The following is a 72,089-nucleotide window of genomic DNA, read 5'->3' as shown; positions in this document are numbered from 1 at the left end:
GGGTCGACCGGCACTCGCCAAGTTCATGGTAGTGCCGCATTATGTCTATCTGCTTCTTAAGATGCCAGGACTCGGCAGCGTGCTCACCCTCCGCGGCGACTTGAAGAAGTCGTACGACTGCAATCAGGAGGCGATCCAATACGCCTCGACTACTCGCGTGCCAAATGCTTCGGGAGAAGTACTCGCGGCCGCGCAGTAGCTCTCCCAGACCGGGCTGGAGATTCCTTCCAAGAAGGCCAACAAGTCGAGCATCCAGTCGACTGATGATGTGGCCCTCAAGACGATCCAGCTCCAGGAGGGAGATTCATCCAAGACCGCCATCATTGGTGCGGGCTTGGGTGACAAATAGGAACTCACGCTCGTCAGCTTTCTTCGGGCTAACCGAGACATATTCGCGTGGAAACCAGCGGATATGCTAGGGGTGCCCAGGGAGTTGATCGAGCATGCCTTGAATGTACACCCGAAGGCTACGCCTAAGAAGCAACGCCTGCGGAGGTTTGCCCACGATAAGCGTGAGGCCATTAAACGGGAGATCGCTAAACTTCTCGCGGCTCGATTCATTAAAGAGGTAATCCATCCAGAGTGGGTGGCGAATCCCGTCCTTGTAAAGAAAAAGAATAATGAATGGAGAATATGTGTCGACTACACCGATCTCAACAAGCATTGCCCAAAAGATCTTTTTGGGCTGCCACGCATTGACCAAGTCGTCGATTCGATGGCCGGGTATGTCCTTCTTTGTTTTCTTGATTGTTACTCAGGGTATCATCAGATTGCGCTCAAGGAGGAGGACCAAATCAAGACTGCATTCATCACCCCGTACGGGACCTACGCCTACAAAACAATGTCCTTCGGGTTGAAGAATGCAGGTGTGACATATCAGCGTGCAATCCAGATGTGTTTCGCGGATCAGCTGCATCGAAATGTCGAGGCCTATGTGGATGACGTGGTCATCAAGACCATGGAGTCCGATAACTTGATCGCGGATTTGGAGGAAACATTCAGCAGTCTGCGCAGATTCCGGTGGAAACTCAATCCCACCAAATGCGTCTTCGGCGTACCTTCAGGGAAATTGCTCGGGTTCATTGTCAGCAACCGGGGCATTGAAGCCAACCCTGTGAAGATCACGGCCATCACTGATATGGAGGCTCCGGCCACAGTCAAGGATGTGCAAAAGTTAACAGGTTGTATGGCGGCTCTGAACAGGTTCATCTCCCGGCTCGGGGAGAGAGGACTACCCTTCTTCAAGCTCCTGAAACGACAGGATAAGTTTCAATGGACGGAGGAGGCCGAGCGAGCTTTGCAAGATCTAAAACATCATCTGCAGTCACCTCCAATCCTCACAGCACCGTTGCCAGGGGAGGATCTACTACTTTACATTGCGGCAACAACTCATGTCGTTAGCAGTGCTATTGTAGTCGAGCGAGGCGAAGAAGGCCATGCGTTTGGAGTGCAGAGGCCTGTCTACTTCGTCAGCGAGGTCCTCTCCGAATCCAAGGTACGGTATCCCGCTGTTCAAAAGCTTTTGTATGCTATCTTGATCACATCCAGAAAGCTACGTCATTACTTCGACGAGTACAAGATCACTGTGATCACGGACTTCCCGCTGGCAGATATTCTGCATAATCAAGATGCCACGGGGCGCATATCCAAGTGGGCAGTGGAAATGAGGGCTTTGTCAATAGACTTCAAGCCACGCACTGCAATCAAATCACAGGCTCTAGTCGACTTCATGGCTGAATGGAGGGAGAATCAGGTCCCAACTCCAGTGGACAAGCCAGAGCATTGGACCATGTATTTCGACGGGTCCCTCAAGCTCGACGGCGGCGGCGCTGGGGTTCTGCTTATTTCCCCACGAGGTGAGCAGTTGAAATACGTCCTTCAGATCCTGTGGGCGGTATCCAACAATGAAGCCGAGTACGAAGCTTTGCTTCACGGGCTTCGTTTGGTGATATCACTAGGGATCAAACGACTACTTGTATATGGCGACTCTCTTCTTGTTGTTCAGCAGGTCAACAAGGAATGGGATTGCAACAAGGAAACAATGGACACTTATGTGCAGGAAGTGCGCAAGTTGGAAAGCAAGTTCTCCGGTCTGGAGGTTCATCATGTATTGCGGGAGCACAACGTCGGTGCGGACACCCTGTCTAAACTGGGGTCCACGCGCGCCCAGGTCCCGTCGGGAGTCTTCGTCCAAGAGCTCAACCAGCCATCGATCAAGTCTTCTCCGCAGGTAGCCATCGACGCGGGCCCCCAACAACCCTATCGAGAGGTTATGGTGCTGGAGGAAGACTGGCGAGGGGCTTTTATCGACTTCATACGAGATCAGCGGTTGCTAGCGGGAGTCGACGCCAGGAGTGCTGACGCAGCTCGCATCTTGTGAAGAAGCAAAGGTTTCGTCCTGGTCAACGGCAAGCTCTATCGGCGAGGCGCCCGGTCAGGGGTTCTCATGAAGTGCGTCACAAAGGAAGATGGTTACACCATACTGCGGGAGATTCACGACGGCGTCTGCGGTGCGGCTTCAAGAACGCTGGTGGGGAAAGCCTACCGAGCCGGCTTCTAGTGGCCCACCGCAGTGACCGATGCGGAGGATCTCGTGTGCAGGTGCCAAAACTATCAATTCTTCGGCAAACAGATGCACGTTCCAGCTCACAGCCTCATCACCATACCGCCGTCCTGGCCTTTCGCCTGTTGGAGTCTTGACATGATCGGGCCCTTCACGACAGCACCAGGCGGTCTCACCCATGTTCTGGTGGCTATCAACAAGTTTACTAAGTGGATCGAGTACAAGCTGATAGCCAAGCTCACACCAGATTGGGTCGTCGACTTCATCTCAGATATTCTGCATCGTTTCGGCTTCCCCAACTCCATCATCACGGACTTGGGGTCAAACTTCACGGCGAACCATTTCTGGGAGTTCTACGAGAATGCCTGCATCGAAGTCAAATATGTCTCGGTTGCACATCCCAGAGCTAACGGACAAGTCGAATGGGCGAACGGCTTGATCATCGACGGCCTCAAGAAGAGACTCTATGATGAGAACAGCAAGAAGGGAGGAAAATGGGTGCATGAGTTACCACATGTCGTCTGGGGGCTCCGGACTCAGCCGTCCAAAGCCACAGGACAAACACCTTTCTTCCTCGTGTATGGATCCGAAGCTATCCTACCAGCCGATATCATGTGGAAGTCCCCAAGGGTTGAAATGTACAATGAAGGCGAGGCGGACGAGGCGCGGCAGTTAGAGCTCGACTCCGTGGAAGAAGCTCACTGTACCGCCCTTGTTCAGTCAGCCCGGTACCTGCAGGTGATCCGGCGATACCATGATCGCAACGTCAGGGAGCGGTCATTCAGCGTCGGCGATTTGGTCTTGCGTCGCATTCAGGACGAGTCCGGCCTACATAAGCTCAATTCAAGGTGGGAAGGCCCGTTCGTCGTCAAGCAGGTCACAAGGCCAGGGTCTTATCGACTACAGTTTCCTGAGGGTCGTGAGGTCCCGAACTCCTGGAACGTTCAGAACCTGCGCAAGTTCTACCCTTAAGTCAAGGCCCGGTGATCGCCAATTCCCCGGGGGCTCAGAAGATTTTTCCCCGATCTAAGTTGGAGGCCGTGAGCCACATAACTCGGGTTGTACATGCTTTCTTACTTCCACAATGGCAGGTGCCACGTGCAAACATATATACACACAAATCGACTTCTTATCGCGCATGACGCGGGGGCCACGGCCACGGTCATCTCCTTCCGACTTCCGTTTCTGGCGGAGCCCTCGGCTCCGGCTAACTCCTCGGCATATCGAGTTCCGCCGCGACCTTCGATGGTCGCACACGACAGCAGTCGCATGTTTTCCAACGCAGTCGATCCGTTCGACTGGCCTACACCTAGTACGTTGGAATGGCTCGCATACAGAGCTGCATCGACTACATTCTGAGTGGCTGCACTCAGAACAGTCTTGTTTTTGCCAAAAAGAATGGCTAACTCACGGCGCTACCCGCACCTACTCCTTGCAAGCGTGATCCGTCTGTCCGGGTCCTACCCAGCCTGCGGAGCACGCTCACAGAAGGAGCGCTTCTCGACTACACTCCGAGGCCTCGAACTCGGGGTAGTCCCCTTTTCGCCTTATGCACGGCAACCCCGCAACGATGCTCGCGTTCTTCCCTAACAAGTCTAGACCCGCTCGATCGAGTTGTGGCTACTCTGTTAGACGAATTCTAGCTGCCCTTCGGGTCGTTGCACCCAAGGACACGTCTCCTACTTGAGTCTCGTAAGCCTGGATCCCAATTCAGCTAAGACACGAAAACGCAGTAGAGATGTCAAGGGAAGCATTTTCATAAGAGAATAATTAAGTGTTTCATACACCCTAATCCTGCAGTACATTGTGTACAATCTGTTCTGCTACAGGTTGGGCCTCCTGCAGGTACTCTTCGAACCGCTCGTCTGGGCAGTCCACCGCCATCCCTTGCGTGAAGATGCTCAGCTGCACGGTCGGCACGAAGGACTTGATGTATGCGAGCGCATTGCTCACGCACGCGACCGGAGCCTCGGACAGGAACTTGAGCACCTTCTTCGGGGCTTCGTGGAGACGCTCCAGCAGGGGCCGTGGGCTTGCATCGCCTTCCTCTGGCGGATCCACCATGTCCACCAGCTCCTGGGCGGCCCCCTGAAGCTCCTCCAGCTCCTTGCGCTGCTGCTCGTCCTTCTCGCCCAGAGTTTTGACTTGCCGAAGGCAGTCGACGAACTGGCGTTCAGTGTCGCCGATCACCTTCTGCAGCCTTTCGACTTCATCTGTACGTCGATATAGCATATTCTTCACGTCAGTAAGCAACTCCTCTTTGTGTTTCGTTATTCTCCTAAGCTCTGTGATAAGGGTACTTCAGCATCTAATGGGGAGCTACTAAGGGAAAATACTCGAGGGGAGCGCGGGCCTACCTTGGTGCGCCTTCGTCTCCGCCTTGAGCTGCTCCTGGTGCTCTGCTTGTTGCTCCTTGAGCTGTTGTTGGAGCTCGGAGTTGGCCTTATCCATGTTTTTCAGGTCATTCTTGAGCAGCCAGGTCTCTCGAGTCCTTTCCTGCTTCAGCATATCAAGCTCCCGCTGCAGATAGCAATTCTTGATAATCTCCTTGGAGACGCGCTTGTCCAGAGCAGCTAATTCCTGCGCGTCGCTCACGACCGCGCGGAGTTTCTCCGACTTCTTCTGGGATTTGGTGATTACATGCTGCACAAAAGGAGGAGAGTGAGTCATAAACAACTCACCAAGGCGCACATCGGGACCATCACCCGAGTCTTACCATGGAGAAGTCGTACAGCTCCTTGAAGGTACTCTTGAAGGTCTTCAGGTTCTCCGCCGACAGCAGAAGGTCATCCACCAGGTCGGTGGTGATGACGTTCTGGTGCCCGGACCCAGCCCTCAACACCTCACGGGGACTCCTCGAGGGCCCGGCGGCATCCCCTGGCGGCGGCGGCTGGACACCTGCAGGCATACGAAATGGTAAACACATTACGCCCAGACCCTAGCAGCCAGACGCGGGCGGGTAAGTGCATACCTGTGCCATCAGTTTGAGCAGCGTCAGGGGCTTTGACTTGTTCCCCGCCACTGGGTCCGGCTTCCTCTAGTCGGGGCTCGGGGGCTGCAGCAGCCGAGGCAGGCGCCGCAGCCGTGCCTGGTTCAATCTGGAGTTTGACGGCGCTCGCAGCCCTGGTGACATCGACAACATTGTTATCCGAGCGGGCACGAGCAGGATCTTCAAGCGATTGAAAGGAAACTTACAGCATCGACTTCTTCTTGGCAGCCTTCTTCACCCGCCAGGCCCGTCGGGGGACGCTCGTTGCGGATGGTGGGGTCTGGTTGGCCGATGGAGGGGTCCCCGCCACGGCGATTGTCACCGTCGCGGCGGCAGAGAGGCCTGCCTCCACCCCTTCGGGTTCAGTCTCGGGCGGCGGAGCAGGGAGACTGCAAAGGGACGCTGTCAGTACTCAGCATCATGGAAACTTTGGAACTGGCCAAAACAGCAATTCCGTACCTGGAGGACTCGACTTCTTGAGCCTTGCGTTTGCGCACCCGGCGCTGGCCCTTCGGCACCGGTGGTAGAGCACCGGCCAACTCCACGCTCCGGTCGGAGGAGTTGTCCCCGCATGGCTCCCCTCCGGTTCCTTCACTCGCCTGCGAGCCCACGCATTCGGTGGACTCGCTGCTGCCTTGAACCGCAGCAAGGCGAGCCGCCTTGGTGGCAACGGCGGCAGCAGGGCGCGAACCTCCCTCGGCTTCTTCCCCTGCTGGCAAGTCCATGCATTCGGCAGACTCGTTGCGGCTTTGGGTCGCAGCAAGGCGAGCCTTCTTGGCTGCCGTGGCTGCAGAAGGAAGGAGGTGATACGCTCGGGGGAGGTCCGGCTGCGGCGGGTAGCTGCAGTACAGCTCCGAGTGTCCCTGCAGAAAGTCCTTCAGTTCAGTATCGGTGTAGTAGCCGCTCTCTTCAACAAAAGAAGTCGAATACTTACCGGTGGGGGCGGATGTTGCGCGAAGTACAATGTGGGCACGTACGGCACGGTGGTCACGTCCAGCAGCACCCGCTGAACCCGCTGGAGCGTGACTTCATCTGGCACCTCCTCTATGCACATGCGAGAAGGGTCAGCGGGGCCGGTGTACTCGAAGCCCAGGCAACATCTCTGTTGGATGGGTTGGATGCGGCGCTTGTAAAATGAGAACATGACGGAGGCGCCGGTCACCCCCTCCTTCTTCAGTGCCTCGATAGCCTCCAGCAGCTCCTTGACTTGTATCATTTCCATGCCGGAGGGTTCGAGGTTCCATTCCCCCCTCACCACTGGCGGATTGCTCGACTTCGTCGGCAGGGGGGGAGCATGGTTTTCGATGTAAAACCAGAGGTTTTCCCACCTAGGAAGGTTGGAGGGGAATCTATATGAAAGGTATTTTTCGCCGGCCTGCTGTCGCAGTTGGATGCCGGCGCCCCCCACTACAGTGAGTTTTTTCGTGGTTGGCTGGGGTTTCACGCGGAAGAGGAAGCGGAATAGATCCCAGTGAGGTTCAATTCCGAGAAATGCTTCGCAAAAGTGGATGAAAATGGAGATGTGGCAGATGGAATTCGGGTTGAGGTGATGGAGCTCAAGCCCGTAGTAGTAAAGAAGGCCGCGGAAGAAAGAACAAGTGGGGAGGGCCAATCCCCGTTCGGCAAAATGGTAGAATGTGACGATTTCGTCGACATTCTCCATGGGGAAAGGTTCACGGAAAGAGGGGCGCCAGTTGACGAGATTTTTCTCTTGCAGCAACCCCTCGGAAACAAGTTTTTTCAGATTGTTGAGGGAGCACTTACTGTGTGTCCACTCCGCGATCGCTGGCTCCGCATCCTTCTTCATTCCCTCGATCTCTGACTTCTTGGACGCCATCTCCGGTGCGCCGGCCATGAGATGCTCGGGGGCTGCGGGGAGAGGGGCGGGGAGGTCGGGGTGGGAGTTTTTCTTGGGGGAAGGCGGCGGCACTTGGCTCGGATTGGGGAATTTGGTGGCTCTTGATGGAATGCAGATTGAAAGCGTGGTTTTTTCCTACAGTTATCGTGGGGTTAAATAACCAGCGGAGTGGGGGAAAGTTACTGTTCTGAAGTTCAAGTGTCGTTTCGTGGAATATTCCGAAGATGAGGGGTCATTTGGTGATCTGATTAGATTGAATATTTGATTAATCATTTTTTCAGGGCCAATTAGCCCGAAAAAGGGGTTTTTCGAATCTTTGGTCTAATTACATCATTTGTACCATCGCTTTGGTCTCCCCTTAACGTGTCATTGTTTAGCCTGTATGCCACGATTTTTGGACCCTTATCTCCAATTTTGTGGGATTTGGATTCAAGGCTCGGGGGCTGCGGGGTACGTGGCATCGACTACTTATTTTTCAAATTTCTTTGAAGGGTAAGGAAGACTACAGACAAGTGGGACCCTCAGCCTGATTCTCCGATTCAACCTAAGGCTCGGGGGCTACTCCATATGGAGTGCGATTTTGCAATCGCACACCATATCAGAAATAAAATTTGGGGCATGAGCACCTCATAGCTTCGATGCAGCCAAGCAAGTACTCGAAGAAGGATTTCAAGACGAATCATCAGAAGAAGTCGAAGACTGCTTCGAAAGTACTCGATAAGCCTGCAGTACTCAGCTACGAAGAGCTCGGGGGCTTGTCAGACCCGGGGCCACCGGGCTGGGCATGTCATGAAGTTTAAGAGATTAAGCCCGTCTTATCTCTTATTCATTTTGTTTATCCCGTTTAAATAGGAGATAGAGCTAACCAACACAGAGAGGATCTATTCGAGATCAGTTCTGGTGTGATCCCTCGGAGGGGGTTGGTTAGCATCTTTGTAACTCTGACCTCTCGGATATATAAGGGAGGTCAGGGACCCCCCTGAAAACAGAAGATCATTAGGTCATTCTACACCAAAGAGAATACAAACCACCATACAGGACGTAGGGTGTTACGCTCCGTGCGGCCCAAACCTGTCTAAAGTCTTGTGTTCTTTGCACCTTCGAGTTCCTGATCTCGGCGTTCCCTCACCCAAAACTTACCACCTTGGGTATATCCCTCGGTGGGCAGTCGGTTAAACACCGACATACGTCTCTCACCATTAACTAGTCGATAAATCCTATCCGTCCTACTTTCGGAATCGTGGTTAGTGTACCTGTAGAAAACCACAATATATATATCCAATGAACCTTTCATGCCAGCATGTCATGAAAGCGTCCCCATTCATTACTGTTCACTATAGAAACAGCATCTGTACAATTACCGCCGTACAGACAATATTAACATACGTTATTGAATAACGTATTCACGGGGGTACCGCAAAATGCGGGGGTATAAACAGCGATCGCCATACCCTGCGCCGAACCATAAACTCCCAATGTAATCAACCGAAATTGATACATTGGCAGCATCTCAAGTAGGCCACTGCTTGAGAAACAGCGTTCGGTTCGCATCACCGACAGGAAGGCCAAGCTCCCTTAGTTGGCTGAGGATTCTTACCTTCTTACCTCACGATCGAAGATGTCATTACAGAAAGTAAAGTTGAATTGTGCATGAAATTAAGTTTCAACTGAAAAGTAATGCTGGGAGTTAGAGTTATATATATATATTACAGCCACCTCTAATTCCCTTAATAACATTACCCTAGGGCTTACGTACTATACATAATCCTTAACGAACCAACGTAGTTCGCAAATACTTGATTAACCAATTTTTATACTATAAATTACTTTTTAAGGCTAAGTATATCTCCAGGGTACACTTGTTAGCTCTGATACCAGCTGTGGCAGAACCAACCTGAATTATACCGGTTCAAGTACGCGAGTCCTTGCCGGAGGGCTACCTCGTACTTCAAACGGTATAATACTATTGGTCTGTCGGGTAACGTCCCGATAAACCACCGAACGCAGGATCCAACAAGGTACCTCACACGAAGGTGAGTCCAGAGATACAATGCCAAAATATTTTACACCACAGGCAGTTATATTACAAAAATATACAAAGTATCATTAGCTCCCACTGAGGAGAGATTATTACAAGACAGGTTTTAGTTTTCAGTCAAAGCAGCGGAGTTTGGAAAACGTAGACATTGTACACGTCGTTATTACAGACATTATGCTAGCCCTGGCATGATATCACTCGGCAGAATCTGTGTTGGCCTGGGACGGATCCCATTCCACGGACCAACCATCAGGCAAGGGATAGGGCCACGGTGTAATGAACGCCGGCTCATCAGGATGATTACCTGAAGTAAATCAACAAAAGCAAGGCTGAGTATACTAATACTCAGCAAGACTTACCCGGAATTGGGTATATCTTAGCCCATAACTAGACTCATGATGGCTTTTAGCTTTGGGTAGGGTTTTCAGCTGAAAAGCAACAAAGAGTAGATCCTTAATTTCAGCTTTTAACTTTCAGGTTCTAGTTGATTAACCATTCTAGGTAAGCACCTATAACTAATCAAACAAGGTAGAATCTTTACTCAAACATCATCTTTGATAATCACATAATTGCTCTTGTTACTCTATGTGGTAAAGGGGGTAAGCAGTCTCATTCATCGTGAGAGGCGGACGATTCTGAATCGAGATTCAACCCTTGCAAGGTAAACCTAACACACACGCTTGAAACACCACAGGGTCGTTCCGAAGCAACCGTTTACCTTTCATTCCGACTCATGGATCAGATCCACCATAAGCGACTGCAGGTCATACGCACTTCCAAAGTGCAGGATGTACGTCTGTAGCGCGACTACAAAACCCGTACTCCTGGTTGCCCAGCAACACGTATGCCTACACATCGAATTAAGTAACCAAAAGAAGCAAATACATGTGGTGGGGGTATGTCCACTCCTCGGGCCGATTGGTTACTAGGCTTACCGCTTACCATATTTCACGTCATGTGGCTAGTACTTTCAAACGCTTAACCACCGCTACCACACACTGCGACCTTATCAAATTCCACAACGCAGACGGGGTATCATCTCAACATGATACCTCACAACTCCCGTCCGGCATCCTTATAGTGATAGCAGGAATGTAAACATTACAACTCCTATATCGCGCGAGTGACAGGGAATCACTCGACTTCTACCGGTCCTAGCAGCATAGCAGCTAGTCGAACTCAAGTTCTAGTGTTCAATACATAGGTTCCTGGAATTATGCAACTAAAGTTTCCAAACAATTCCTAAGAACTTAATGCATAAAGATATACATAAATAGTATAGGTTGCAGTGTAATAAAGTAGGGGTTATGTCCGGGGCTTGCCTTCGCTGGTGGGGTTGGGGTTAGTTAGATTATTTTCTTCCGAACCTTGGTTCGGGGCTTCAGAGAAATCCGCGACGATATTCCTGGGGTCTTCAGAATAAACTTCTTCTTGTTCCGGGATCAGCTGATAATCCCCGTCAGCGAGAGTGGTTGAGTCTATATGAGATGCAAATTTACAAGTTATGAAATGCATAAACTTTTATTTCACTTCCCGATAAAGTTGCAATCTAATTAATAGAACATTACATTTCGACAATGATCTAACTACCCTGCACTGGGCAGTCATTTATCGAGTACTAGTTATTTTATCTAAATCCATTAGACAACAGGGTTGATTACATTAATAATTTAACTAGTAGCATGGAGCAACAAAGTGGGGTGGTTTCTAACACTTATTTCAAATAACTATAGTCATTTGTTATATTAATTATTCACATGGAACTTAGGTTACTATTACATTATAGATCAATTATATTATATCCAACTTATTTAACACCTAATTCTTGGTTGGAAACTTAATAACATGTTATAATATTACAGAACAGAACCCTAATATATCTTTCATGATTTTTGAACATTTAAAAGTGTAATTATTAATTATACAAAGGAAACTACACATTATTTCTAATAAAACTTGTACACTAAGGAAATAATACTAGAATACTAGGATAATTATTTTTCTTCAATCCTACATGTAAAAAAAATTAACCCAATTGGTTTCACTAATTTATCATTTTTCTATGAATTACTATGCATTTCCTAAGCCTACAAGTAACTAAACTTAACAATTAAATTTGATTATCAAACATTTAGAAACTGAAGTTGACCTTTTAAGTAAAGTTGTAGATCTTTATCTAAGGATTCCAACAAAATTTAGTTTACAATTTTATTATTTTTCCTCGAATAGATATAGCATTTCTAAGTTGACAGCAACATTTACACAAGGGGGTCCCTGGTTACTATTTCTCTGAGTCTTAGGCTATGCACATAACCCCCTGGGTTTCTATTCCTTCTAACCCGAGGTCCTTGGCTGGGGACCGAAGCAGAGCAAGGCGGGGGTGGCCATTTTCCGGCGACGGTGGCCACCGGCGGCGAGGTCCAAGGGCAGGGAAAGGCTCAGGGACTCACGGTGGTCTTGTTGCGCTACTTGTCGAGGACTGGAAGGGCCGGAATAGTAGAGCTCGACGAGGACCCGAGGCAGCGGCGGAGAGGTCACCATCAACGGCAGTGCTCCAGCGGTGAACGTCGGCAGCAAGCCTGCGCACGAGCTTCAGTGAGACACGAGGAACGTGTACGTGCAACCAATTGAAAGAAAACACATCGGGTTAAGGGGGATCGACGGAGACCGAAGCGGCGGCGACGAGGAAAAACGCCGGCGAGCGTCGGGGAGGCGCAGTGGTGGACTAGAGAGTCACTGGATGGGTCGGGGAGCTTCACAGGGATGATGTGGTGCTGGCTAGGGTATCGTGGTGGCGTGGAGAGGCTCAGAGCGAGCTTCCCACGGTGAGGCCGAAGGTGGCGGCGGCGGCGCTTCGTCGGAGATGAAGTTCCAGTAGGAATTGGATGGCAACGAGTGGTCGAGGAGCACTAGCAAGCTACGGGGGAGCTTGCGCAAGGGTTGGTTGGGGCGGGGGTGAGCTGGTGTGGGCTGTCCACGGTGATGCCGTGCGCGGCCGGAGTGGAAGAGGATGGCGGCGAGGAAATGTGGGTCAAACGCTCGGGATTTGGCTCTGGAGCTGGAGGAATAGAGTGTAGGCGTTCAAGTGATGCTGCTGCATGCGAGGGAGAGGAGGTTAGGGCGCGGCAGGGGGCTATCCACGGCGATGAGGAGGTGGCGGCCGGAGATGGCTCGGGGCGTCGTGGCGCGCACGCACAAGGCCACCAGGGAAGAGAAAAGAGGTCGGGATCAAGGGAAGATGACGCGTGGACATGTGCTGCAGCTGGAGGTGGAGCTCGGGGGCCTGCGCCGGCGGTGAGCGGCGGTGGCAGGCGCAGCGAGCAGAGCGGGAAGCGGCGTGCCAGAGGAAGACGAAGCAGGGAGGTGTTAGGGGACTAGTTTGCAAATCCTAAAAACTTCAGGGACCTCTCTGTAAACTAAAATTTCCCATTGCTACAAAGTCCTAATGAGAAAAATGTCTAAAGCAAAGTTGTAGAGAATTTCAAATACTACAAGAATGCTTTAGAGTTCAAATCCAAAATCTCAAAGTATATAGTTTTATTTTGAACTTTTGAACACAACTCAAATTATAAACTTTGTGTTATAATTTAAACAAAATGCTTTAATGTTTGGGGTCTCTTTGTAAGATTTTCTGCAGTAATCATGACTAGCCCTTTTTACATTTTAACCCTTAAGTAAAATCTGAGTTTTACTTTTATCTTTTAACTATTTCACATGTAAATCCTTACACCTTTGTGTTAATTACACCTAGGCCCTTAGTTTCTTACAAAGTTTATTTCTCTTAGGTTTTGACTTACTATTTGTACTTTTCTTCACTATAAATATTTGATCTTGACATTTAAGAACATTTTTCCACAATTGCATATAAGAACTTATAACATTCATAATTTACAATTACACCCCTAGGGCTTTGTACAACTCATAACATGCATACAACTTATTAATATCAAGTGTCTAGATTTTTAATTACATGAATGTTACATCAACTGGGAGACAATGCCTAGAAATCGTCGAGTCCACTGATGTAGTCCTCCATGTCACCTGGTACTGAGCAGCAGTCGAAGATATCCCAAAGAGAACAGAAGAGAGGAAGAGGCAAGTGTGAGTACACAACTTGTACTCAACAAGTATAACACGAGTTATGAGGCTCTAGGGTTAGCTGACCCAACTGCATTAGCTTTTAATCTTGGCAAATTTTATTAAAGCTATTTACTACAAGTGGATGCATTACCATAGCCCAAGTTACATAATAATTAATCAGAATTAATCATGAGACTACTGAAAACTAAGCCAAAACCACCAAAGGTACAACCCACTAATCAGACGGAGGATCTAGGTCGCTCATGACTGTGAGCACAGCTGATATATCAGTTTTACACTCTCGAGAGGTTGCACAACTTTACCAAGTCGTGAGCTACGCTAGTTGTTCATCACACTTCCTTTGGTGAGATGGCTAGCAAGCACACTACGAGACCGTTACAAAGGATCACGTTGGTAAGGTGTAACCGCTAAGGATTCTGGATCAGCGACGATGGGGCCCACCTCCGGGGGTACAAGACACACAGCACAGACCAAGCCGGAGGAGCAGGGACCATTGAAGCTTACCACCCCTCTTGCCCATGCAGGTAAGTTACTCTCGAACCAACACGACCTAATTAGTAAGTCAAGACCGTCCCATTCCAGTCTTGTGGTTGCGCGGTTGTCCCAGGTTGTCGCTCTATGAACCGGTCCTTATGGAGAGTGGCCAACCAAGCACTAAGCACCGTGCTGGCCCCCTAAACCATGTTTCTAACGAAAACATCTTTTAAGGAGACGTGAGCCACTCAAGCACATAGCACAGAGGGCCACTCTCAGAATTAAGTTGCATAAATCCATTAAACAAATTTAAATAAAAAGGACCAACATATGTGTGAGAGCGCAGCACCTAGCAAAACTAACCATAATGCAACCCAAGGAAAAATATACAAGGATAAGGTGGCTAGGAAGTCCTTATAGGCATACAGAATTAAAATGCAATATGAAATTTGTATTACAAAGTGATAGGAGGTTCATGTTATACTTGCCTTCCTCGTACTCTCCCGGCTGCTGCTCGAACTGCTCGGAAGATGGCTGCTCTTGGTACTCGTCCAAAGGCTCCACGTCTACTCACAATCGCAACGCCAACACATGGTCCAGCACATACACATACATGGAAATGAGGACAAAATTTAAGAAACAGTACAACATTACATAAAAACAGCACACAAAACTATGATAGAACTATTCTACGCGTTACCACGATCGCGTGAGCACAAGAATCAACTAAAACGGAGCTAAGACGTGAAATCTAGGGTTAAAACAAGGTCCAGGGGCTCTTCTGTAAGAAAACAGGAAACCAGGGGGGTTCTGTGCGAAAACTGGGGACCTAAACATAATTAAAGGCTAGACGCAAGGGCTAACACGCTAAAACACAGGGCTTGGATGGTGGATACTAAAACCAGAAAGCTCAGGGGCTTAAACGAATAAAACAGGGCCTCACTGCAAATTCTTTTGAACTAAGGAGGATCGCGGGTTGATTCGGGAAAAACTCAGGGGCTCTTTAGAAAGATCGCCAGGCCGAACCGGTATGGGCAATGCTCGGCCGTTGGATCACGATCGGAGGGCTCTGGTCGAAAGGGTACGCGGGATCTAATCTTACGCGTCCATCACGGATCGGGCGGCTCAGGTTGAATGGCACGCCGGGATGGCGGCGCTACAGCGCCGGCGACCAAATCCGCGGCGGCGCGGCTCGGGGTTCGTCGGACCTCGCCGTAAAACGGCGCTCTGGGGGTCAAAACAACTCGAGATCGGGTCGGGCGTGATCAGCGCGACATGCGTGATCCATCTGGGGCTAAGGCGGGGCTCAGGGGGCGCTCTAGCTGCGGGTGCGACGGCGGGGGCGGGTCTGCATGGCGGCGCACCGCTGGCGTTCGGCGTTCTAGTCTCTGCGGAGGCCTAAATGTTACGGGATCTAGCGCAACCCAACCAGGGGGATGATGTGGTGGTCACCAAGGGCTTGAACGGGCCGAAGAAGCGGCGCAGGATGGCCGGCGGCGATGTCTGAGCGGCGGGGACGGGCGGCGCTCGCGGAGGAAGCTGCTGCAGGGGCTCTCTGGACTCCTAGGCTCCACGGGTCGACGCGTGGGGCTCCTGCGAAGGTGTTACGGGGGTCAGGGAGGTCCGGGGATCACCGGTGGCAAGGAATCGCGAGGGCGGAGCGTCTCACCGGCGGCGGCTTCGGGTTCAACTCCGGCACGGGCAGGCTCGGGGTCGAGGGCAGAAGCTTCGGGAAGCTTCCTGGCGGCGAGGCGGAGCTACTGCGGCCTTTGCCGGAGCTGAGGTGCACCGGAGCGGCGGATCCGCGGCGGAGCAGGGGCGCCGAGCGACGGAGCAAGGCGGCTGCGGTGCTGAGGCATCGGTGGCGGCCGCGGAGATTAGGGTTAGGGTTCACAGGGGGTTGGGCTGCTCTTTGTAAGGCGGCGGCGCTACCCTGGCGTGCGGGCCCAGAGGAGGGGAGGTCGCCGGGGATCTCGGACCGTTGCGCATCGAGGAAGAAGGAGGAGAGGGGAGAGGACGGGGGAGCTGCCAGGTGGGGACAGCCAGAGATAGAGACGCACGGCTCGGGCTGGCCGATGGAAAGCGGTGGATCCGCCGATGGGGCGAGCTGGGCCGATGTAGAGCGGAGGCGGCCGTTGGGAAACAGGGCGAGCCGATGTGGGCCGAGCTGCTGGCTGACTTCTCTTCCCTCTCTCTCCTTTTCAAACTAACTCAACCCTATTTGAATTCAATGAGATTTGAATTCCAACTTAACCATTCAAACAAACAAAAGAGATGCACCAGCATGAATGCACAAACATGTTGAACCCAAAATAATTTTAATCCTTGTGGTATTAATTTAAGTGCAAGATAAATCAAGAAAAACCTTAGAAATTTTATTTAAGCCAAAATAAATTCATTAAAAATTAGGATATTTACATTAGGGTGTTACAAACCTACCCCCCTTACAGGAATCTCGTCCCGAGATTCGAATAGGCTAGCTAGCAAAGAGATCGGGATATGTCCTCCTTAGCTCATCTTCTTGCTCCCAAGTAGCCTCATCCTCCGTGTGATGACTCCACTGAACACGGCACATCTTGATTTTCTTGTTTCTGGTAACTCTCTCAGACGTCTCCAGAATCTTCACCGGATGCTCGATGTAGGTCAGATCCTCCTGCACATCCAACCCTTCTAGCGGTGCTTGCTCTTCTGGCACCCTCAAGCACTTCTTTAGCTGAGACACGTGAAACACATCATGCACCCCTGAGAGGTTGGGAGGCAACTCCAAACGATATGCCACTTCACCTTTCCGTTCCAACACCTTGAACGGACCAATGTATCGAGGGGCTAGCTTCCCTCTCACATTAAACCTGCGGATTCCTCTCATCGGTGAGACCTTCAGGTATACGTGATCACCCACTGCAAAGGTCAGATCTCGACGATGAACATCCGCGTAGCTCTTCTGACGAGTCTGAGCGACCCTCAGATTCTCTCGCACCTGCTGCACCAGCTGTTCGGCATCCTCAACAATATCCGGGCCAAATACCTGCCTCTCGCCAATCTGATCCCAATACAACGGAGTCCTGCACTTCCGACCATACAGGGCCTCGAAAGGGGATTTCTTCAGACTGGCCTGATAACTATTGTTATACGAGAACTCTGCATACGGCAGGCATTTATCCCAGCTGGTACCATACTGAATAGCACAGGCTCGGAGCATATCCTCCAACACTTGGTTGGTTCTCTCTGTCTGCCCATCTATCTGAGGATGATAAGCAGTGCTGAAACGTAGCTTCGTATCCAACGAATCGTGCAACTGCTCCCAGAACCATGAAGTGAACTGAGATCCTCGGTCAGATATGATCTTCTTCGGAACACCATGCAGACAAACAATCCTGGAGATGTACAACTCTGCGAGTCTAGCGCCGGAGTAAGTAGTGTTCACCGGAATGAAGTGAGCAACCTTCATCAACCGATCCACTACTACCCATATAGAGTTGTACCCTTTCTGAGTACGAGGCAATCCAACAATGAAGTCCATAGTGATTTCCTCCCATTTCCACTCTGGAATCTTCAATGGCTGCAATAGACCTGCTGGTCTCTGATGCTCTGCCTTGACACGCTGACAAGTGTCACAAATAGCCACGTACTCCGCAACGGAACGCTTCATCCCATACCACCAGAATCGTTCCTTGAGATCATAATACATCTTTGTGCTGCCCGGGTGAATGGAATATGCCGTATCATGAACCTCGCTCAAGATCAGCTTCCTGAGACCCGCTACATCCGGCACACATAGTCGACCCTTGTACCACAAGGTACCCTGATCATCCTCTCTGAAATGAGGGGCTTTACCAATCTTAAGCAGCTCACGAATCTCCTGCAGCTTCTTATCTTCTTTCTGATGCTGCCTGATCTCTGCCTCTAGAGTGGGTTCTGCCTCGAATGATGTACCCGAGGTGTGATGCAAGAAACCCAGGCTCAACTACTCAAACTCCTCGCATAACTCCTGAGGCATCTGAAAAGCCATGGCCGTGTTAACATAGCTCTTCCTGCTCAGAGCATCTGCTACAACATTGGCCTTGCCCGGATGATAGTGAATCTCCAGGTCATAATCCTTGACCAACTCTAGCCATCTTCTCTGCCGCATGTTCAGCTCACTCTGAGTGAAAATATACTTGAGGCTCTTGTGATCGGTGTAAATATCACACCTCTGCCCAAACAAGTAATGCCTCCATATCTTCAGAGCATGCACAACTGCGGCTAACTCCAGATCATGTGTGGATAATTCAGCTCGTGCCGATGCAACTGCCGCGAGGCATAAGCTATCACTCTGCCTTCCCGCATCAGAATGCAACCAAGACCATCCCTCGAAGCATCACAATACACTGTGAACCTCTTGTTCTGGTCTAGCAGAGTAAGGACTGGCGCCGTAGTTAACCTCGTCTTCAGCTCCTTGAAGGCCTTCTGACGCTCATCAGTCCAAGAGAAATCCACACCCTTCTCTAGCAAGGAAGTCAAAGGCTTCGCAATCTTGGAGAAATTCTCAATGAACCTCCGATAATAACCTGCTAAGCCCAGAAAAGAGCGGACTTCCTTCACTGTCTGCGGTACCACCCAGTCAAGCACATCTTTCACCTTCCCGGGATCCACAGCAATACCTCCCTTGGAGATCACATGACCGAGGAACGGAACCTCGTCAATCCAGAATTCGCACTTGCTGAGCTTGGTATACAGCTTGTGCTCTCTGAGTCTCTGCAACACAAGCCTCAGATGCTTCTCATGCTCTGCTTCTGACTTGGAATATATCAGGATATCATCAATGAATATCACCACAAAGGTGTCCAGATAATCTATGAAAACCTTGTTCATCAGATGCATGAAGAAAGCCGGAGCATTGGTCAAGCCAAAGGACATAACCGTATACTCGTATAGCCCATACTTGCAGGTGAATGCCGTCTTCGGAATATCCTCAGGACGAATCCTCAGCTGATGATACCCAGAACGTAGATCAATCTTCGAGAATACACAAGCACCCTGAAGCTGATCAAAGAGATCCTCAATACGGGGCAATGGATGCTTGTTCTTGATTGTGACTGCATTCAGATCCCGATAATCAACGCACATTCTCTTCGCGCCATCCTTCTTCTCTACAAGCAATACAGGAAAAGTCCAAGGAGAGAAACTGCGATGGATATAATCCTTAGCTAGCAACTCGTCGACAGTCTTCTTAACTTCCTCATGCTCGACGGAAGCCATACGATAGGGCCGCTTAGCAATAGGAGCTGTGCCAGGCAAGAGATCAATAGAAAACTCAATGTCGCGATCAGGCGGCATACCTGGCAAGTCATCCGAAAAGACATCCGGGAATTCAGACACCACGCGAATACCATCCATGGGTCTAGCCTCCATCTGATGAAGGAATCCAGAAGGCTCTGTGGCACCAACAATAACCTCCTGACCATCCGGTGCTGACAGAAGAACCGTCCTCTGAGCACAATCTATCCGGACTCCCCACTTAGCAAGAGTCTCCATCCCGAGGATCACATCAATACCCTTGGTGTCTAGCACCATCAGATTAGCACTGAACTCTACCCCCCTTATGACAATACTGACTCTGGGACAGAAGATATGAGACCTCAACTATCCTCCCGGTGAAGATACTAACATGCCCCTCTTTAATGTGCTAGTATGAATACCATGATGCTCAACAAAAGACTCGGTGATGAAAGAATGCATAGCACCAGTATCAAAAAGCACTGTAGCAGGATGGGTGTTCACCATGAACATACCAATAACCATGTTGGGAGCCTCGGCCGCTGACTCGGCCGTCACGTGGTTCACCCTGCCCTGAGCTGGGGCCTTGGGCGGTGCTGCACGCTCCTGCTGTCCTGACTGCGCCTTCCGAGGACAGACGTTGGCGTAGTGCCCCGGCTCGCCGCAGTGATAGCACGCCCGTGGGAATGCTGGAGCCTGCTGCCCGGCAGGAGGAGTAGGCACTCCCTGCCGCGGAGCTGGTGGAGCCGGTGGAGCAGAGCGTGCCGGAGGCGCTGGAAGCCTCTGGCCCTATCCCGCCTGCTACTGCTGCTGAGGACGAGGCGGGTACTGCTGCTGGCGCTGCTGGTACTACTGGACCTGCCTCTGGTGGTGCTGCTGCTGCTGCTGTTGCGGTGGAGGAGGTGGCGGCTGAGCGTGGATCTGCTGCAGCGTCTGAACAGTGTTGTTCAGGGTGGCCATCATCTGCATCTGGAGCTGGAAGAACTGCTCCGGAGTCAGAGGTGGAGGCATCGGCAGCGGTTGGTCAGTGCTCTGGTTGTTCTGCCCCTACTGGCCAGAACCGGTGCCGGTGCTCCTGGTGTTCACCATCTGTTTGCAGCAAAATGAAATTCATAAGAGATAGATATTGTACAACTTCCGGAAAGAAAACTCTGACAGGATAAAATAGAGAGAAAAGGATGTACGGTTTTACCCCCAACGTTCTAACTCAATTTTGATTATTTAATTCAGGTTTGTATTAAAGTTGTTTTGCATGAACAAGTTTTTACTTCTAAACTATGCAATCAACCAAAAATCCAAATCAAACATTTTGCACAATCACAAACATTCAATATTCACACGTTAGTCGAGTTTATCACTCCACTCGACTAAAACAAACAGGCGCTCTAGCGTATTTTTTTTGCAAAGGCAACCTAGACTTATGAGAACGGACAGAAAATTGCTGGCCACGTCTACTGAAACTATCAGACTAATTCTTAGAAAATGCAGAGAGGGTTAGCAATCTCGAGGTTTAGAGCTCAAGGAATAGAAGCAGAAACGAATGTTTGGGTTTTGCGGAAGCAGAGCAAGTGAAAGAAAATCCCTAAACTTGACCATTTCTATCTAGGCTTCGTCCTATAGTCAACACGGCTCTGATACCAATCTGTCACACCCAATTTATAAGAACATAAATCGAGCAATTATATATGCGCCAGGATCAAGTCACGCATATATACAACAGATTATCAAGATATCACAACACATGTCACGAATAAAAGCATATAAATTATAAAATGAATATCTTTATTATAACTGAATCAAGAATCAGTTCAAGGAATGCGGAAGTGTAAAATAAATACATGAAGAGCAGGGCGCCATAGGGACATCAACTGGGAGACAACGCCTAGAAATCGTTGAGTCCGCTGATGTAGTCCTCCACGTTGCCTGGTACTGAGCAGCAGTCGAAGATATCCCAAAGAGAACAGAAGAGAGGAAGGGGCAAGTGTGAGTACACAACTTGTACTCAACAAGTATAACACGAGTTATGAGGCTCTAGGGTTAGTTGACCCAACTGCATTAGCTTTTAATCTTGGCAAATTTTATAAAAGCTATTTACTACAAGTGGATGCATTACCATAGCCCAAGTTACATAATAATTAATCAGAATTAATCATGAGACTACTGAAAACCAAGTCAAAACTACTAAAGGTATAACCCACTAATCAGATGGAGGATCTAGGTCGCTCATGACTGTGAGCACAGCTGATATATCAGTTTTACACTCTCGAGAGGTTGCACAACTTTACCCACAAGTTGTGAGCTACGCTAGTTGTTCATCACACTTCCTTTGGTGAGATGGCTAGCAAGCACACTACGAGACCGTTACAAAGGATCACGTTGGTAAGGTGTAACCGCTAAGGATTCTGGATCAGCGACGATGGGACCCACCTCCGGGGTACAAGACACACAGCACAGACCAAGCCGGAGGAGCAGGGACCATTGAAGCTTACCACCCCTCTTGCCCACGCAGGTAAGTTAGTCCCGAGCCAACACAACCTAATTAGTAAGTCAAGACCGTCCCATTCCAGTCTTGTGGTTGCGCGGTTGTCCCAGGTTGTCGCTCTATGAACCGGTCCTTATGGAGAGTGGCCAACCAAGCACTAAGCACCATGCAGGGCCCCTAACCCATGTTTCTAACGAAAACTTCTTTTAAGGAGACGTGAGCCACTCAAGCACACAGCACAGAGGGCCACTCTCAGAATTAAGTTGCATAAATCCATTAATCAAATTTAAATAAAAAGGACCAACATATGTGTGAGAGCGCAGCACCTAGCAAAACTAACCACAATGCAACCCAAGGACAAATATATAAGGATAAGGTGGCTAGGAAGTCCTTATAGGCATACAGAATTAAAATGCAATATGAAATTTGTATTACAAAGTGATAGGAGGTTCATGTTATACTTGCCTTCCTCGTACTCTCCCGGCTGCTGCTCGAACTGCTCGGAAGATGGCGGCTCCTGGTACTCGTCCAAAGGCTCCGTGTCTACTCACGATCGCAACGCCAACACATGGTCCAGCACATACACATACATGCAAATGAGGACAAAATTTAAGAAACAGTACAACATTACATAAAAACAGCACACCAAACTATGATAGAACTATTCTACGCATTACCACGATCGCGTGAGCACAAGAATCAACTAAAACGGAGCTAAGACCTGAAATCTAGGGTTAAAACAAGGTCCAGGGGCTCTTCTATAAGAAAACAGGAAACCAGGGGGGTTCTGTGCGAAAACTAGGGACCTAAACATAATTAAAGGCTAGACGCAGGGGCTAACACGCTAAAACATAGGGCTTGGACGGCGGGTACTAAAACCAGAAAGCTCAGGGGCTTAAACGAATAAAACAGGGCCTCACTGCAAATTCTTTTGAACTTAGGAGGATCGCGGGTTGATTCAGGAAAAACTCAGGGGCTCTTTAGAAAGATCGCCAGGCCGAACCGGTATGGGCAATGCTCGGCCATTGGATCGCGATCGGAGGGCTCTGGTCGAAGGGGTACGCGGGATCTAATCTTACGCGTCCATCACGGATCGGGCGGCTCAGGTTGAATGGCACGCCGGGATGGCGGCGCTACAGCGCCGACGACCAAATCCGCGGCGGCACGACTCGGGGTTCGCCGGACCTCGCCGTAAAACGGCGCTCCGGGGGTCAAAACAACTCGAGACTGGGTCAGGCGTGATCAGTGCGACATGCGTGATCCATCTGGGGCTAAGGCGGGGCTCAGGGGGCGCTCTAGCTGCGGGTGCGACGGTGGGGGCGGGTCTGCACGGCGGCGCACCGCCGGCGTGCGGCGTTCTAGTCTCTGCGGAGGCCTAAAAGTTACGGGATCTAGCGCAACCCAACCAGGGGGATGATGTGGTGCTCACCAAGGGCTTGAACGGGCTGGAGAAGCGGCGCAGGATGGCCGGCGACGAGGTCCGAGCGGCGGGGACGGGCGGCGCTCGCGGAGGAAGCTGCTATAGGGGCTCTCTAGACTCCTAGGCTCCACGGGTCGATGCGTGGGGCTCCTGCGAAGGTGTTACGGGGGTCAGGGAGGTCCGGGGATCACCGGCGGCAAGGAATCGCGAGGGCAGAGCGTCTCACCGGCGGCGGCTTTGGGTTCAATTCTGGCACGGGCAGGGCTCGGGGTCAAGGGTGGAGCTACAGCGGCCTTGGCCGGAGCTGAGGTGCACCGGAGCGGCGGATCCGCGGCGGAGCAGGGGCACCGAGCGGCGGAGCAAGGCGGCTGCGGTGCTGAGGCGTCGGTGGCGGCCGCAAAGATTAGGGTTAGGGTTCACAGGGGGTTGGGCTGCTCTTTGTAAGGCGGCGGCTCTACCCTGGTGTGCGGGCCCGGAGGAGGGGAGGTCGCCGGGGATCTCGGGCCGTTGCGCACCGGGGAAGAAGGAGGAGAGGGGAGAGGACGGGGGAGCTGCCAGGTGGGGACAGCCAGAGATAGAGACGCACGGCTCGGGCTGGCCGATGGAAAGCAGTGGATCGGCCGATGGGGCGAGCTGGGCCGATGTAGAGCGGAGGCGGCCGATGGGAAACAGGGCGCAGCCGATGTGGGCCGAGCGAGGGGAATCGGCCGCAGGGAAAAGGAAAAGAAAGGGCTGCTGGCTGACTTCTCTTCCCTCTCTCTCCTTTTCAAACTAACTCAACCCTATTTGAATTCAATGAGATTTGAATTCCAACTTAACCATTCAAACAAACAAAAGAGATGCACCAGCATTAATGCACAAACATGTTGAACCCAAAATAATTTTAATCCTTGTGGTATTAATTTAAGTGCAAGATAAATCAAGAAAAACCTAAGAAATTTTATTTAAGCCAAAATAAATTCATTAAAAAATTAGGATATTTACATTAGGGTGTTACAACATACCTTAACCCCACTCCATTCGGCTGCACATCTGTAGAACATGTCCCATCGGCACTAACACATCAGCCACATCCTCTTCAATCTAGTTCCGCACTTGTGGTCTCATCAGCCTAGTCCGATAGTAGTGTTCTGTTCCACCTAGTTCTGGTAACAAGTCCGGCTTGGATAACCCCATCGGCTGTACGTCACTCAATTGTTGTGCTGACGTAATCGAGCCGATACAACCACACCTAGTTCCCTAGGATAACACTTAAGCACATCTCAATTAAGACACAGCTGCTTTAGGATTTACCCCTCTGCTAAAGTAATCGATGCTTTCATCGATCAATTAGGAACCCAATGCACCTATCAATCGACTACACAAGCCAAAGTACCCAACCCTAGATCAGTAAGATAGCACAGTCGACACACCTTTGTTAGGCACGACCAAAGCACATCAATCGGCTAAACCTGATGCATCCTCATCGTTTAAGGCCAAGACCAATGCACCAACCAATTAGATAGACTAGAAACATGCTGATAATCCAATCGGCAAGATCCTTCTTTGATCTGTCCTTGTAACACTGTACCTTTAATATTCCTATCTCTATCAGCCGTTTTAACCTTTGGTGGAACCAAACCGGTTAATCTCTTCTGCCCATATACAGAAACTACTCATGCCGATTTCTCTTCTAAACAGAAATCAGCAGATTTCCTAATACTGTACAAATAGCTTCCTCCTTTGCCAATTCTATCGGCTGAACCCTGTTGTTTCCAATCGGCTCTGTTGTAACCTTCAACAAGTAGCCGATTTTAATTAGTTGTCCAACTAAAGCTCTACCCAAGTTAGTTTCTAATCTCTTTGGTTATTACATAAGTAATATGTTAAATGAGTGTTGGGTTGCAACTTTATCATGAATTAAGATAGTTTTATATGCACACTTTGAATATAATGTTGCATTGCATGTAGATACGACTACTTCCGCAAATGGTACCTACAGGATCTCCTAGGAGTCTGCAGAGGATGTTCTGAAGACCAAATGAACATCACCAAGGGATTATCTGAAGTCCCGAACCAATGTTTGGAAGATAATAATACTAACATCCCTGACTCCAGCCCCACCAGTAAAGGCAAGCCCCGGACATAAACCTAGTATCTTATTTACACTGCAATTTACCTCTATATATATTTATATACTTGTGCATTAAGTTCTTAGGAGTTGTCTAGAAACCGTAGATGCATCTCCCTAGGAACCAATGTACTGAATATTAGAAACTGAGTCCGACTAGTGCTATGCTAATAGGACCGGTAGAAGTCGAGTGATTTCCTGTCACTCGCGCGATATAGGAATTGATTGATTACAATTCTGCAAACACTATAAGGATGACGGACAGGGTTATGTGTAGCATCTTGGAAAGAAAGGATACCCCGTCTGTGTTGATGAATTTGGTTAAGGTCGAAGTGTGTGGTAGTGGCAGTTAAGCGTTTGAAAGTACTAGCCACATGCCGCGAAATATGGTAAGCGGTAAGCCTAGTAACCAATCGGCCCGGCAAGTGGACTCGTCCCCCACCACTCGACTTTTATTTTATGTTTACACGCACCGACTGTGGGAGTACGTTCTGCAAAGCAGACAGGAATACGGTCATGTAGTCACGCTACAGACGTATGTCCTGCACATTGGATGTGCGTATGGTCCAACAGTCACTTGTGGTGGCATTGTTCCACGACCCGGAATGAAAGGCAAACGATCGCTTCGGAACGACCTGTTGGTGTTCCAAGCGTGTGAGTTAGGTTTACCTTGCAAGGGTTGAAATTCGATTCAGAATTGTCCGTTTCTCACGAAGATTGAGACTGCTTAACTCTTTTACCACATAGAGTAACAAGAGTAATGTTGTTAATGAGTAATACTGGTGTATGTTTAAGAGACTCTACCTTGCTTGAGTAGTTACAGGTGCTTACCTAGAATGGCTAAAGGAACTAGAATTTGAAAGCTAAAATATGAAAGTAAGGACATACTCTTTATCGCTGTTCAGCTGAAACAAAACTTACCTCCTCATCAAAGCCTTCATGGTCTAGTTATGGGCTAAGTATACCCAAATCTCCGGGTAAGCCTTGCTGAGTATTAGAGTACTCAGCCTTGCTATATGATTTTGTTTCACGTAATGTCTCTGAAGACCCTACTTACCCCATGCCTTGGCCTTATGCTTTGCCTGATGGTTGGTCCGTGGAGTGGGATCCGTCCCCGGCCAACCCCGATCATAACAAGTGATGTTATGCCATGGCTTAGCATGACGTCCTTACTGGCGACGCGTATAGTTATCGTACTTTAAATTCCGCTACTAGAACTTGAACTTTAAAACTGGTTTGTAATAATGACTCCTAGTTTGAACCTTTGCTGTTTCTGCAAACTTTGTAATAACTTTGCTAAGTGTGGAACTTTGTACTACTTGTGGAAACTTTTGCAAAATATTTTCCCTGTGATGTAAAATATGATGGTGACTGTATCTCTGGACTCACCTTCGTGTGAGGTAACCTTATTTGATCCTGTATCAGTGGTTTATCGGGATGCTACCTGACAGACCAAGGGATTATACCGTTTGAAGTACGTTGGAGCCCTCTAGAGTGGACTCGCGTGCTTGAGCCGGTATAATTCAGGTTGGTTCTCCCACAGCAAAGAACTCTGTCGACAGATCCAATCGGCTATTGAGCAGGGTCGATTGAATTTAGGTCAGTATGCCATGGAGGTCGACACTCAGTCTTTCCCAAGTGTGAACATGGTAGAGGGTTGTGACCGATCTGCTCGATGATAATTGGATTTCGCATTTGGCATCAATATGGCGGGGCCTGCGCCACGTCGCTATGCAAGGAAGGAAAAGGCCGATCCCTGCGATCGGCTCCAAAAAGGGGAAAAGGAATACATCACTAAAGAGCAAGTAAGACACGTCAGAAATCAACGGCCGGCTTCCGCCCATCTCCTCAAGAAGTATGAATACCAGTACCGACAATGTCTCCAGTATGAATTAGAGGGTGAAGAATATAAGCACCACACTGGGAAGAGTCTGAAGAAGCGTGAAGATACAAGTGACTATTGGCATTGCCCATTCTTCAAGTTTTGCTGGGACTCCGGTATGAGCCGATTCCCTCCTGTCAATGATTGCCAAGAGTGCAGATCTCAAAAGCGTGATGCAGAAGGGATCTCGGTGTTTCGGCGTTTGGGACCTGTGCCACCCCAACATGAGCAAGCTGAGCCACCGTGCAAAAAAGAGGACTTTGAAGAAGAAGAGGATAGATATCACCGGCCATGCTGGTGCCCTAATGGACTTAATCATTCCCAGAAGCGCAGGATGCAGCGACTGTGCAGTTTGGAGGAAGCTGAGGCCAAATATCTTGAGATGCTATGAAAGGCACGCCCGGATTTGGCGGATAAGGTTCACCACACCCAGAAAAGGGAATTGCACCCTCCTAAGAAAGAGTGGCATCCTAAGCCAACAGGAGCCAATGCGAAGATATCGGCTGACGAGCATGTGGTGTTTGTACTCCCTGCGGAGTTCTACGCCTAAAGCCGTGAAGAGTTATCAGTAGCGCAGCTTGACTTGGGGCCGCGGCCTGTCATATTCGAGAAGCCCCGAGGAAAGAACTATAAGCATTTGAAGGCTCTATACCTCAAGGGTTACATCAATGGCCAGCTTGTCAACAAAATATTGGTCGACACCGGTGCAGCGGTCAACATAATGCCATTCTCAGTGCTGCGTCGATTGAGGCATTCTACTAGAGATTTAATCAAGACCAACATCACGTTAAGCGACTTCAATGGCCAAACATCGGAGGCACAAGGCGTCCTTAATGTGGATCTGATCGTGGGAAGCAAGACTGTCCCCATCTCTTTCTTCATCGTCAACAGCAAGAGTACTTATACCGTCCTACTTGGGAGAGATTGGATTCACGCCAACTGCTGCATTCCTTCCATGATGCACCAATGTCTGATTTAGTGGGATGGAGACGAAGTAGAGGTGGTTCATGCGGCAGATTCAATCAAGATTTCACACACCGCTCTGAGCATTTGGGACGCAGAAGATCAAGAGCCGATTTCAGGAATTAGCTTGGAAGGCTGTGATTGCATGGAAGCTACAAAAAATAGGGTGAGGCTGGTCTTATCCACTGGCCTTATAGAGTAGATGAAACATTAAGGGCGAGCTATTCTGACGCACTTGGCAAGGCCGATCCCTACGATTGGCCCTAAAAAATAAAATGTAAACTCTTGATGACCAGTGTATTGCATAATTGTGGCAATTACAAGGAAACCCGCTCTAGCAGCCGGCCATACATCAATTGTAAAATTTCAAGGATTAATAAAGATTATAAGGCGACCGATCTTAACGATCGACCGATACTCTTTCCATCACATTCTTTGTCCATTTGCAGCGTTGACTCGGCAGATGATGGAAAGCTAGGATACGGGTTTACATCGGCTGACGAGCTCGAAGAGGTTGACATTGGTCCTGGGGATAAGCCATGGCCAACATTCATCAGCAAAAAGTTAAGCCTGTGTCTACAAGAGCTGATGATAGCTCTGCTGAAGGAGTACGCAGATTGTTTCGCCTGGGATTACACCAAGATGCCTGCGTTGGATAGGAGCATCATCGAACATTGGCTCCCTCTCAAGAAGGAATTTCGGCCATTTCAGCAGCGAGCACGGAAAATGAAAGCTGAAGTTCTAGAAGAAGTCAAGAAAGATGTGGACAAAATGTTAGAAGCAGGATTCATCAGGCTGTGCAGGTATGCTGAGTGGATTTCAAGTGTTGTACCTATGCAATGGAAGGATGGCCAATGGCGAGTCTGCGTGGACTTCAGAGACCTCAACAGAGCTACACTGAAGGACGAATACCCGATGCCTGTCGTGGAGACATTGATCAACGCAGCAGCTGGTCACAAGATTTTGAGTTTCATGGACGGCAACGCCGGCTCTAACCAAATTTTCATGGCTCCAGAGGATATACACAAGACCGCGTTCAGAGTACCCAGGGCAGTAGGATTGTTCGAGTATGTGGTCATGACCTTTGGGTTGAAGAATGCCGGTGCCACGTATCAGCGTGCCATGAATTACATCTTTCACGATCTGATCGGGAAGTTGGTAGAGATATACATTGACGACATCATGGTTAAATCTGCATCAGTTGAGGGACACTTAGGAGACGTACGGCAAGTTCTAGAACGAACCAGAAGGTTCGGGCTTAAGATGAATCCGAAGAAGTGCGCTTTCGGCGTATCGGCCGGTCAGTTCCTGGGTTTCTTGGTTCATGAAAGAGGAATTGAGATCGGCCTAAAGAGCAGGAAGCTGTGAAAATAATGGTGCCACCTGCTACAAAGAAGGAGCTCCAGCAGCTCATTGGCAAGATCAACTTTATCAGAAGGTTTATTTCCAATCTCTCCAGGCGGATTGAGCCTTTTATGGAGTTGGTGAAGATTAAAGCCAGTGATAAGTTTCGCTGGGGGGCAGAGCAACAACGGGCATTTGAAGAGATCAAAGAATATTTGTCAAAACCACCCATGTTAGTTCCACCCTAGCAGGATAAACCATTCTACATTTATTTATCAGTAGGCGACACCTCCATCGCTTCGGTGGTGATACAAGTGCATGACGGCAAGGAGAGGGTTGTGTTCTATCTCAGCATAAGGATGCTAGATGCAGAAACCAGGTACCCTGAGATTGAAAAGTTATGCCTTTGTTTGTTCTTTACCTGCCGAAATGATTGTCATCTGCAAATCGAATGTTATCAAGCACATGCTATCGGCTCCTATGTTGAAAGGCCAACTTGGAAAGTGGATGTTTGCATTGTCAGAGTTCGATATCCGGTACCAACTGGCGAAGGCAGTCAAAGGGCAAGCGCTGGCAGATCTTATTGCAGAAAGGATCAATACTGACATAGCAGCACTCTCCGTACGGGCATGGGCCATGTACTTCGACGGATCGGCTTGTGGTGACGGATGTGGTATAGGTATCCTGCTCGTGTCGCCTCGGGGGGAAGCATATTCTTTTTCAATCAGGTTGCCTACCCCTTGCACCAACAATTTAGCAGAATATGAAGTTGTACATAAGGGTATGGAATTGCTTCTTGAGGCCGGAGCGGAAGCAGTAGAAATTTTTGGGGATTCAAAGCTGGTAATTTCTCAGCTTACAGAAGAATACAGGTGCGAGAGTGAGTCGCTTTTCCTTTTATGGGAACAATGTCAGGAGCTGATGGCCCAATTTAGGTACATAAATTTCTATTGGATACCAAAGATACAAAATTCAGAGGCCAATGATCTTGCATAGATGGCTTCGGGATACAAGGCTGTGGTAGACGAAGCCAATCTTCAGGTACACCTACTGGAACGAGGAGACTGGAGAGCCGATATCTTCAATTACTTAAAGGATCTGGCTCGGGGGCACCTAAGAGGATACATTACAAGGCCATGAAGTACGTCCTGATAGGGGGCGACATGTTCTACAGGATCTTAGAAGGATTGTTGCTCAATTGCTTGGGGCCGATTGAATCAAATCAGCTCTTACACGAGGTCCACAAAGGTACTTGTGGGACTCACCTATCGGCTCATAAGATGAAGTGGCTGATTAGGGGATCTGGGTATTATTGGCCCACCATGCTTGAAGATTGTTTCAAATATTATAAAGGATATCAGGTATGTCAGAGGTTTGGGAAGATATAGATGGTACCGGCTTCAGTAATGAACCCTATCGTCAAACCCTAGCCATTCAGAGGTTGGGGTATGGACATGATCCGAAAAATTAATCCTCCATCTAGCAAAGACCACCAGTTCATTTTGGCCATCACAGACTATTTTACCAAGTGGGTGGAGGCCATCCCTATGAAGTTAGTGGCGTCGAAGGACGTCATCAATTTTGTTAAAGAACATGCCATTCACAGGTTCGGGATTCATCAGACCATCACAACAGATGGAGGATCGGTCTTCATATCAGAGGAGTTCAAAAAATTCACTACTAACATGGGCATCAAGCTGATCAGGTCCTCTCCGTACTATGCTCAAGCAAATGGACAAGTTGAGGCATCCAATTAGAGCCTTATCAAGTTGATCAAGAGAAAGATCGATGAGCATCCTAGGCGTTGGCATGAAGTCTTATTAGAGGCATTGTGGGCATACCATGTTTCGTGCAACGGAGCAACAAAAACTTCACCTTATCACCTGGTGTATGGACAGGAGGCCGTATTACCGTGGGAGATTACGGCCGGCTCGAGACGCGTAGAGTTCCAAAATGACCTAACATCTGAAGAATATATTGCTCTGATGAACGACAACATTGAGGACCTTACGGAGCTCAGACTTTGGTCACTCGAAAAGATCAAAGAAAATAAGGCCAAGGTAGCCCGCGCGTACAACAAGAAGGTCAAGCCAAAAGAATTCCAAGTCGGAGATCTGGTTTGGGGAGCGGTGTTACCATTGGGGACTAAGGATGCAGCGTATGGCAAATGGTCCCAAAGTTGGCATGGGCCTTATAGAGTTGACCAAGTCCTACCTGGAAATGCATATATGCTTGAGGAGTTAGATGGCGTCAAGTTTCCAGTGGCCGTCAATGGTCAACATCTCAAGAAATACTTCCCAAGTATGTGGGATGATGGGCAATAAAGCCGATGCTATGCATCAGGCTGTGAGCTGATACGTTCAGCTGGCCCGTACAAGTAAAAGCCGATGTCACATATCGGGCTGCACACAAGAAAAGGGGCCGATACATTCAGTCAGCCCGAAAAAAATATTTTGTACACAACACACTGAGCTGGTCAAATAGCCGATGTATAACCATCGACTTTAGAAGTGTAATTGGAATACATGCAAGTTCTGGGCGACAACAGGATACATGAGATGAATACAAAGTGTTCTACTGAAGAAATTCATCTATGGCCGCGATAGCTTCAAGACGGACGCGATCAGCTGCTGCGATCACTGCTTCTTGTTGGGAGTGGGCTATGAGGTCCTTGTCATCTTGGATGCACTGCTCGTGTGGCAGAACCAACCTGAATTATACCGGCTCAAGTACACGAGTCCACTCCCGAGGGCTCCAACGTGCTTCAAACGGTATAATCCCTTGGCCTATCGGGTAACGTCCCGATAAACTACCGATACACAGGATCAAATAAGGTTACCTCACACGAAGGTGAGTCCAGAGGTACAGTCACCATCAAATTTTACATCACAGGAAAATTACAATACAAGGGTTTCTTAAAGTAGTGTGAAGTTCTAAATTTAGAAAAGACATTACAAACTGTAAAGCTATGGTTTTTAGCAGCGGAAAAACATACGCGATGATTTACAGCACGTCGTCAAGACGGATGTCTTGCTAAGCTCGGGCACGACATCACTCGGGATCATTGGTGTTGGTCGGGGACGGATCCCATTTCACGGACCAACCTTCTGGAAAAGCACAGGGCCAAGGCAAGGGAAGAGTAGGGCCTTTAAGGCATTACCTGCAAAACATATAACTAGCAAGGCTGAGTATACTAATACTCAGCAAGGCTTACCCGGGATTGGGTATACTTTAGCCCATAACTAGACTCATGAAGGCCTTTAGCTCTGGGTAGAGTTTTCAGCTGAAAAGCAACAAAGAGTAGATCCTTACTTTCAACTTTTAGCTTTCAGGTTCTAGTGGATTAACTATTCTAGATAAGCACCTATAACTACTCAAACATGGTAGAATCTTTACTCAAACATCATCTTTGATAATCATAAAGTTGCTCTTGTTACTCTATGTGGTAAAGGGATTAAGCAGTCTCAATCTCCGCGAGAAACGGATGATTCCTGAATCGAATTTCAAAACCTTGCGAGGGTAAACCTAACTCACACGCTTGGAACACCAAAAGGGTCGTTCCGAAGCAACCGTTTGCCTTTCATTCCGACTCGTGGATCAGGACCACCACAAGCGACTGCAGGATCATACGCACTTCCAAAGTGCAGGACGTACGTCTGTAGCGCGACTACAAAACCCGTACTCCTGGTTGCCCAGCAACACGTATCCCTACACGTCGAACAAAGTAACCAAAAGAAGCAAATACATGTGGTGGGGGGTATGTCCACTCCTCGGGCCGATTGGTTACTAGGCTTACCGCTTACCATATTTCACGGCATGTGGCTAGTACTTTCAAACGCTTAACCACCGCTACCACACACTGCGACCTTATCAAGTTCCACAACACAGACGGGGTATCATCTCAACCATGATACCTCACAAAACTCCCGTCCATCATCCTTATAGTGATAACAGGGATGTAAACATTACAATTCCTATGTCGCGCGAGTGACAGGAAATCACTCGACTTCTACCGGTCCAATAAGCAGAGCAGCTATTCGGACTCAAGTTCTAGTGTTCAATACATTGGTTCCTGGAATTATGCAACTAAGGTTTCCAAACAATTCCTAAGAACTTAATGCATAAAGATATATATAAATAGTATAGTTTGCAGTGTAAATAAAGTAGGGGTTATGTCCAGGGCTTGCCTTTACTGGTGGGGCTAAAGTCAGTAAAGTTAAGATCTTCCGAACGTTGGTTCGGGGCTTCCAATAAACCCTTGGTGACGTTCACTTGATCTTCAGGAACATCCTCCGTAGACTCCGGGGAGATCTCGTAGGTACCGTTGCTGAAGTAATCGTATCTACATGTAATGCAACATCACATTCAAGTGTGCACACAAAACTATTTTACTTCACAACAAAGTTGCAATTCAACACTCATTTAACATATTATTTATATGACAACCAAAAAGATCTAAACTAAACTTAGATACAGCTTTAGGTGGATAGCTAATTAGAATCGGCTACTCGTTAAAGATTACAACAAAGCTGATTGTGCTATCATATTGATCTAGGGTTGTGTATTTTGGTCGGTGTAGCTGATTGAGAGGTGCGTCGGTTTTCTAATTGATCGATGAAAGCTTCGATCATTCTAACAGAGGGGTGATTCCTAAAGCAGCCGTGTCCTAACTAATCTATGTGGGTATCGGCATACCTAGCCGATCACGTGCATATTGGCATAGCCGATCTATGCTTTAACAAAACTTGTTGATTGGGTGAACATTGGCTGAGCCGATTTGTGTACGTGTTCTAGTCGATCTGTGAATCGGCATGCTAGTCGATTAGTGCGAGTAACTAGTCGATGGTATATTGGTAGACTAGTCAAAATATGCATCCGTATGGTCTGTATCTTGGCGTACTCCACCGACTGGTGGGTCAGCTGTGTAGCCGGCCTTCAGCCTTAATGTTTTCCTACATCTATTGGGGCATATCAGCCGTGTAGCTGATTGTTCTACTTTGCACTGGCTGTGCCTAAATGAGATGTGCTTAAGTGTTATCCTAGGTAACTAGGTGTGGTTGCATCGGCTTGATTACGTCAGTACAACAATTGAGTGACGTACGGCCGATGGGGTTATTTCCGTTAGACATGTTACAAGAACTAGGCGGAACAGAACACTACACTTGGTCTAGGCTGATGGAACCACAAGTGCGGAACTAGACTGAAGAGGATGTGGTTGATAGGTTTGTGCCGATAGATGTGCAGCTAAAGAAGGCATGAGCACTCGTGTGAAAGGGATTACTAAATATCACACACATCTATCACATCAATATGGCATACAAGTTGTAATGCATACTTTTTAGGTACATTGGCTTAACACCACTAAATTATAAGCTAATACTATCCGACTTATCAACAATGCAAAATAAACCACATTCTATTTACCAATTATATCATTCATTCTTTTACTGGGCAATCATTTATCGAGTATTAAGTAAACTTCCTAGTTACATTAGGTAACATGGTCGTCTACATTAAGTAGCATGGTCGTCTACGTCAAACATTTAAATTAACTACATTAAGTAGCATGTTTGGTTATCTTACTTAGTCACACTAATTACATTCGATAACTTTATTTATTTGACTAGCTAATTATCTTTAATAACTCTAGGTTATCCTTAATTATGGACCTACTTTGATTAATTAGGATTATAGTATTATTATATCAAATTTTAGTTGTCCTACACTTGATCATGAGTTGAGAATTTGTGAACATATTACACTACTCAGGAATAACACTTTAAAATGTTCTCATAATTTTTCATGAACTAAAGCTATTGTTCATGAATTTTCTTTAAAATTAAGCATAACTTCATAATTTAGTGTATAGCCTAATATTAAGTCTAATATTTTTACTATGGGTTACGCATGCGAAAGAAAGTTAGGATATAAATTTCAGATATAATTATTAATAGAAATATCCTTAATAAAATCTAAACCTTGCATCACATACAACCTAAGTTTCAAAAATCAGCCACAACACATGCACATAACACGAGATACAATTAAAACACTCAATTCCTAGTATTTAACTTACATCAAAAACTACACACATACAGCTTAAACTTTCTATATAAAAGTAGTCGAAGATAACTTAAGGATTCAAACAAAACTAGTTTGGTATTTTTATAATTTTCCTACAATTTCCTACGAATTTTACAAGTTAGCTGCTTTGCACACATGAAATAATAAAAGAGTTTCGCAGAGAGGCCCTCGGTTTCTCACCGGCGGTGATGGCGAGTTCCATTTGCTGCAGCTCGTTGCAGTTGTGGCGAGGGATACGACGGGGTCAAACCCTGGAAGAAACCCTAGACCCCATGCTGTTTGTGGACCAGCTGCTGTCAAATCCGCGCCGCTGTTTCCGCCTCGACCACCTCGTGCTGCTGCTCCTCTTCCTCCTCATCTGCTGGACCGGCGTCGCCTCGGCCTTGTCGCGTCGCAGGTCCCTCCGCGATCGTCCTCGCCAAGCTACCACCATGCGTGGCCTCGTTGCCCTCCGTGCGGGTCTACCTCGAGCCGCCACGCTTTAGCTCCATCTGCGCATCTCCGCGCTACCAGCGCCGCGCGCTGCTACGCCTCCACGCGCTTGCGCCACTCACTCCAGCGCCTACCGCACGCGCCACGCTCGCGCGCCCACGCTCCTACTCCGGCCACCCAGCGTTCGCATGCTCCTGCTCCAGCCGTCACACTGCCTCCACTGCGCTGCGCCTAGCTCCCGCGCTTGCTCGCTGCTGCCGTCTGAGCCAGCGCCCCATGGGCTTGCACGTCCGCGCCACGAGCCACTCGCGCGCCTGCCTGCTCGGCCTCTACTCCACCTGCGCGCACTCGTTCGCGCCACTGCTGCACCCTCGCCGGTTCCCTGTGTCCGTGCTCCAGTCGAGCCGCCCTGCATCGCTGGTTCCCCCCCCCCCCCCCGCCTAGCTCGCTCCTGTGCGCCTCCACACTTGCTTGCGTGCCAGAGCCTGCTCCCAAGCCGCGCGTCAACGCCTGCACAAGCCTCCCACGCCACCGCCTGGCACAGTGCCCGCGCGCCACCTCCACGCCGCGCACGCCTGCTGCCCGCACGCGCTCTGCACATTCCTGCTCCGCTCATCGCCGTGCGTCAGCTCGGGCCGCCGCGTCCCACTGCCGCGTGCCCGCGCTAATGCCTGAGAGCCGCAGCCCCGAGCCGCACGCCGTTGCTGCCCGCCTCCCGCGACGCCCGCGCGCGCGCTCCCGCTGTCGACGCGACGCGCTCGCCCGCCTGGGCCCGCCAGCCCGCGCTGGGCCGCCGCCTGCGCATTCCCCGCTCCTGTGCGCCGCGCCGAGCCGGGCCGCCGCCGTGCCTGTGCTGGCTCGCTCCCACGCGGGCCTATCCGCGCCATGTGCCGCTCCATCCTGGCCCCCCCCCATGCGCCAGCCACGCGCCACGCCCTGCCTCAGCGCCTGACCGAGCAGCGGCTCCCTCCACCAGCGCTGCTCGCGCGCGCATACGCCGCCTGCCGCCGCGCCCGTGAGCCGCGCTCCGCCTGTGCGTGCCTCCTGCGCCGCGCCTACTCTGGCACCGCCTGGAGCCCGAGCCTCCTGCTGAGGAAAAGAAACAGGAAGGGAGGAAGGAAAAGAAGATTTGGATTGAGCTGCCGCCCGTGGAGATAAGAATGGAGCCTGACCGGTGGGGAAAAGAAATGCCAGAAGAGGATAAGGGGAAGAGAGATAGCAGAGAAGAAAGACAACTGGGATTCTCCAAGGGCGTATACGCAAAATCAGAGAACTGCAGGGGCTTATTTGTAAAACAAAATTTACCGTTGATTTAAAATCCAAATGAAGAAATGCCCAAAACGAAAGTTGGAGAGTTTTTCAAACTCTACAACATTGCTTTAGGGCTCAAGTTCAAAAACTCAAAATTTATATTTTTACGCGTAAAGTTTTGAGCAAAAGTTGGATTTGAATTACTTTTGTCCTAAAGAGCGTAACTTTATAAAATTCAGGATCTAAGTGCAAGTATTTATGACACGTCATAATGACAGGATAGACTCGTCATAATGATTGGATAGACATGTTATGATGACTTGCACTTTTACACTTTAGTCCTGAGTAAATTTGAAAGTTACTTTTGTAACTCAAACACTTGCATAAAAGGACTTGTACTTTTATAAAATTGCATAAATACCCTTATTTTCACCATTTTACCCAAAATTTTTACATACTTCAACATACACATTTCCAATGAAACTTTTGGATAAATAAATATATATTTTTAAAAGGGATAAAATAAGGAAAACATGTTTACAAAACCACCTTTCACTTGTTTTGAAATTACTCTTATCCCAATACATTTTGCAAAAACAACCTTAGGTTTTTCTGTAATTACAAAAATTACCCTTTCTATTTGCACTTTTAAGTTTTCAAAAGTTTCACATAACACACACGAGCTTTACACTTAACAAACACATATTTCACATTAACAAAATATATGCCTAACATCACAAGTACACGAACTGTCACAGCTCGGTTGCTCGGACTTTTGCCTTGAGGTCTTCCAACTCCCTTTCCAAAGATTGAAGTCTTTGGGAATATGTAGAAGTGTCAGCTTTAACATCTAGAGCTGCCTTCTTCTTGTTGAGCAGTCGGCACCTCTCAGCAATATGGGCTTTTAAAGGGGCTTGTGAGCAACGGGCTTCAATCCTTCGCCGTGCTTTTTCTACCTTCGCCCGAAAGAAGGGAAGATGTCCGGTTGGCCAGAGATTGCATTGAAGGATTTCCTGGAGTTGGGGCTTGATCTCCTCAAGAATTTGCCTCACTTTGTCGGAGTCTTGGACCAAAGTATCAATTGGAGCTGAGAGCATGTCCTTTATGCGGAGAAGTTGGCTGGTGACACCAGTCGGCTGTGCAGATGATCAGCTGCTTCGAGTATGGCCGAGCCAACAGATGCAGGGTCAAACAAGAGCGGCTCCGAGAGGTTCAAGCCCTGAAGGAAGGTAGAAAATTAGTATGGTACAGGGAAAGGAAGATGCAAATGGCTCAGAAATATAACACACCTTTTCTTGAGAAGGATTGATAGCCAATGAGGTGACAATCGGCTCCTGCAGATCCTGAAGGTTGACCAAAGTATCAACTGTCGTTGCAAGATTCTCTGGAGTTTCCAGGATTGGAAATTGGAGGTTGATCAAGGTGTCTACTGTCGTCGCAGGATTCTCTGGAGCTTCTAGGATTGGATTTTCTTGGCGCACTTGCTCTTCCCCGGAGGAAATATCCATGATATCAGCCTGCAAGCAAGGAAAGAGCAATTGAGTCAAAGTGTACCTATTTAGAGGACCAATTCTAAAAGGACAACCCGAACCTGGGTGATGTTGGAAGCTTCTTGATCGGTAGAAGATGGTCTGGCCTCCTTCCATATTTTCCTAACAATCATCTTCCTCGCCTTAATCTGGGCTCGGGGGCTAGCAATGTCGGAGACTCATTTTTGCTTGGAGGCCAATTTTGTAGAATCAGACTGGACCCGCATTATGACCGTCAACAGGGGAGGTGCGTCCTTGCCAAAGAGGACTACAGGAGCAACCGGTGAGAACTTGAAAATGGAGCCATCATCGTTCTTGGGCTCTGGACCATCCTCCTGCCGCAAAGAAAATAAGAGGAATTAGAGAAGGGGTCAAGCAGAATCATGAAGAAGTACTAAATTGATGGTGATACCTCTTCTTCAGGGGCTTCATAATTAGCGTCAATCTGCTGCAACATTGGCCCCAAGGCTTTCCGAAAGACGTGAGTCTTCCATATTGACCACCAATTCTCGAAGCCAATGGCCAAAAAGGTAAAAGATAAGTTGACGGGGATTGGGATGTGAAGATCAGTGAACAGGCTATAGCATCTTTGGCTGGTGAGAATATCGGGCAGATCGGCTCTACTTATGGTCAGATGGTGGAGGAAGAAGTGGGGAGGAACTTGCCCAAGACCAAATTGCCGGGCTGCTACGACCGGCTGGTAAGATTCATAGCCTGGTTTGATTATTCTGTTGGAGGTGCTCATGCCAACAGGAAGGAAGCAAGGACGGATCATGATGGAGTTCAAATGCCGAGAGCTTTCATCATCGGCAAAGTCATCCAATCTAAAGGCGCTTGGATTTTTAAAGATTTCAGAATTTGTGTAAGGAAGGTAGATTGGATTGGTTTAACCTTGGTAGAATACTCTAAACCAGCTTGAGGCATCTTTGGGGTTCAAGTTGCTACCGGGAAGATTGTACAAAGCTTGGCCAAAGCTGGTACATCTAATGCATCTCCCACTCTGGTCGGGGAAGAAGTTATCAGCCAAAACAGGGAAGTTTGGTATGTGGTTCTGAAATACAAGTGAGCCCATAACTGAATGAACCACCAGGGACCACCAGTTCTAAGTTTCTTTTGGGAAAGCAAGCTTGAAGACATCAGGTGAAGATATCTATAAACTTCCCCAAGAAATAGTTTGCCAAGGCCTACAGTGTTACCTTTGGTCAGTTCATATGCTAGAGAAAGATAGTTTTTGGTTGGAGCAAGGGAAGGACCAAAGAATATGAAGTGTTCCAACCAGAGGTTCAGAAAGGCCATATGTTCTTTCTCAGTTACAGGGCCTTTGGTTTTGATGTGCTGGTTCAGGTAGGCACCCCAATTTGTGCATTCTATTTTGGAGGACAACTTAAAGGGGACCTCAGGCATTCTGTTAGCAGAGGGGCTGGGCGATGCAATGTCCAAACCAGTAATCATCACCACATCCATGAGGGTTGGAGTCATCAGCCCATGGCCAAATAAGAAGCAGTTCAGGGCATCAGACCAAAAATGGCCGATGCTTTTCAGAAGGTTTTCATTCTTCTCGAGGGGGGACAATGACAAAGATAGAGTGTTGGCTATTCCTATGGTTTCCCAGCCCTCGGGAGGATTTGGCTAGGCACGCAGGCTATCGGCCCAGGAATGTAAGTCTATATTTTGGCTTACGAATGGGATTCGATTGGCATCACAAGAAATCAAATCTATTGGATGCTCATAAGAATGAGGCCCAAGACAAAAGAAATTGGGGAAAGAAGGATGCGGCGAAAGGATGTCTGAAACCTGAAGAATCGATAAGAGCCAAATAACAGGAAAGGATCATTTAATGCTTCAAGGGTTCGAATAATTACTTCATTAAATTAGCGAAAGGGCGGGGTTTTACCTTCAGACCAAGGACGCCCGCATCGGCATTCGAGGGTTCCGCCATTTGAAGCTCCAATGGTGATCGAAGGCCAGAGAATGGATCTAGTGTTTGCTTTGCGAGTCTTGAGTTCGTGTTCTGAAGCTTTGATATGGGTTTTGCGATTGGATTTGTGAGCACGGGTTTTGGAGCGCAACTTGAATTCGGGGAACCTATGTAGATCTGTTTCGGGAAAGTTCCACATTTAAGCAGAAGATGGAATTGGCTCAGATCCGGATTGGCACTTTGAGGGAAAGGACCAATGCGTTGCCATCGGCTCCTGGTAAATCGGCTTCTCTACAGTTGTTAATTTAAGTGAAAGATTTCATTCATAAGGAAAATCATTACAAAAGGGGAGCCGATTGCTCCTAAAGCCAATCTATCGGCTTAGTACAATCCTACGATCTACCAGCAGGGGGTGCCTAAGACCTCACGGCGCTTGATCGAACAAGCTGCGCTGGCGTCGCCGTCATCGTCGCTACCGTCATCCCCGCCACTGTCACCGCTGTAGCTGCTGCTTCCTTCGGTCCCTTCATCATCATCATCGTCGTCGTCCTCCGACGACCCGCCATGCAAGAAGCCTCCTGCTGCCGAGTCTTCCTCGGTTGATGGAGCATCAACTTCTTCCTCCGAGGTGGAGAAGTCCCCCTCCCAGGACATGTCATCGTCGTCATCTTCATCCAGTTCCCCGCTAAGGAGGAGCTGGAGATCTTCGCCGTCGGTTAAGGATTCATTATCCTCTGACAAGGCTTAGAAATCCCACTCTTCTGCATCCCAATGCAGAGGAGCATAGGCTTTGTAAGCAGCTGTGGGGTCGAACTCCAGGGTCATCTCTCGGGTTGTCTCAGATTCAATAGAGATGACGGAGGAAGCAGAGGATGAGGAAGCCATTGCGGGAGAAAGAGGGGCGTACTGGTGCGATTGCTAATGGCTGAAGGAAGGAGATGAGTGAAAAAGAAATCTACCGGGGCAAGCTTATAAAGGCAGGAGTGGAATATGAATCGGCACCGTGATGGTTTCCAAGGAGTTAGATGCAGAGTAGTCACATTCTGTGGCAGTGGGAGTGGCACATGTGTACGGATTTTGGAAGTCGAAGAGGTGAGGCGATGGAAAGAAAAAAAATGGTTTTCAAAATTATTATTGCCGAAACTAGGGGGGCATGTCTTTTCACCATATTTTGGCTGGGCCAGAAGGTGAGCCGCGAGCAAGATGGACTCAAAGGATAATTGTAGTGGGCTTGCGAATCGGCTCCTTCGCGGGCGGGTTAAGGCCAGATTGGCCATGTATCTAGTTTAAGTTAGTTTAGAGATAGATAGTCAGGATTTGTGTCGTAGTCGGTTAGGATTGGTTAGGAGAGGCAAGTCTCCAGACTATAAATATATACCCTAGACTACCAATGAAACAACAAGCATTCGCAAACAACTCTCGGCGCATCGCCACCTCTGTTTTAGGGTTTCTCTCAGGTAAGTGCTATGCAGCCCCAATCATGCTTCGTGTGATCGGGGCAGCATCATTCCTACCTATTATCTTTGTGTTCCTCATGCTGAAGCATTGTTGATGGTGAGTAACACTAGTTATCTTAACGTTTATAGGGATGTACCAGCTTTTCATACTGTATCCGTGCATTGTTCATCACCTGTAAATGTTTAACTGTCTTCGTGCCCGATCCCTGGTGTAAAGGTAGCACCTTGCTCTATTTCATTAGTAGATCCAATCTGTTATGGTTAGTCTTTATTCATTGAAGATTTGGTTTAATATCTACATGATTAGACCCTTCAAACGAGTTAAATGATACGGCTTTACGTTTGATGCTTTATATTAATCTAAAGAGGGATTGTTATGGGAATCGGCTTTCTGTTGGTTTTTAGGCCTCTGTTTAGGTTGCTATTCTATTATCTTTCATATTTGTTAGGCTTAACTATGCGTAGGATGTTGCGGTTATGTGGTGAAAGCTTTAACCGTCATAGACTGAATTAGCTTATTGATTACAGAGCAAGTTTATATTAGTATCAGATATATGCACTTCATTTAAATATACAGATCCGATCTGATACTGGGAGACAATCGGCTCTTTACAGCCGATATCGGGGATCACCCGATAAGCCGATCACGACTCGGTCTAACATTTGAACGTGTGTGTGCATGCAAGAAACTAACTGAAACCACGTCTACACCTTCCTGATCAAGTATAGGTCAGGTGGCACGCCTAGCAAACCTAGACACCAGGTAGTGTGCCAGATCCTGGGCCATTGACCGAGGGACTGGGGCCCACCAGCAATCTCGGGAGCCTCCCGGCTCCTCGTGTTGCCTGTCGCTGCTCGCTGGTGGGTTTTGACCGACAATAGTAGCTCATGGGTCTCAAGACCAATTTCTTGGATGCATTATCTATCATATTACGTGAAAGACCCTTTGTAATTCATTTGCCAGATTTTTAGCCTTCTGAATATAATCCAAGGCTATCACTCTGGAGTTCCTTAATTTTCTAACAGATTTTAACCGCCTCTTTACATGCCTTGAAGACTTCATGTTGTCCTTAGAATTGTTTACCTTGACAATCACAGTTTGATTATCACAATTCATTAGGATAGCCGGTATCGGTTTTTTTAAACTACCGGCAAATCCATTAGAAGTTCCTGAAGCCACACAGTCTCAACAGTGGCGATGTCTAACACAGTGAGTTCTGCTTCCATAGTTGACCTTGTTAAGATGATCTGCTTGCAAGACTTCCAGGAAACAGTGCCACCTCCAAGTGTGAACACATATCCACTAGTGGCCTTAATCTCATCTGCATCAGAGATCTAGTTTGAGTCACTATACCCCTCGAGTACTTTTGGGTACCCAGAGTAGTGAATCGTGTAGTCCACAGTACCCTTCAGATAACGCAGTACTCGATCTAGAGCGTACCAGTGATCATCTCCCGGATTTGACACAAACCAGCTTAGTTTGCTTAAAGCAAACGAGATGTCAGGTCTCGTAGCGCTAGCTAGGTACATAAGTGAGCCAATAATTTAGGAGTATCTTAGCTGACCTCTCATTATTTTTTTTTGTTTTTCCGTAATATCTTGCTAGCATCGTAAGATGTTGGAGCTTGCTTGCGGTCACTAAAACCAAAGCAACTCAAGACCTTCTCCACATAGTGGGACTGAACAATAGTCACCCCACCATCACCTTCCTTGACTAGTTTAATATTTAGATTAACATCAGCCTCTCCCAAACCTTTCATCTCAAAATTTTAAGACAAGAACTCTTTGATTTCCTTAATCACATTAAGGCTTGTCCCAAAGATTAGTATGTTATCCACATACAAACACAAGATCACTCCTTCACCCCCACTGTTGCGGTAGTAGACACACTTGTCGGCTTCGTTCACAACAAAGCCTGTTGATGTAAGAGTCCTGTCGAACTTCTCATATTATTGCTTAGGTGCTTGATTCAGGCCATATAAAGACTTAATCAGTTTACACACCATACCTCCTTGACCTTCTATCACAAACCCATCCGGCTAATCCATATAGATCTCCTCTTCCAACTCTCCATTTAAGAAAGTTGTCTTAACGTCCATCTGAAGAACGAGAAGACCATGAGAGACTGCCAGGGAAAGAATTACTCGGATTGTAGTCAATCGGACCATAGGTGAGTACGCGTATCAAAAAGGTCTACTCCTTCCTTTTGAGTATAGCTCTTAGCTACAAGCCTTGCTTTGTACTTTTCAATAGTACCATCAAGCCTAAGCTTTTTCTAGAACACCCACTCACATCCTACAGGTTTGCATCCATAAGGATGCTCGACTACTTCCCAAGTACTATTAGACATAATAGAATCCATCTCACTCCGTATTGCTTCCTTCCATCCTTCCAGTAGTCAGCATCTAGAGAGGAATATGCCTATTCAATGGTTCTAGGAGTATCATCCACAAGGTACACAATGAAATCATCAACAAAGGACTTTGTAGTCCTCTGTATCTTGCTCCTTCTAAGAGCTTCATTGTCATCCTCCTCAGTATTTTCCACATGTATGTTCATTGTGTTCTATCAAAACAGCAAGTTCCTTATTAACAGACAATTCAGAACTAGTCATGCTAACTTCTTCTCTCATAGGGAAGATGTCCTCAAAGAAAGTAGCATCTCTGAACTCCACAATTGTACCAACATGCATGTCAGGTACTCCAGATTTTACTACTAAAAATCTATAACCTACATTGTGAATAGCTTAACCAAGAAAGACACAGTCCATATTTTTAGGTCTGAGCTTACGTTTCTTAGTTATTGGAATATTTGCTTTTGCCAAACAACCCCAGGTACGTAAGTAAGAGAGTGTTAGCCTTTTCTTCTCCCATTTTTCAAATGGTGTTCTCTTTATTCTTCATAAGAACACGATTCTGGACATGACATGCAGTCAAGATAGCCTCACCCCACCATTCCTTGGAAAGTCCCGCTATATCTAACATGGCATTAACCAAATCAGTTAGAGTGCGGTTCTTTCTTTCGGCAACCCTATTTGACTGAGGCAAGTAGGGAGATGTCCTCTCATGAATTATTCCATGTTCCTCATAGAATGAAGTAAAAACATTAGAAAAGTACTCTCCACCATGATCCGACCTTATCCGTTTGATCTTTCTCTTGAGTTGATTTTCCACCTCAGCTTTATAGATTTTAAACACTACTAGAAAACGGTCTATCGGTACCAGCACGTTAGTGCCGGTCAATTACGAGCCGGCACTAACGTGCCTCAACAGTGTCAGGCGGGCACGTTAGTGCCGGCTAGAAATACCAGCCGGCACTAACGCGCCATCCCCCCAACTGTCAAACGGCTGCCACAACGGTCGAAACGCACGTTAGTGCCGGTCGGCATATCTAGCCGGCACTAACTTGGTCAATTACAAATTAGTGCCGGCTGTCGGCTCTAGCCGGCACTAAACGTAGACAGTTAGTGCCGGCTAAAGCCATCAGCCGGCACTAACTTGCCCTGTATATACCGGCCACCACATCCCAGCCCTCCCTCCATTTCATTTGCCACTCTTCTTCTTCCCGAGCCCTCCTTCACTCTCATGGCGTGTTACAGGGGAGGTGCTGCCCATTTTTCCCCAAATTTGTGAGAATTTCACCCATTCAAGTGCACCAAAGGTTAGTAGCTTCTTCCACTCTTCTTTCACGGTGTTTATTCTTTGTTTCATGCTTTCTAGATAAAGAAAATAGTGATTTTAAGGTTGAGGAAAAATGAGCATAATTTTCCGATTCGTTCATTAATTTGAGCAAAATAGAATCGATTTGTTACTTTTAGAGAAGGTTTTCTAGATAGTTTGACCATCACACATTTATAATAATTTTTTTGAATTATTTCACGGGACATGTGTATATGTTAATGTGCAAAATTTTAGGAATTTTAAGGATGAGGGACTTTTAATGTTATGAAAAAGAAACAAAACCATGTATACCATCTCATATCAAGTATGAAGAAATACCTTTTCCTTTAATTCATGAAAACATGACAAATAGACTTGGTGTTGTGGGGTTCATGGCCACAATACGAAACAAATCAGGGCACCCACTAGTTATTACATGCACAAGCCCAACAAACTGAAATCAATCCCGACAAAGCAAATGCACCATAGCAAGATGTACAAAAAGGGGGTCGTGATCTATTGGACAACCCGCACACAATAAATGCACAAGCCATATAATAATCTCTAGAAAAATTTCTGCAAATTATAAATATCCCGATGTATGTATAATTCAAAGCTTTGCAAATAAATCTTGAGTAAAACTACAGAGGAAATTCACTGTAGAACTTTTCGAACTGTACGGCTACTATTGAATGCAAGTTGATAAAGATTTCGTATATTTCCAATCAATATACATGTCCTAGATGTATTTCTTCCTATCCAACAAAAGGAATGATGCCATATCTCATTGGGTTGATATTGCTCCCAAGTCCCAATCAATTCGAACTCGAATCAAAGCAATGGTATGGCATATATTATGAAAAATTGCACAATAACCTTAGATGTCACTGCACTGAATAAATCCAAATGGCTGCAAATAAAACTTTCTCAAAACGATATATATGGATATTATTGTCATAATGCAAGGAGATTTATGTACTTAATACATAAGAATGGGAGGGTGTGAAGTGGGCACATGATTGTATTATAAATTTTTTAAGAATCATCAAAATCCTTCCCAAAACCATATTTAGAGGTTTCGAAAATGACATCCAAAAACGCAAGTCGTCACGAGAAAGCAACAGGGTAGTTGTAAAATAACAGAAACGACCCGGAACAACCGCGACCACGAACAAAAACCACCAACAAACTCGCAAAAACACAAGTCATCAACAAAGCAACAGGGCACTTGTAAAATCACATAAAATGACCCAGAACAACCGCAAATTAGAACTCGCAGTACTCGCCACGATTTAGGGTGTGTTCGTTTTCTGGGGCATAAAGTTTAGAGGGGTGACATGTGTATATGTTACTATGCATAATTTTAGGGATTTTAAGGATGAGGGACAATGAGCATGATTCACTAATTTGTTCATTAATTTGAGCAAGGTAGAATTGATTAGTTGCTTTTCAGAGAATGATTATTATATAGTTTGAACATCACACATTTAGAATGATTTTTTTGAATTATTTCATGGTGACATGTGTATATGTTATTGTGCCAATTTATTTTGCTATTTAGTTTAAATTTACTAGATAGGTGGCCTATGACACATTTACATTTTTTTGAATTACTTCATAGTAACCTGTTTTTAGAGATAATGAGCATGATTTTTTTTAATTTGTACAGATGGACCGGCAATGGATGCACGGAAGCCGGAGCACCTCGGCGTGGATTCAGGGTTTAGATTCTTTTCTCAAGGCAGCAGTGGCAAATAGGTCGCCAAAGGGTTTAATGTGTTGTCCATGCAGTGTTTGCGAAAATAAAAAGGAATTTCGGAAAAGAGAAACTCTATGGAATCACCTGGCCTTGAATGGTTTTATGAGTAACTATAGCCTTTGGACTAAGCACGGCGAAGTTGGAGTTACGATGGAAGATAATGAAGAAGATGACGATGGTGATAACAATCTTCCAGATTGGGCATGGGTTCATGAAACAGGTAGCTTTCAAGATGAACCAATGGACGAGGGTGAAGCAAATGTTGAACAAGAGGAGCCACCTGACGAGCTAGGTCAGGCGTTGCTTGATGCACGGAAAGACAGTGACACTGTGAAGGAGGCATTAAAGTTTGAGAAGATATTGGAGGATCACAAAAGGCCGTTGTTCCCTAATTGCAAACCGGAGCAGAAGAAGTTGGGTACCACGCTAGAGATGCTGAAATGGAAGGCAAGTAATGGTGTCACCGATAAGGGATTTGGTGAGCTATTAAAGATTGTAAAGAACATGCTTCCTGAGGGTAATGAACTGCCGTCAACAACATACGAAGCTAAAAAGATGGTTTGCCCTCTTGGATTGGACGTGCAGAAGATTCACGCATGTCTTAACGACTGCATCCTGTATCGCGGCGAATACGAGAACTTGGAAGCTTGTCCTGTTTGTAGCGCATTGCGGTATAAGATCAGGCGAGATGATCCAGGTGATGTTGATGGGGAGCCGGTAAAGAAGAGAGTTCCCGCAAAGTTGGTGTGGTACTTCCCTATAATACCACGTCTGAAGCGCTTTTTCAAAAACAAGGACAACGCTAAGTTGATACGGTGGCACAAAGAAGACCGTAAGGAGGATCACATGATCAGACACCCAGCAGATGGGTCCCAGTGGAGAAACCTTAACCGAGAGTATCCTCAATTTGACAACGACCCAAGGAATATAAGATTTGCTCTAAGTGCGGATGGAATGAATCCGTACGGTGAGTTTGGCAGCGCTCATAGTACATGGCCCGTGACCCTATGTATGTTCAACCTTCCTCCTTGGTTATGCCTGAAGCGTAAGTTCATCATGATGCCGGTGCTTATAGAAGGGCCAAAAGAACCTGGCAACGATATTGATGTGTTCCTGCAACCCTTGATGGATGATCTGTTACTGCTCTGGAAAGAAGAAGGTGTACATGTGTGGGATGAGTATAAACAGGAGTCTTTCAACCTCCGAGCTTTGCTTTTTGTATGCATCAATGATTGGCCTGCACTTGCAAAACTTTCGGGACAGTCGAACATGGGATACATGGCCTGCACCCACTGTTATGATGAAACCGATAGCATTTATTTGAAACACTGTAAGAAGTGCGTATACATGGGCCATCGCCGATTCCTTCCTACCGATCACCCCCTAAGAACCGAAGGGAAGCATTTCAAAGGAGAGTCCGAAACTCGTCGTAAGCCTCTGTTCCGTAATGGAAAGCGTGTGTTCTCGATGATCAAGGATGTGAAGGTAGTATTTGGAAAGGGTCCCGGTAGCCAACCTGTTCCGAAGGATGACCAGGGACATGTTCCAATGTGGAAGAAGAAATCTATATTGTGGAACCTACCTTATTGGCAAGTCTTACAGGTTCGCAACGCAATTGATGTGATGCATCTATCAAAGAATCTTTGCGTCAACCTACTAGGCTTTCTGGGAGTGTATGGTAAGTCAAAAGACACATTGGAAGCAAGGCGCGACATGTGGATGCTAGCCGGGCGACAAGGCTTGCAACCCGAGAAGAGAGACAAAGGACGCCACTATTTAAAACCTGCCAGCTATAATCTGAGTAAAGAGGAGAAGGAAATCATGTTCGATTGCTTGAACAGTATCAAGGTCCCGTCTGGGTACTCCTCAAATATACAGGGCATAATAAATGTGAAAGAGAAGAAAATTCAAAACTTGAAGTCCCATGACTGCCACGTTCTGATGACACAATTACTTCCGGTTATACTGAGGGGTGTTCTACCGGAAAATGTGAGATTGGCAGTTGTAAAGCTTTGTGCATTCATGAATGAAATTTCACAGAAAGCAATTAATCCAAATAATCTAATAAAGCTGCAGAAAGACATTGTCGAATGTCTTGTCAGCTTTGAGATGGTCTTCCCACCTTCCTTCTTCAATATTATGACACACCTTCTAGTTCATATTGTGACAGAAATAACTATTCTGGGTCCTGTTTTTCTACACAATATGTTCCCTTTCGAGAGATTCATGGCAGTATTGAAGAAGTACGTGCGTAAACGTTCTCGCCCAGAAGGATGCATTGCTAAGGGCTATGGAACCGAGGAGGTCATTGAGTTTTGCGTTGACTATCTTCCCGATCTCAATTCGATTGGGCTCCCCGTGTCACACCATGAGGGGCGATTAAAGGGAAAAGGCACACTAGGAAAGAAATGTAATGTGCACATCCCTTGTAGTGAATTCAGCCAAGCAAACTTCACGGTTCTTCAGAATTCATCCAAGGTGGCTCCATATATTGATGAGCACATGAATATTATACAGTCTGAAAATCCACAAAAGAATCTTTCTTGGATTACACGCCAACATATAAAAACTTTTGACGGCTGGTTTAGACGAAAATTATTGGGCAACAACACAGTTGATCAAGAACTTCAATGGCTGGCTAGGGGACCATCAATCACTGTCCAGCAATACCAAGGGTACGAAATCAATGGGTATACATTTTATACGAGAGCTCAAGACAAAAAAAGCACCAACCAAAACAGTGGTGTCCGTATGTGTATAGTAAACAGTAATGGAGAAAAGAACAACTACTATGGTGTCATAGAGGAGATATGGGAACTTGAATATGGACCCATAGTTGTCCCTTTATTTCGTTGCGAATGGGTGGCTGGAGGAGGCGTAACGAAGGACCGGTATGGGATGACCATAGTTGACTTTAAAAAGATTGGATATAAAGATGAACCATTTGTTCTAGCCAAGGATGTGACACAAGTGTTCTATGTGAAGGACATGTCGAGCAAACCGAAGAAGAAGTCAGATAAGACGTCTGAAGCAGACAAGGCTGGAAATGAGCCGAAACGGCACATAGTTCTTCCAGGAAAAAGAAAAGTTGTTGGAGTTGAGGATATTTCGGACAATTCGGAAGATTATGACCAGATTGATGACCTTCCTCCATTCTCAGTTGACGTTGACCCTAGCATCCTCTTATCCAAAGAGGACACACCTTACTTACGCTGTGATCACGCTCAAGGCACTTTCGTCAAAAGGAAGATTATCAATGTTCCAGTACATAATGATAATGAGTAGTAGTTTTTTTAAATTATGTATTGAATTCTCTCAATCAGTGATGTAATGTAACGCACCGCATCGTACTTATCTCAATTCTTGATACTATTTCTCCAATTATGACATAATATCATCTTCAGATAATATTATATTTTTGCATGGTATAAATATTATTTACATTCACAAATTTTGTATTACTAGAAGCATTGAAACATTAAATTACAAACAAATAATCAAGTAATATGAGAATTGATTACATCATTGTATAGGGTACTATTGAAAAGTTTTTTGAAGAATTTTGCATGGATCAAAATGAAGTGTTTTCGATTTATTATCAATAACAGAAACATATACACATATAAACCCTTTACGCTACACATAATTGATAATGGTTGCATATTCGTTAATTTACTTCAATTACTATTATTATTGTGTACATATAATTACTATAATTATTGTGTAGCTAAAAATAAGATATAAATTTTTGTTATATTATTCTAATTATTGAGCCTATGTTGAATAAATTTATGAATACTGCAAATTTAGTGAAAATGGGAACTGGCGTGGCCAGTTCCCGCGCGCCAATTCCCACGCGGATGACACATTAGTGCCGGCTGGTAACCCTAGCCGGCACTAAGCGCGGACACGTTAGTGCCGGCTGGTAACCCTAGCCGGCACTAACTTGCCCACGTGACGTCAGGTGGGCAAGTTAGTGCCGGCTGGTAATATCAGCCGGCACTAACTTGCTCACGTTAGTGCCGGCTGGTGTTACCAGCCGGCACTAACTTGCCCACCTGACGTCACGTGGGCAAGTTAGTGCCGGCTGGTAATACCAGCCGGCACTAACCGCGCCATCCCCCCAACAAGTTAGCCCCTTCGCCCAGTTTTCAGATCGACGTCGCCCCAACTTACCCGCCGCCCCCGCGTCCTCGCGCCCCTGCTGCCGCCGCCCGAAGCTCCGGCCGCCGCGCACGTCGTCGTCCTCGCGCGCGGCCCCTTCCCCGCAGCCTGGCCGCCCGTCTGCCTCTGCCGCCGGGTCCTCGCGCCACTGCTCCGCGTCCTCGCGCCCCGTTGCTGCCGCCGCCCGAAGCTCCGGCCGCGGCGCACCTCGTCGTCGTCCTCGCGCGCGGCCCGTCCTGCGCAGCCCGGCCGCCCGGCTGCCCGTGCCGCCTCGAGGTCCTCGCGCCACTGCCCCGTCTCCTCGCGCCATTGCTGCGGCGCCCGAAGCTCCGGCCCCCACCGTCGACCCCTCCCTCCGGACCTCCTCCTCGCCCTCTTCGGTAATTATGTATGCTTTCTATATATTCAGATGTCTAATGCAGGATCAAGATTAAGGTCGGTAAACTTCTACCCATAGTTTTGTGGTAGTTATACCCTCGAATATGCATTGCTCATACCACTCGCATTATTTTCACCTCCATATCTATAGCAGTCCTCCGAAAATTTTGTTCCTGTGACCAAAAGAAGGAACAGATGCAACTGTTTCACAAACCATTTCACTAGATCTGCATTTAGAGGATTTGCATATGAGCTCCAAAGCAGAATTGGAGCAACTAAGCTGAAAAAAAAACTTTATAAATATCCTGGCAATAACTATGAAAAGAATTAATTCTTCTCAACCTCAGGTTAGCAAGGCATAGCAAGAACTCCCTCAATTCCTTTTTATAAGACATATTAGGTTATGAGGAAGTCTTCCGAGTATACTTTGACCATTAACTTATCTCATGATATATTATCAATTGGTATGAAACAAATCCTATTCAAAGATATTTGAAATACGAATCTAACAATACATCTTTTGTATACTAAACATGTGTAAGATTTGTTCAAAATTTGTAATTTTGAATCCTAATACACCCTGTATTTTGAAATGGAGGGAGCATCATCCATGATAACTACAGGCAGAAGTTGTTATTCTAGCTCATAGCAACATACTAAACTAAATTCTGGAAGGTGGACATCCAATTTCAAAATTCAAACCCTAACTAATGGCTCTACCATGTGGGAAAATGTAAATAAGACAAAAAAACAATATCGTTTTTCATATTCTGTGAGGGAATCTTATCTTGACAGAATAAACCAAGGATAAGTGACATGAACCACATAGGCACCTACCCACTTCAATATGCTTGTTTCCAATAGATACCAAACCTTCAGCTGCTCTAACAATGTCCTTCTGGAAATCCTGTTAATGTGTATACATCAGGTAAATTTAGCAACTACCATCATGAAACTCACTAAAGCATATATTGCAATCATATAGTTTTCACTTCCATATTCAATGACTTCGAAAAAGTATTGTCTAATGTATTGAATATACAAAGATTATGTGTGATGTAGTACAGATGGTTAAGTTCATTAAGCTTAGCATTCTATAGTGAGCAATGCTATGTTTATTGCCTTCTTGTAATTAACAAAGAAAAAAAGGCTTGGAAAAAGAGACTGCAAAAATGTGGAAAAAAGCTGTAAGTAGTCAATTCCATATGTAGTAGCATGACAGCTTTTCTATTGATACCATTATGGTAGTATAAGTTCGAAAAGTTGTGTTGTTAGAACACATGATTGTTCAAGTACAAGAGAAAACTATAGTGCAGGCAATTTACAATATAAAAAGTGACTACTAGGAATGCGATCAATACACGGCAATGATTGTAAGAAACAAAACCATTCATCATCCCATGAAGCTAGGCATGCCATTCCTGTCTATTTGTGTGAATATGAGGTCAATCAGACTACCACAATGCAGGAGCCAAAGGTTTTGCATACACATTACAAAATCGGCACATATTTCTGATTCCTAATGCACACATGGTGCCTCAATTCCAAACATAATGAGATACTAAATCTTAATTTAAAGAAGGGGCATGTTTCACATAACTACTCACAGAAGTCAAATCAGCGTGGTATGGTACGCTTCAACTAACATAACAAAATAATCATCCAATTCGTCCTTACCACGCTTCCATCAGGTAAGGACTTCGCAATCCATACAGAGCCATGATTATTACTTCTTCAACTATGGGTCGGTAAACTTCTACCGCGTTCACAATAAACTTCTACACTGATTTAAGATATAATTATATATTGTTATCAGCTAATTGCATATATCGATTTTTACCAATATTATTCATTAATTTGATCTCATCATGTGAGTTTTTCTAATTTGTATCTAGGCATCACCTAACTGCACATTATTCATTAATTTGATCTCAATGTGTTTATAACAATTTCAGATTACTTGTGGTGGTGAACTTGCTGTCCTCCATGCCCTCCGAAGAATCTGCTGAAGAAGGTTTACATCTGCATTTGCTTGATCTTCTCAACTTTGATCATTAGTAGATGAGTTATATTCTTCGGTAATTGGAATACTGATAAAAGTCGAACAAACTCGAAGGTCGATGGAGGAGGTATATGAGTTATATTCTTCGGTAATTGGTGATCTAAAAGTTGTATGACATATTGTGTGTGGTCAATGCTTGATGTACGTGTAATGCTCAATGTTAATCCATGTTAGAACACCATTTCTATAATTCAAATGTCAATATGGGTACGTGGGGTTTAATGTGTTGGTTTCAGTTGATATCATCAAGCATCACGCTGCTGGAAGATCTGTTGATTTTTTATTTTTTTTTTGCTTTTTTCATTTCAATATGATTACATCGGCTATTCTTTCAATATGATTACATCACTCTGTGTATTACTGTAATTTGTTTTCATCGCCCGTAGCAATGCACGGGTACGAACCTCGAAATGTTAAGACTGAAACCTTGCAAATATATACATTTTAAACCTTGCAAATACATACATTTTATTAGTACTAGAAAATACTTAATGTTTTTTATTGTTTCGGGTAGTGGAAATGGATCCTACGGACAACCAAGACGAGTTAATGCACAAGCTCATTTGTGGTAGTACTGGGCAAATAGCTCCAGAGTTTCATGAGGACGAGAACGATGGCAGCCAATTTTTAAACTTGCATTATCCTGGCGACCAGGAGCAAGATATTAGTGGGGAGGAAGAAGAAAATGTCGAGGAAGCCGAGGTATGAAATTTAGTGATTCTTCCAGGCATCAGGATAAACGTTTTGTCAGTACCTACCGTGACGTACACTAGTTGCTAGCAACCCGCTTGATAAATTTGCGATTCTTTCAGGCATCAGGATCGACGAGGCCTAAACGGAAACGTGGCTCCAAGAGGAAGATGGTAGGATGTACGACCATCACGGAGATCAACGAAGCAACCGGCGAGCCACTAGCCCCTGGTCAAATTAAGACGACCTTTGTAAATCAATTGGGATATCTTGTTAGGGAGAACGTCCCCATAAAGTACAAGCTTTGGAAGAGAAATAAAGTCTCTGATCGACCTGAAGATATCGTGCCAGATTCAGAGAAAGATTTGTTATGGAAAGAGGTGTCGTTGCACTTCAACTTTCCCCCAGGCAAAGCTGACAAAGTAAAGGGATGGGCATTTAAGAAGATGGCAATTCAGTTCGCCTCGTTCAAGAAAAAATTGGTGGCAAACTTTGTGAACAAGGGCCTCACACCAGATTTTGATAAAGTCTGGAAGAAGCAACGAGAGTGGTGGAATGAATTCGTGAATTACAAGCGCAGTGCTGACAGCATGGCAGCCTCGATTCAAGGCAAAATGAATGCTAGCAAAAAGACAAACTTCCATAGACTTGGGCCTGGAGGTTATAAGGTTGCTGTTCCGAAATGGGAAAAGATGGAAAATAATTTAATTGCAAAAGGAATCGTACCGCAGACCTTGAGTTGGCCCAAACGAGCAAGGTATTACTTCTATGCTCATGGAGGCACACTGGACCCCGACACTGGAATGTTTGTGACTAGCGACGTACTAAGAGAGGCTGCCCAAAGACTTGACGAGGCAATGAGGCGTACGGAAGAAGGAACCTTCCAGCCCAACAGAGAGAATGACGAGCTGACTTACGCTCTTGGGAATGCGGAACACACTGGACGGACCCGAGGCATGGGCGTAGTTCCGTGGAAATATGGCTTTTCTGGAGATCTCGAAACCTACCGAAGCCGATGCAGAAGCAAGGCAGTAGTGGCAGAGAAGATCTGTAGCCTAGAAAACCGGATAATGTCACTTGAGGCAGCAGTTGGGCAACGCTCGGATCAACCAGCTGCCAATGTGGAGTTCAGCACCCCTTCCCAGCGTCGTAGCAGTGTTGCTTCCACAGAGCACCCTGCTTTGGGTGCCGACAGGACGAGGGACCCCATCGACGACATTACCGTTAGGACCCAGTGTGAGCTTCTGGTTCTTTATGGGAAAAAGCTCAAAGTTTGTGCTGAGGGTTATGCGGAAGTCCAAGAAGAAGGCAGTACAATACATTGCCAGCCAATTCCTGAAGGATTCGCCAGAGTCTTTGTTGACCGAATTACTGAAGAACGCTGGGAAGACTTGGACCTCCCGATCCCTATAAGTCCTGAAGAAACAGAACTACAACATGCCGTACACACATGGATTGCGTGGCCAAAGCGCGACATAAGATTGGTGCAAGCAGCCACAGATTCCGCTCGGTGCTCAAGGCAAAGATCACCAACGCCACCTGATGACAGGAATCCTAGTGTTGGCCCACCTTCTCCACCGCCTGCACGGGACCCCAGCATGGATCCGCCATCACCAGCCGCACAAAGCGAGCCAATTTCGGCATCATCACCAGCCGCACAACAGAATCAGAGTCAGCGACAGAAGGCATACACGGTACCTTCGGTCCAGCCATCTCATAAGCAGCAAAGAAAGAAGAAAGCGAAGGCTCCAGAAGAGAAAGAGGCAGAAGAATCGTTTCAAACCTTCTTGCTGAAGCGCAAGCTACTGAGGGAGGCTGCGAACAAGAAGCCAGAAATAGATCCGGCTGCGAAGGCACACTTCGTTAAACACTTCATTAAAGATCCCACCAAGGAGAAAGAAAGGGAGTCGGATTATGATCGGCAGATCAGAAAGTGCTATAACAATCCCAAGAATCGACGGATCAATGCAAAGACTGTTCCCCAGCTCGGAGAGCAGTCCAAACAATCGATCGCTTCGTTGATAGTGCCGCGTGAAGAATGTCCTGATGAATCAAGAGATCCGTTGACCATGGCTGGGATGATATTGCAAACTGATCTAACAAGGGCTCAATTGCTTGGGGAGGCCCTACAGGATGCCCGCGGCAGGAAAAAGTTTGTACTTGGTGAACCTTTGATATGGCCAGAGTTATTACCATTCCTACCAACGAGAATGGCCGAGTTACACAAATGGTATGCCGTGCAATCTAAAGCTAATCAATTAGAGATGTTCCCAGCCCGGATTAAAGATGAGCATTTCTGGCGGGGGGCAGGTGAAGTATATATCGAGTTTGAAGCACTTTACGATTTATACCATCAAGATGCCCTTGACAAGTCCCTCCTGAGTGTATGGTGCATGTGAGTATTGTCTCTCGTTTCATTATTTTTAGCCTTGTGTGTTGACTGATCCCCATTTTTCTTGTGTCCCGTAGGTCAAAAATTCAAATTTGCCGAAAAAAGAACTTCCATAACGTCGGGTTCTTCGACCCCGATATTATACACGAGAAAACGGTAGAGCAAAACCCTGAAGAAATAGTCAATATTATATACAGGGGGTTGCGTAAGAATAGCATGTGTCCCTTCATTCTCTTGCCATACAACCATCAGTGAGTCATTCTTTGTTAGCCTCTTATTTTCAATCCCTTCGTATTAATAATACTATTTAATAACTATTTTAATCAACATTAATTGGTTATGCGTATGTATATGCACAGCTTTCATTGGATATTGCTTTGTATTCGGATTGAGGAGCACAAGGTCTTGGTGTACGACTCGTTAAGGCAAGATAAATCAAAGTACCAAGATCTCATCGAGGTGGTAAATAATGCATGGCATCGCTACCTCCGCAAACACATAGGCTTGCCCATAGGTGAAATCGAGCCTCTTTGTTGGGTGACTGATTTTCCGGTATGAATATACTCTCGCTACTAATGTCATTCGTAATAAACATCAGAAAAATTCTATATCTTAACCCACATTTGTCCATAGTGTTGGAGACAGGGACAAGGAAACAACTTATGTGGATACTACGTATGCGAGTGGATCAACACTTTTGCAAGTGAAAAAGGGCAAATGACAGTGGAGGCATTCAATGTACGTGAGCACAATCACATCTGCTCATCATTTTAATTTATTATCTTTTATTCTCATGTTTTTTCGAAAAATGTGACAGCATTGGCGGATGAAAGAAGAACTCATTGAAATGGCTCGGATCAGGGCAATTCAAGAAGCAATATGCGGATTCCTGCTCGATGAAGTCATAAATCCTAAGGGCGAATTTTATGGCGATGTCCGTACAAGCGTCGCCGAAAAAGATCCGACGACGGGGAATTTGATAAATTACTATAGTTGATGTTCTTACTAATTTGTAATATCTCAAGTACTTTTAAACTCCTAAGTGTTCCATACATGATGAATATATATATATAATATTAGTGTAATATGCTGTCCTAATATTACTGTGCAATGCAAAAAGTACGATTATGTAGTCGCATACGGTACAAATACGCATAGCCATACGTATAATGGAACGAAAAACGAAAAACAAAAGGTAAGAACATCAACCCTAAACCCTAAACCCTATACGTATAAAAACGAAAAACAAAAGGTAAATAAAAAAAAGATTTAGTGCCGGCCAGTTATACCAGCCGGCACTAACCTTGCTGCCAGGAGCCGGGTAGGGTCGGGCAAGTTAGTGCCGGCTGGAGTAACAGACCGGCACTAACACGCGCCAGTTAGTGCCGGTCAATAAAGCCGGCACTAACGGCTGTCACGTTAGTGCCGGCCATTTAGTGCCGGTCACAAGGACCGGCACTAAGTCTCCCTGTGACCGGCACTGATGTGCCTTTCTCCGGCAGTGAAAGTAGTGCAAGGCTTCATCTTTAGACTTCAGCAAATAAATATAGCAAAAACTAGTTGAATCATCTATCATAGTCATGAAATATTTCTTGCCACCTTTTATCAACACTTCATTCATTTCACACAGATTAGAATGAATTAATACTAAAGGTGCCAAGTCCCTCGCCTCTGCAGCCAAATGAGGCTTGCGTGGTAACACATACATGGCACTCAGAATTTTTGACTAATGTGAATTTCAGAATTAAACTCAAATTTGCTAGCCTTGCCATACAGCCAAAATTAACATGACAAAGTCGTGAATGCCAAACAGAGGACTCATCAATTGTATTCGACACAGGGTTCACAAATTTATTACATTCATCGGATAAAGAAAGCCGAAACAAGCCTTCGCAGTCAGAGCCTTTTCCAACAAAATACCCATACTTAGAAAGTACACATTTATTGGACTCAAAAACTAATTTAAAACCATCTCTACATAGTAGAGAGCCGCTGACTAGATTTTTCTTGATGGTGGGGACTTGTTGCACGTTCCTCATCCGCAAGGTCTTTCCCGAAGTAAGCTTCGGATTGACCGTACTAGCACCAAGGACATGCACATACGATCCTTTCCCTATCAGCAAGGAGCAAGTCCCCCCGACCTAATAAGAAGAAAACAAGGAAACATCAGCATATACATGACTAATAGCCTCGTATCAGTCCACCATCCAGAGGATTGACATACTGGAAGAACTGTAGGTAATAGATTACCATACCCCGATATTCCTTAAGCCTCGCTAATAACCATATTGGCAGATTTCTTGCCACCCTTGCGATTCGGACACTTAGCAGGAAAGTGATCCGAACTCTTGCACACATAGCAGGCTCCCTTCTTCTTCTTCTTAAAAGTGGTTGTTTGATTAGTCTTTGTTGGAATATGTCGTGGCTTGTTCTTCTTCTTGTGGAATGCATTGAAGTTCTTCTTCTGCACCAAGTTGCACTAGAAGTCCCAGCACTGCCTTGTTCACGTATTGCTCTAGCCTTCTCTTCAACATCAAGAGTCTCAATGAGTCCATCGATGGTGAACTCCTGTCTCTTGTGTTTCGGTGAAGTAGCAAAATTCCTCTAAGAAAATGGCAACTTAGAAATAATGCCTCCGGCCACAAACTTGTCGGGTAACACACATGGAGACTCTGCTACAATTCTTGAGATCTTTTGCCAGCTTATGTATCTCATGGGTTTGTTCTACCATAGAACGGTCTTCAACCATCCTGTAGTCAAGGAACTATTCCATGACATACAACTCGCTGCCGGCATCAGAAACTCTATATTGAGCCTCAAGAGCATCCCACATTTCCTTGCCATTCGCGAGCCGGATATATGTATCCATAAGGTTTTCAGCGAGAACACTTATGATGCAGCCTCGAAAAATGCTATTGGAACGTACCCCATTCCTCTAGAGTGACCTGTTCGGGCTTCCCCTTTTTTGCATGCATCAGGTTCATCGCCGTCAACCATAATATAAGCCGCTCACGCCAATATTTGTAGTTGGAACCATCAAATACATTCGGTCTGATTGTTGCAGCAAAGTTAGCTACCGAAAGCCTATCAACGAAATAAGGTTTTTGGATTGTTAGAAAATAGTAGGCATCTTACGGTATATTTTAATTTCGAGAATTAACATTTTAATCCTGACAAATTCCAATGATCTTGTGACCAAAAGTTTGTTAATTGCTTCGATTGGGAGAAAGAGTGGTGCATGGATTGGAATTGGCGGGAGGACTATGGCTACTTGATTTGGTGCATATGTTGGCTAAAAGTGGCTGGAGGACTATGGATACTTGATTTGGCTGCTAGGATATGTTTGCTAGCATGGCGCCACATGGCACGCCACATCTATGTCTGAAGTTTGCCTGCCGTTTTTGGAATTTTGGATGCCCTTTAGTCAATTTGGTGACTCAAAAATGCATTTTAGAAGTTTAGTGACCTGGTTGATACGACGGGATAATTTTAGGTACTAATGATGCATTTTACTCACAAAATTACTACATCTTTACACATTACTAAGTACAAAACTGCTTAATAGAGTTGTTCTGGAACTATTTGTACAGATGATTTCTACACCGAGCATAGCTTAGCGTTGTAAGAGCTGACAATCCAGCATGCAAGTGAGACACAAATGGAAGGATTCCATTTGTACGGTCAATTCACAAATAGAAACAACGCTACAAATGGATCTGTAATATTGATTATTATAACAAAGCTGACATTCCTACATACAAGTGAGCCATAGATGGTATGATTCCATTTGCACGGTCAATTCACAAATTGAACTGATGCTACACATGGATCTATAATATTGATTATTATAAAAAAATCAGTGGTAGAAATGCATCCATAATCTCAACCCATTATTGCGACCCGACTGTACACATTCTATAACCCCTGATTGCGATTTGCATAGACATCTTTATAACACAAATACACATCCCAAACAGCAATTCATCACAAATTTCAAAGCAATATTTCATTATAGATAATATAGATCATCAAAGAAATTATTACATGTATCCTGACATCATTCATAGTTCATGATCACAAATATATACAAAAGTTCCAAGTTCTAGACATGTGCTAAAGTTCAAATTCCTCAAGTTCAAATCATATCAGGAGTATCATTTGACAAACCTAATAGTCATCAAATCTTCTCGACGCTACTGATTAGTGTATGAGATGAATGCTCATTAGTCCGCTGCCTTCTGATAGAGCACTAGATCATCCGGTACTACAGGGATTACGGCTTCTGCTCAAACTATTGATCCGCTGCAACCACTACTAAAAAGGGTTTTAGGGGCGGGTAAAAATATTTTTCTAGGCGAGGGTGCGGTACTCGCTCCTGCTTCTCGCAACTCAAAATAGCTATTTGTAGGGGCGGGTAACGCGCCCGCCCATGAAAACCAATTTCCAGGGGCGGGTGAGCCCATGACCCGCCCTTGAAAATATTATTTACAGGGGCGGGTTAGGGCATGACCCGCCCCTAAAAATTTATTTCTAGGGGCGGGTTAGTGCATGACCCACCCCTGAAAACATCCAGCCCGCCAAAAAGTTCACCAATTTGAATTTGAATTTTCCGAATCTATTTCCTGCTATCTTTTAAAATTTAGATTCTCATCAATTTTGACCTATCAAGCTAGTGTGCAATCGAATAAGTGATCGACATGGTATATGTTTCATAAATATAAATAATTACGCATACAAAATTAAATCATATAGAAATAAAACATATACATATATATCATTACACTGCATCATTAGAGTACATCATTAAAGAGCATATTGAATACTTGTTTTTCTCATATTCCCCACGAACACTACTGGAGTTGGCACGGTGCTGCTGAGCCTCCCACTCATGAAGACCAACATATTTTTTTTCAATTGCTAATTCATATTCAGGGTGAACAAAATCCCCCTTGGATTGATCACTTCATGCATAATGAAACAACACAAATCGGTGACTACATCTAAGAGTTGTTTCTCATGGAGTTGCTGATTGTGGATTGGAGGCCTATCCTGCAATTAATAAATCCATGGAAAAATTAAGCCAAGTGTTAGATGAAGACAAAAACAATATGCACATATGCATGTATCACTAACAAAGAGTAGCCCCTCACACGTTCGGGATCAGTTGTGTATCTCGCCAGCACCCTCATGTGCTCGCACATATAATACCCATAGTACACGGATACTGCGGGTTGCTTGTGGGATGGTAAGTGTGTGCGTATAGTCATTTGCTTTTTGTCCTCTCGGGTGGATGAGGTCCTCCTTTGGAAACTTAGTGCTGGTAAGCCCTGTTTTAAAAAGAATGAAATGAGAAGTTAGTTTATATATGTAGTATTTTGTGGAAGAATTAGAGTGATGTACATGTAGAAGATAAGAAATTCGCTAACATATTTATGATTGATATGAATTCTTTGTATTTTGTCATTTCCCAATCAGCAGAGTTCAATACAAGGACTTTTCCAAGCTTTGGCTGTAGTAGAAAAGCAATCTAGTGACCTCTGCAAAAATATTATATATGATTTTTATAAATGGATTGGAGCAAGTGCATAATATAAAAAATGATTGAAATTACATTTACTGGATGTAGTATGGCACCCATATGCAATTTCTATCTTTCCATCATGTCATCTGAAGCGATATGTAGGCTGCAACCCTCTTCACAATCTCTTTGTGACATTCTCTTTGTTTTACTTGTTTCTCCTTGCGCGTTTGACACATCTTTAGCTCATCATGGTCGTCCTTCCACCACACTACCCCGAGGTGCCTAGCCTCGCAAATAGCTTGAGGGTGAAGAAACCCGACCTTATGTTTTAGAACAAAGGCATCTTTTTCTTTCATCTTGTAGAATATAATGTATCACAATTAATTAGATATGCATATATAGTATTGTAGGCCATAGCATAGAAGGTATTAGTTTTGATGAAGCACTTACATGCACCAGAGTCTAACCTTTCCTGTGAACAGTTCTCTTAGGTAGAACATGTTTTGGAGGTCTTTAAAATCGATCATGATATCAGTGATGCCAATACCTTTAGCTCCAAATATATCCGGTTCGTACCAAGCCCATAGGCCAATGAGCCCAAGTCTACATGCTCTCATGTACCAACTATGTATCCTCTGCATTTCACTTTGAACCCCCCGTGATTGCCCAGTCGGGTAGAAATGGTTTACCGTACTCAAACTATTGAGGACAATCTGGTAACTCTAGTATCTCATCAACCCCAACCTCCAGATTGTACTCTGTATCAATGCGAGGCAAGGAAAAGCCCAGTCCTCTGCTGGCACTGGAATTTCAATCATCCTTTAACTTAGCCTTTGAATAATCCTTTGATTTAATCTTCTTGTTTGCAGCATGCCATATATCTGCAATCTCTGACCATTCCTTATTGTAAGCCCGCATCACTCGCGGCAGCAACTGCGGCGACTGTTGTTGTTGTGGTGCTAGCGAAGCCGGTGCCGTGTGCTCTTGTGGTGGTGATGGTGGGGCTGGTGGTGATGGTGGAACTGGTGGAGTATGCTCTCGTTGTGGTGATGGCGAAGCCGGTGGTCATGACGGAGCTGGTGGATTATGTTGTTGTGGTGGTGATGGCGGAGCTACTAGTGCATGCTCTGGTGCTGCCCCCTGTTGCTATGTCACCGATGATGAGGGATGCTAAACAAGAACTTGTGCTGGTGAGGTACGATCAGGAGCAACCGAAGGCTATGGACCAACTAGTACGATATCTAGTTTATGCCACAAAATGGTACTGTCGCGGCATTCTCCAAGGTAATGCTTCCCATCTGCAGTGGGGGTGTCTATCTCGTGATCCTCATAGCTTGGTTTGATAAGTTGTTGCCCTTGTACGCATGCATATAGGGGCGGGATTGGATTTCCCTCAAATAAACCCCCAACTAGATCCACCTTGGCCTTGGCAACTTCCTTTGTCTTCCTAGATCTACCGATCGGATAGAGCGACAAGTGGGGAGTAGTAACAGATATGCAATCTACCAAGTATGGTTGTGCTGTGGTAGAGGCGACACTGCTTGGCCCAATACTATAGGGGTCATGATGACCATCTATTGTTGCCCTACCTCTTGTGACTGCTTCATCAATATGAGCCCAAACCGTTGCTGCCCCACAAGTGTTGCCATGAAAAAGTCCATAAACCTATTTTCTAGTGTTTTCTCTACTGCTTATCTTATTTCTTCCTTGTATCTAGCCTGGTCCTTCTGGAACCCATCCTAGACGGTCAACTTAGAGGACACACCTCTAACGTAGCCTCCAAGCTCTTTGGACCCAATGGCTGCACTAAGCAAATCTATGTCCCTATTTGGTTTGAACATTCCTTGTTTCTGAAGCTCAGCATAGTGGAACATACTTTCTGCCACCACTTCACTCTTGGGTTGATCAAACTTAGGTTTTCCATCCACTATCTTAGGCTGCCTTGCTTGAATCCACTGCCAACCATGTTCATCCAAGCCTTCTCAGCGGCTATTACTACCTCTCTATCATGCCGCCACTTCTCGACCTTCCCTTGGTATCCACTCGGGCCAAGGCGGACTTTGTGTATATTGCTCAGGCCCATATTTCTAATCTTCTAGCTTAGGGCTAAAGCTTCCTCAGAGGTCTTTTGCCAAACAAACTCTTCCCATTGTGCTGGTCTTATTTCCATGTAATCTTCAAATGGCGTTCGGCCCTGCTTGACATACTTGGTATTCAGGTCAATCTTCCACCAGCGGAAACTTTCACCCAACTACTTCTTAGCATAATGATTTACTCTTTCCTTAGTAACTTGTGGCAAAATAAATATTTTGCTCAATAGCTTCCACATCGCTTCTTTATTCCCCTTAGGAACCATTAGCTAATTGGGGATTGGTGGATCCAAAACCACAATTGTTCTAATTATAGAACCTATTGCATTCTAAGACTTTCCATGCATTTCAGGAGGCTCTATGGGCTCTCCTGCTTGGCTAATTGCATTGACTATCCATTGGCCTTCGGGGTACTGGTTTTCTCCTCGCTGATCTGTTTCCTTTTACTTTGGCTGCCAAAGGTTGTAGTTTTAGGTTCCGTACAAGCTTTCTTGGAGGACCATGCCATTCGCTCTCTCTACCTACCCATTTAGGCGAGGGTATCTGACCGATGCCCAGTCAATCTTGATCCTGTACCCGTTAGCAAAATCCAAGAACTCCTTGCCCATGAAGTTGGTGCTGTTGTCCGTGATGATGGTGTTGGGCATACCAAACCGATAAATGATGTCAAGAAAAAACTTGTCAGCCTCTTGGGAGCTGGGCTTGACGATCGGTTTTGCCTCAATCCATTTGGTGAACTTGTCCACCATGTTGAGGCCCGACCATGTCGAGGCCCTAGACCGCGAGCAGCCATGTGAGGGGGATGGTCTGGAGCGCCTGCACTGGCAGGTGGGTCTGCCGGGCGTAGAATTGGCACCCTTTGCATGTGCGGATGACTTCTTTCGCGTTGCGTAGAGCAGTCAGCCAGTAAAATCCCTGGCAAAAGTCCTTGCCGACCAGCGACGTGAGGCTGCATGGTGCCCACAAATGTCATCGTGGATCTCCAAGAATAGTTCCTTGCCTTGTGTCGTCAGGATGCATTTCACCTGCTTGGGGGAGACCCGGCTGGGGCCGTCAGGTACCGAGTTGGATGGCCCTGGAGGCGGATCTGGCTAAACGCGGATTGAAGGTGCGTGATAGGTCGTTGACGAAGACCCCATTGGGGACGGGATCCCGCTGGGCTGCCATCTTAGCGAGTGCATCAGCATCATTGTTGCCCTTCCGCAGGACATGATGCAACTGGATTTGTTGGAACTTGTCATCCAGTTTACGCACCTTCATGCAGTACGCCTTCATGAGGGAGCTTTCGCAGTTGGACTCCTTCATGACTTGGTCCACTACCAGCTTAGAGTCATCGTATATGTAGAGCCGAGTGGCCCTGAGCTCGATAGCAATACGGAGGCCATTGATGAGGCCTTCGTATTCGGCGACATTGTTCGAACCTGGGAAGTGGAGGCAGATGGAGTAACGGAGCCTATTTCCCTCAGGTGAGATTAGCACCACGCCGCCCCCCGCACCGGGTCCCATGACCGACTCGTCAAAATATTCGGTCCAGTACTCATGGGTGAGGTCTGGAGTCAGGGTTTGGACCTCGGTCCACTCAGTGATGAAGTCACCCAGGGCCTGCGATTTGATGGCGGTGCAGGGGGCGTACTTGATGTCATAGCCCATGAGCTCAAGTGCCCATCTGGAGATGCGTCCTGTAGCGTCGTGGCTATGGACGACCTCGTCGAGTGGAAATGAGGTGACAACGGTGACCTCATGATCGGTGAAATAGCGTTGAGGCTTCTTATTTGCCATGAACATGGCGTATAAGAGCTTCTGCACGTGCGTGTAGTGGGCCTTGGTCTCTGTGAGTACTTCGCTGACGAAGTACACCAGTCATTGGACCTTTAGCACACGGCCTGGCTCCTCCCTTTCGACCACAAGAGCGGCGTTAACCATATGGGTGGTCGCTGCAAGGTAGAGCAAAAGGGGCTCCCATCACTCGAGAGCAACGAGGACTGGAGCCGAGGTCAGTAATGCCTTGAGGTGTCCAAAGCCTGCTGGGCCTCATCCGTCAAGATGAATGCATTCGACTTTTTGAGGAGTTTGTACAAGGGCATTCCCCGCTCGCCCAGTTGGGAGATGAACCGACTCTGGGTGCCCCAGCTAGTGAGTCGCTGTACGCCTTTCATGTTACGGATGGGGCCCATCCGGGTGACGGCGGTGATCTTTTTGGGATTGGCTTTGATGCCGCGCTCGAACACTATATATCCGAGTAGTTTCCCTTTCCGAACCCTGAAAGTACATTTTTTGGGATTCAATTTGACACTAAACCTTCATAGGTTAGCGAACGTGGCATTTAGCGTGGCGATCAGATCTCCCACACGAGGCACTTTCACCACTATGTCATCCATGTAGACGGCAACTGTGGGCTTTGGCGGCTCGAGCAGGTTGGGCTGACTAGGAGGATTGATCTGATCGGCAAAACACCTTTGCATACAACGCTGGTAGGTAGTGCCGGCGTTTTTCAGGCCAAACAACATGGTGAGGTAGCAGTACGTGCCAAACAAGGTGATGAAGGAGGTCGTGAGCTGGTTAGACTCTTTCATCGCAATCTGGTGATAGCCTGAATAGGCATCCAGAAAAGAGAGGATTTCGCATCCTAACATGGAGTCAACTATTTGGTCTATACGCGGCAAAGGAAAAGGATCCTTAGGACATGCCTTGTTTAGGCTAGTATAGTCAACACACATTCTCCATTTCCCATTCTTCTTTTTTACAAGGATGGGATTGGCAAGCCAGTCGGAGTGGTACACTTCCTTGACAAAACTAGCTACCAGGAGCTTGGCGATCTCCTTGCCTATGGCCCTACGCCTCTCGTCATCAAAGCGGTGCAGGCGTCGGTGCACGGGTTTGGAACCCGGCTTGATGCGAAGCTCATGTCCGGCGACCTCCCTCGGAATGCTAGGCATGTCAAAGGGCTTCCATGCGAAGGTATCATGATTGGCGCGTACGAAGTCGACGAGCGCGCTTTCCTATTTGGCTGGAAGCTGGGCCCCGATCCACACAGTCTTGGTTGGGTCGTTAGAGTTGACGCCGATCGCCTTGGTGTCCTGGGTCGGGCAAAAGGCGCTGGATGAAGTCGACTCATTGGAGTCAGGGGCGCCCTCCATCACTGTTCGGCGAAGCCTCTGGAGCTGGCGGAGTTGGCGAGGATGGTGGCGAGCTCGAAGTGCTCATGACCGCATGCGTACGCCTGCTCGAAAGAGCCATTGAGTGTGATGACGCCGTTCGGCCCTGGCATCTTCAACTTGAGGTAGGTGTAGTTGGGGACCGCCATGAATTTGGCATAGCACGGATGCCCGAGGATGGTGTGGTACGATCCCTCAAAATTGACTACTTCAAAGATCAGGGTCTCGGTGCAGAAGTTGTTGTTGTCGCTGAACTGACCAGCAGCTCTATATTCCCCATGGGGTACGCCCTCATGCCTGGGATGATCCCAAGGAAGGGGAAGATAGAGGTGCGGAGCTTGGACCTAAGATGCCCATGGCGTCGAGGGTCTCAACATACAGGATGTTGAGGCTGCTACCCTCGTCCATTAGCACCTTGGAGAGGTGCTTTGTTGGGGGTTGATAAGGAGAGGGTAGCTCCCCGGTCGGGGAACCCAAGGAAGGGGAAGATAGAGGTGCGGAGCTTGGACCTAAGATGCCCATGGCGTCGAGGGTCTCAACATACAGGATGTTGAGGCTGCTACCCTCGTCCATTAGCACCTTGGAGAGGTGCTTTGTTGGGGGTTGATAAGGAGAGGGTAGCTCCCCGGTCGGGGAACATTGGGAGGGTGGTCACCCCAATCGAAGGTGATTGGAGTGCTCGACCAACAGAGAAACTTGGGAACAGAGCTCTTGGCGGCGCAAACCTCCCTAAGGCGGACCTTGTGTGGCGCTTGGTGCAGTCGTCCTTAGGACCTCCAATGATCATGAGGTTGCCGTCCGGGTTGGGGAAGGTGTTCCCGTCCTTGGACGATGCTCCGTGTTCCTTTGGCGCCTCCTTGTCGTGGTTCGCACCCTTGCGCTTGCTGGGCTGACCCAGCATTCGCTTGAGGAGCTCGCTATCCTTGAGCTTGTGCTTGATAGGGAGCTGTGGTTGGTGCACGACTTCTCCAGGAGCTACTCAAAATGGTCGTTGTTCCCTTGTCGCTTGCCCGCTTGGTCGGCCACTGTGATTGTGTTGGGGTTAGGGTGACGTCGGTCCCTCTTCTCCTTCTTCTCTTGCGCCGTGGAGGAGCCCTCATCCTGCTCTGACCGCTTGGCTTTTCCCATGGTACGACCATCAGTGAAAACCGCCCAGACCGCCTCCTCGCCGAAGGTGTGGTTCGTGGCAATGTCCAAGAGCTCACGAGTGGTGTGCGGCTTTCAACAACCGAGTTTGTGAACAAGGGACTTGCAAGTGGCCCTAGTGACGAACGCACCAATGATGTGTGCGTCGATGACGTCAAGCAGAGAGTGGCACTGCCTGGAGAACCTGTGAATGTAGTCCCGCATGGACTCGCCAGGCTCCTGCTTGCAACTCTTGAGGTCCCAGAAGTTCCCGGGGCGCACGTACATCCTTGGAAGTTTCTGACAAAGACCTGCTTGAGCTCCGCCCAACTACGAATGTTGTTGGGCGGCAGGAACTTGAGCCATGCTCGAACGTGCTCCCCAACACAGATGGGGAGGTACTGGATGATGAAGTAGTCGTCATCTGTCCCTCCGGCGCGGCAGGCGAGTTAGAAGTCTTCTAACCATACAACAGGGTTCATTTCCCCGGCGTACTTGGTGATGTTGGTGGGTGGCCGGAAGCGCTCCAGGAATGGCGCTTTCTGGATGCGGCGGCCGAAGGCTCGTGGGACCAGGCCGTCTAGACTAGGGATTCAGCTGCCGACTCAGTCGCACGGTCGGCCACCATGCTTAGGGGGCAGCTCCTCGTGCTCCGCCTCGGGCTGGTGGGCCTCAGCCACATCCACGACGGCCTGGTCAATATAGGCGCCGCGGCGGGCGAGTTGCCGTGAGTGGATGATGCTGCGTGCGTCTTAGTTGGGTCCGAGTTGGCCACATACCAGGGAGCGCTGCACGCCGGGCGCCGCTGCGAGGCGTGCTGCAGCCGTGGCGTCGCGACCCGCCCAGGGTGGAAGCGCTAGCTACTGGTGGACCGAGGGGTTTGGCTGCTACGAGCCTGCCCTAGCGACTGGGCAGGAGGCCGCGTGCCGGCACGCTCCACCAACATCTGGATGTTGCGGTGGAGCTTCGGCTGCTGGGGTTTGCAGGTTCGGGCAGGTTGTGTATGACCATAGCAGCGGCGGTGATGTTCTGCCCGGCCCGTGCAAACTGCGAGGGGCCGTTGGCACCCGCGACGATGGCCTGCTTGAGTTGACGCGCGTGGGCCTGCGTGCTGCCCGCGACGTTACGGGCATTCAGCTCGGAGTTGCGTCATGGAGGTACTAACGCGGTCGGCAGCTGGTGCTGCCGCCGCTGGCATAGGTCCTCACCGTGCGCCTAGGCGTTAGCCAAGCGATAGATCCCAGGTACCCGCAAGAAAGCTACTCGCAGGGAAAACGAAGTTGGCCTCCTACTAAGATTGCTCTGTGATCCTACTATGACTCCTACCTTGTAACCAACTAGTAACCCGCCCTTGGGATATATAAAGGAGGGAAGGGATAACTAGATCAACAGAGAAGGCAATAGGCAACTCAACACCCAAGCGCAGGGTGCAATATACAATACCCCAAACAGGATGTAGGGCATTACGTTAATCTGGCGGCCTGAACCTGTCTAAATCTGTATCTTCTATCCCCGCTTTTACCTTAAAGTTCCAGATCCGGAGATCCCTCATAAAATAATCTCCTACCTTAGGGTATCCCTTGGTACAATGGCGGTAAAAACACCGACACTATATACTAACTTTTTCCTAATACATATTCATAGTTCAAATGTAAAAAAGAAAAAAAGGAAAAAGCAAGAACCTGCTACTGAGGGAAGGCTCGGCCGAGGAGGAGGGTGATGTGGGGAGGGATGCCCAGCGGATGGGAGGCTCATAGCAGCGATGAGGCGTACTGCAGATCTAGAGGGAGGCACATGGCTGCGGCAGCCGTAGATCCGGAAGACGGCGGCGGCCGTAGATGCGGAGGACAACGGCGGGGGAAGGTGCGCGGCGGCGGCCGTAGATCAGGAGGAGGGCAGCGGCGGGGAGGGGTGAGGTGGCGGCGACGAGGCCGGGACTTGGCAAAATTTCGGCCTCCTCCCCGCACCACCAGATCCTACTTCGCCGACCCTCCCCGCACGTTGTAGGATCCCCGGCCGGCCCTCGTCCCCATGGCCTGCTCCTTCCCGCGTCCAGCCTAAGCTACTCCCCTAACCGCCGACCTCCTCCCCGTGGATAAGGTATTGTTTATTTTTTTATTTTTTCATTTTAATTTAACTCTGAATAAACTGAAATTTGAGTATGAGTGTATTTGTGACTGTGAAATGTGAATAATTAGTCAATTAGTGAACGCTGATGCTGCTAATTATATTTGTAAATGTAGTTGGAATAATGCCGAGGAGGCAACGTTAAAGAGTCAGCCGTGGTGGGTCGTGGGGCCGTTTTGATTGGTATATGCGCAAAGGGAGGCACCCCCGCCACAGGAAGCGAACGCTCCGGGTATTTGTGTCCCACACGAACTACTCCCTACGCCTGTGGAAGATCATTTCGCTACGACTTGGTAAGTAACACGTGAAAGATTCAATTATGTCATGTTTCGAATGTTACATGTACCAATTTTGGCTATTATGTTCTGAATTAATAATGCAGATCTTAATACAATTGAATGGTTCAAATAAGCAGTAAGCCGTGTTACTAATTCACGTCCTTTGGTGGTAAGAGAGCAACCAAATATGCATAATGGCTACTAAGTGACCTCTCTTGCCATTGAAGAGTGTCCCATACGCGCACCAGTTCGTGGAGACAGAGTTGTTATCCACGTCCACTCTAAGCCCTACCAACAGGCACATGTTGTTGCGAGTGAAGCTGTGAGACAAGCACTGAAGGAAATGGAACGCCAGACGGGGGTCACATTTTTCCAGACTACCATTACTTCAACCTGAAGGCTCTTGAGGCGAATGAGCCGGATGTGACATAGATGCCTAAAAGGATTTCCTCTACATATGAATCTGAATATGTAAGTCATCATAAACCTTTGGTTTTATGAATTGGATTAACACCGCTTTTAACTATGAATATTATAC

General features: G+C 47.0%; 1 protein-coding gene across 1 annotated transcript; it reads left to right on the top strand.

Annotated features, from left to right (window-relative positions):
• Positions 1-41,547: 41,547 nt before the first annotated feature.
• LOC112872945 lies at positions 41,548-50,812 on the top strand (the record flags this gene model as incomplete). The annotated part of the gene is made up of 5 exons (XM_025935982.1): positions 41,548-41,603; positions 47,641-48,536; positions 48,648-49,171; positions 49,325-50,085; positions 50,212-50,812. Coding segments are annotated over exons 1-5 (2,838 nt in total), but the record flags the coding sequence as incomplete, so codon positions are not given.
• Positions 50,813-72,089: the final 21,277 nt, after the last annotated feature.

The sequence above is a fragment of the Panicum hallii genome, chromosome 9 (genome assembly GCF_002211085.1).
Source record: "Panicum hallii strain FIL2 chromosome 9, PHallii_v3.1, whole genome shotgun sequence".
Taxonomy (NCBI): domain Eukaryota; kingdom Viridiplantae; phylum Streptophyta; class Magnoliopsida; order Poales; family Poaceae; genus Panicum; species Panicum hallii.
Note: the sequence above shows the minus strand (reverse complement) of the source record. Positions and strands in the feature narration are given on the sequence as shown.